This window comes from Corythoichthys intestinalis, chromosome 2, assembly GCF_030265065.1.
Source record: "Corythoichthys intestinalis isolate RoL2023-P3 chromosome 2, ASM3026506v1, whole genome shotgun sequence".
Lineage (NCBI taxonomy): Eukaryota > Metazoa > Chordata > Actinopteri > Syngnathiformes > Syngnathidae > Corythoichthys > Corythoichthys intestinalis.
Window position 1 is genome coordinate 22,949,700 of NC_080396.1, and position 53,759 is coordinate 23,003,458.

Sequence of the window (53,759 nt, forward strand, 5' to 3'; positions counted from 1 at the left end):
TAAGGAAATGAATAAGTAGCCTAACATAAATGAACAAATATAAATCCAAAGTGCACATTGACAGCTAAGATGTTCTGAACCTCCCCATCAGAGCAAATAAAACAAAATATGATAAATAAGCCACCTTAACTCCTTCCTTGCTCTTAAAGATTTGATCCATTTTCTGTTGCAATGCCCTTTTTTTGTCTTTTTTTTTTTCTCTCTCTCGCTGTTTCAGAAAACATGCACATTTGAATCAATCAGAGCTATCCATCTCTGGTGATCACGTCAGTATGTCAGCCAATTGAATGGATAAATGAGTCCAGGCGTTTTGCTTTGCTGCGTGCATTCGTACATGGACGTGACTCGTCATCATCAGACTCAGATAATTGCAGCAGCTGGGGAAACCTCCATGCCGTCCGTGGAATAAAATAAATAATAAATATCGGTGGCAATGGATTACGCTACACAAGCACTTTATTATGCTTGTTGTTAACACTTGTGTATGTAAATCTGATGTTGGTAGATTGTTTACTTCTTGGAGATGAAATGCATGTGTGGCAGCTTTGTATTGTTTTTCTTTTTTTTTTTTTTACATAGCGTTTTGACAGTTGCCGACATGTTTTCAGAATCAAAGCACCGTAAACCGGAATTGCGTTCCAGCCCTGAATCTTATACCGGAACTGCGTTCCTGACCGTTCCAGCCCACTTTCACCCCTGCTTAGGACCCATGTCAAAGACTGCTAGATTGCTGCAAAAAGCGTTTCACTGAAGTCATTTCAGCCAAAGGGGCTAACTCTAGCTATTAGGTGTTAGGGTGTCCTAACTTTTTCCTCAGTTAGAATATGCATTTTTGTTTTATATATTTGGTTTGATGAGTAAAAAAAGTGTTAATTTTTGTTGTTTACCTGCAATTAAATTTTCCAGAGATAAAGAAAAACTAGATCAGATATTGATATGTGAACATTTCTTGATAAAGAACTGAATATTTCATTGGGTGTCCTATGGCTATGTATTTATATTGAGCACAGCAAACTTTCTAATATACAAAAAAAAAACAAAAAAAAACGAGAGGATTCATCAACAACTGTAACAATCACTAATTCTTGGGAAATTAATCCTAGGCTATATTATTAGGATCATTTTTTATTACTTTTTTCACAAATATAACTATACAAACATGCCATGGTGTGAAAGTATGCATTTAAACAGGCAATATGAAATTTCAGCCAGCCGTTTCAATGATGAAATCATTGAAATAATTGGATTGAAATAAAAAATCAATGTAAAGCAGGGACCATAGAACTAAGGTGGTAATCAAAGGTTTTTTTTTTGTTTTTTTTAATTATTCACACAGTGGAAAGGAAAGACTACTGGGGCGGCAGTTAGGCTCTGCATTATTTGCCTACCCTGACTGCACAAGCGTTGTTGTGCTCTTCTTAAATCAAAATGCTCATGGGTTGATGAAGAGAACTGTTTGAAAATAAACTGCAAATGAATCCATTTCATGGATATTGGAAGATTTTTGTTGTTGTTGCAAAGGTCCTGATTACGGTATGTTGAGCAAAAAGTACAGTATTCAAAAGTTTCAGTTGTGCATTTAACAAGGTCTCGTGGTTTTCATCTTTTACTGTTTAAAGCATGTGGTCTTGACAATAGAAACTTGTTTCAACACTTAAAGAGTATTCATGTAGTTATCTGGTGGATAAATTGTTTTCTTGAGACGGGGCTTTATCACGTATTAATGGCTCAAAACTCATAGTTCAGAGCCTCATCTGATGTAAACATCTGCTATGACGCCATCTTGTGACATCTTCGCACAATTGAACAAGATATGCCGTGGTTCACGTGGTTTACTGTCAACTTGTGGCACTTTTACCACCTGTGTATAGTTTTACACAAAATTGATTACAGTATACAGTGGTACCTCTACTTACGACCGTCTCTACATACAGGATTTACAGGTTAAGACACGCCTCAACAGAAAAATATTGATTGCCTCTTAAGAAATTTTATTATACACAAGGCAAAAATAAAGTAGGGCTGGTAAACAGCTCCCAGACTTTACTGAACATAACATACTTATAGCTGCTCTGCCATTGGCTATTGCCTAGCATTCCTGGCATCCAATTGGCAAAGAGGGACCTCTACTGTATGTGCGTATCCAAGCATACTCTTCATCCAACCCTCATGTTCCGAACAGCTTTACATGACATAACTTGCATTGTTTTCTTTACATTATGCACAACTCATATGTTTATTGTGCTACAATCAAATTGTATCTAAATGTTACATGTTTTGACGCATGTTTATGTATTATAAAAGATTTATGTCTGAATTTTGGGGGGGCTTGGAACGGATTTGGGTATTTACATGGAAAATGCGTCTCAACTTACAGCATTTCCAAGAAACTGCTTGCAGAACCAATTTCCTAAGTAGACGTACCACTGTACAAGCATTTTTAAGAACTAGCCACAATTAATGTTTTCTGTGTACTTTACTTTCTGATAAGTTTATTATGATTGTTCAAGTAGTGGTTTCAAGCTGTAACACATACATATAGTATCAATTATTGGCATCAGTGCGTTACATTAGTTGATCAGTGTACAGAAAGCAAAGTCAGAAGACAAAAAAATGGGCTTGCTAATGTTCATGTCATGATTTTAACATTCTCAACTAGAGGCATAAAAAAGCTGATTTTATTTGTCTTCTTTTCTTTCCTTAAAAAAAAAAAAAAAAAAAAAAAATGGCCTACAAGCGTCATTGGGAATCCGAAGATGAATCTTTGACATCCGTACTTTCGGTAGCTTCGCTGACTTCACTCAGTTCTTTACTTTCTCCGCCGCTGTCCCTCTCGTTTTCCCTCTCCGGGTCGCCAGAAGCTGACGGCGCCTCCTGACCCGGCAGGCGGGGGCCGGGCTTTCTCAGCTAAGGGACATTACAATTCTATTCACACAATTGTAGTCATTTGAAGTCCACGTGTTTTCCTTCCTCTGTTTTTTTGTTTGTTTTCTGTTCTTACCTCATCTGCCATGTGGGCTAGGTCCCTCTTCATGGCGTAGGCATCCTCACCGTCCGCGTAGTACTTGGGCTCTACTTCACTGATCCTGCACAAGAACAAGAACCATGGCTCATTGTTTAACTGTGGCACAAACAGGGGAACCAGACATTCAAAACTTAATCTTCAACAACCAATAGGGTATCCAATTCCCTAAAACTACTGTTTCCAATTTACATAAGCACAGTGATTACAGAGACTTACTGGAACTTGAGTGTGTTTGAGTACAAGTGCAGGGCTGCCCGGTTACTGTGGCAAAGACAACGAAATGGTTAGAAAAGACAGACCAGGTAACCAGATGTCTCAGGGGTACGCGATACCTTTTGCGAACGTGAAGCGATACGTATTTGGCATTGAAGTTCTCAATCATGGCTCGACTAGCCTGGTCCATCAACTTCTGAGCAAGACCCAGTCGTCGATGGGAGCGCTTTACTGCCTGGATAAGATTCCAAGGATATTGGTTAATGTTTGCCGTGTACATGTTTTCCTTTTGTGCAAGATTTTTGTTTTTGTTTTTTTGTTTTTGTCTTATTTCCACTGCATTCATTTTTTCTAGTATTATTTTTTAGTTTAAAAAAAGTGTTTTGAGAAACTGGAATGGAAAAGAAATTCCTATTCATTTCAGTGGGTTAAGTTGATTTGAGGGAGCATTTCAGATTTCAGAATATTTGGAAGAGCGCCACTTCTGACCGACAGATATCCAATTTAGATAAAGTATTAACCTATATTGCATCGACTTGCATGACAAACCTAATAGATAACTACACGATCACTTTGTTTTTAAGGCAATTTAATTTGCAATTATGTTTTTGTTGAAATCTTGTAGTCCTAATATCAAACACAAATAACTAACTGCACTGTGTCACTTAAAAAGTGTAAATGCATGAAGTTGTTGATAAGGCATACCAGAGATGTAATGTGTCCATGTGGAACATCATCTGGGTCTTCCTCCCTAAAAAGAATGTGATCCTATTAACACTTGTTCTTAAGATGGAGGGCAATAATGTGTAATATATTTGCAGTCACTTACATCTTTGCCAGTACATAACCCACTATTTTGCCATTTTCATCCTCTGCAATGTATGAAAGCTGAAACATGAGGAAGACCAGTGTCAAAAATAGAAAAAGGTGCAAAACACAAAACGTGCATAGAGGTACTGAAATGCGGTCAACCTGCGGCCAGGACAATCCATGGTAGAAGTAGTACTTCATTTGGTAGTTTTCTGGCAGACAAAGTAGGTTACAGTGCTGCATATTCATAAGGTCCTCTGGCTGAAACGACAGCAAAGAGGAACAATTGAATGGAACATTTTCTAACAGAAAAATTATAAAAGACTTAAAAATGTTCAGTAAAAATATAACTTTTATTCAGGTTTTTAGAGTTTGACTAGTTTGAGCTTAAAGCAGAATGAGTAGTTTAATCATAAGTATATAGTGCGAGTACTCTCCATCTCTGCGTACCAACGAAATGCAAAATCACGTATACATAGATACAAATCCACAGCCTACTATAGAACATGTGTAATATATTTTTAACGACATCCCAACAGCAATAACCACAATGCTCATTAGTTAGCATCAGCACGTTTACTCAGCTAAAGTGATGCGGTTGGCTAAGCTAACATAAGTAGTTGTCATGCTAACAACATGCTTACCCTGGCGTTTCGTATATTCATTTTGGTTTAGTTTCTCTGGTGCGCTAGCTAGATTACAACACTTAAAAAATTCATGCTAATTATTACACAACGACTTAGAAGAGCCGCTCTCGCTAACGAGCTGCTTCGATGTGCTACTGGCTAGCTAAGCAAAGGAAACGGTGTTTCGGTGTGACACTCTTAATCCGGCGAAGGTGTCCACTAACCCTTCAAAATAAAAAAAGTCATGAGCCAGCACACGTACGATGCTTAGGTACGAAGTTATTTTACTTTGAAAATCCTTGACAAGTGGTTGAAAGGAAAACACACACACGGACAATAGCGCGAACTTGCTGTAGGACGCCAGAGTGTGCCATAGAGTTCAATTAAATTTAACGAAATAAAAACAAACACTGCGTCTAATTTCCTGCAGATATCAAAATATGTTAATAAATTTGTTATTAGACAGGCCAATGGCCAGCGGAAACTAAAAAAAGATTTTGGCCTGAGTTTTTACGTTTCCGTTTTTCCAGCATGGTCACATGTAGCTACATAATTTCCAATCCATTATCTTTTAATTTATCTAATGAAGACATAATATAGCAGAATAATACAAAACAGAGTTTAACAATTGCATGAATGCTATCGCTAAAAATAAAAATCAATGAAAGGTCTTTACTTCCGGTTAATTCTGATCGTAGCGCATGCGCATTGGCGTGACGGTCGTGCTTTGCTGATGTGGACTAGTAGACTTCCTTTCCGCTTCCACGGCCCACGGTCACAGAACCGGGAACGTTGCAAATTAATAGAACTCCCCCAGAGCTGCATTTCACTCCGCAACGCGTAAAACCACAAAAGATACAATGATCCGGATAGCTGCTGCTTTTCTCGCCGTGTTGGTGGTCGTCTGCTCGGGTAAGATAAATGGCGTGAAGTGACACGGCTTCCCAAATGCACTGGAGCTAGTTCGCTAATAAATTACTACTGGAACTGTGTTGTTATGGAAAGCCGTTTGTATGATTATTCCATATTATATCAATTTTAGGATACTACGTCTTCTATTAACTACCACAACACATGCTCTGTGACCTAGACTAACAGTGAATAGTTAAGCTAATAGTAACTTTTGAATAGACGCCCACAGAAGTGACCACTGTCCCCGAAAGAGTTAAAATGCTTCAAGGACTTCCATGTCTATCTAAATTGCTTTTTGCATGTACTATATGTTCATTGCTGCAGGAGAGAGCTGCACGGAACCAGTCATCACCCCGTCGACATACACCACTTCGGACGCAGTCATCTCCGCAGAGTCTGTGTTCATTGTGGAGCTCAACCTGGTTTGTGCCAATGGAGCGCAGGTAAACTCAGTACAACGTAGGTGAGGCTTCTCAAAGAAACATGGAGCTATTGTTAACCCTTAAACTCTTGCCTTTATTAACTACTGATAACAATGCTGACCATTGTCGCTAGGGGTGCACATGTCTTGAAGTTTCCAACCGATCACAGACAGACACCCCCCCCCCCCCCCCAAATTTACTAAATCGATCAATCGGTGCACCTTTACTGATCACTTGATGTTAAAGGGATCCACGGATCGAAAGACTTGTAGTCCTTAGAAGATAAACGTTATTATGAGTTAAAATAATTTGCTATTGAAACCCCTCTTGATGTTTTTGTTTTATATAATTTGTAAAATTACTAGTTTAACTAGTAGGTCACCATTTTTGTTGACGTCGCGGGGCAGTGACATCACATGGTTACGCTGCCGGGCTTCCAGAGTATGACTCTAGCGCAGGCATGTCCAAACCTGTCCTCAAGGGCCGCTGTGGGTCCTGGTTTTTGTTCCTACCAATCGACCACAGACAGTTCATCCAATGAAGTTTCTGCTAAAACAAGCAGCTTCTGACTGCAATCAACTGATTACACTTGTAAGACACCAGATTGGTGAAAAGGTGTCATTTGGTATTGTTGGAATGAAATCCAGCACCCACTGCGGCCCTATGTGGAATAGTTTGGACACCACTGCTCTAGCGACATAAACATGTTATCTGTTCAACCCTTTCAATTTGAACCCGAGAGGAACGTTAATGAGCATGACAGCACCGTCAATGTTTTGCAAAACAAACAGCAAAAGCAAAATGAACAGGAAAGACGGGATGTGAGGAGAGTGGGGGGGGGGGGGGCGACGTTGTTCTACCAAAATGTGCAACACCGGCGAAACGTGCTTCAAGAGGCGGATTTGACACCCAAAGTGCTACCGTGCACTTTTTTTTATTTTTATTTTTTTTTTAATGCATAGAGACAGATCATACTAAAGATGTCTTAAGATACTTAAGTGTAGTAATATGAAATACAGGTGGTTTAAATATGCTACGTGACTAATGTGGTCAACAGATTAACAATGTGCTTCAAAGCTACCACAAGAAAACACAATGCTTAAGTATGAGAGGGAAACACATTCAAAAAGTATTGAGGCAATGGAGGTAATAAAAGACTCATTAAAAACACAAATAGAATATACTCGCCGCTTTTAACCGAACACATGTGTTGGACGTCCAGCCGCGTAGAAGGAATTGCAGTAACCCTGTAGTATTCCTCGAGTGACGGTGACAATCTACGTCATCATCCCGAGCGTCCATAAAACATGGTGCCCTCCGTAGGTCAAAACATGTACTAAATATTATAGATTTTGAAATCAATGACAATATTTTATGCGTTTCTAATGACATATGTTAGTAAAAGAGAACAATTGTGGCTTATTAGAGCCTACAAGTCTTTAAGTCTGAGGTTCCCTTTAAGCTCTTTTGCCTTTATTAACCACTGATAACCAATGCTGACCATTGTCGCTAGGGTGCACTGGTCATCATTTTTACCTATATTTTTATTTTTTTAAGCCTAACCTGTCGATCATATTTTTTCCACCATGAACAACTGATCTTCCAAAATTTACTCAATCGACCGTGATCGATCAGCCAATCGATCAATCAGTGCACCTTTACCTATTACTTGATGTTAAAGTATTGCCTATATTTGCGGCCCTTTGCAGAGTGTTACCCTGTATGCTGACGTCAATGGAAGACAGTTTCCTGTGACCAGAGGCCAGGATGTTGGCAAGTACCAGGTATCATTACAGTTTCCATAAAGATCCAGTACATTGTAGGTAAGGGGGAAGTAGGTGTTAGACACAAACACCACGTTTTGATAAACTTCAATTGGGTGGAGATTTTGTGCAGTTAAACTGCAGATTATGGGCAAGTTACTTCCATAATGAAATACTGAACATCGTAGTGCAAAAATTGACAATAAAATACTTTTTTACTTTAGGTATCCTGGAGTCTTCCTCACAAAGAGGCCAGTTCAGGAACCTATCAGGTCAAGTTTTTTGACGAGGAATCCTACAGTGCGCTTCGCAAGGTTCGTGTTAGTGACTAAGAAATTTGATTTTTTTTTTTTTTTTTTTTTTTTTTGGTCTTGGTTTGAAATAAGGATGTGTATTTTTTAGGCCCAACGAAACAATGAAGATGTGAATGCCATCAAGCCTCTATTCTTGGTCAACGTGGACCATAGGGTGAGCCTTATTCAACTTGAGTAACTTCTAGATCATCGATGGGAAACTTTGTTTTAAAATGTATAATTTCCTAAAATACTGTCTTCCAGGTTAGACCTAAAATAGCCTTTATATGTAAATAGTGCACATTGTCATTTTGTGGCACTGTAAAACGAAGTTAGTAATCTACTGATGTTGTACCGTTGTGCCTTCAGGGTGTGTGGAGTGGCCCGTGGGTTTCTACTGAGGTGGTAGCAGCGCTCATGGGAATCCTTCTCTACTACATGGCTTTCAGCGCCAAGAGCACCATTCAAGCTTAAACATCTACACTCAGATCTTACAAGACTGAATACAGGCGCCGCAGAAACATCTGCTTTGGTTCATTAACGGTCGCCCGTTTGTAGAATTTTTTTGTTGTTCTATCCAGACTGTGTCTGTATGTGCTCAGATGGACTTTGCATCTGTTATTTCTTACACTCAGGCCACCAAACTAGACTGCTTGGTGAGCTGACATGTTAAATCAATAAATGGGTGCGTTCCAGTCTATATTTTCCTTACCCGAAATAAAAAATTGTACTCCGATATTGGCAGACATGCCGGATGTCACAGTATTTGCTTTACTAGATGAAACTCATTTTTTTGACTGTGAAGTTTTATTAAAAAACAGCAGATTTAAAAGTATAAAAGTGTTGTGGTCACAAGGCCCCCATAGTTTCACAAAATCCAAGCTCACGTTTCACAAAGGTTCTCCTCCAGGAATTGACCCAAGCAGCCGTCACTGCCACACACGCAGGGCACTTCCCGTTGTTGGGCCAGAGATAGCGTGTGTGTGTCCGAAGCATAATTCCATGTCAGTTCAGTTCCTCCCTTCACCACACTGTGACACAAACACATATATTCAGGCCCAAAAAATACAGATTAGGCTTCTTGTGTCCTTTCTTACCTGTTGGTGAAAAAAGCAACGAGAGGGAAATTTGGGTGATGCGAGTCTGTGAAGACATTCTGAATGAAGAGGTTTGGCTGACAGCTGTGCTGCAGGAAACAAATTATGCCTATTAATATCACAAGGATAATGAAAAAGCCGCTTGAAGAAAAATGGGCCAAAAGTACTATAAAACGCCTACTAGGGCCCATAAAATGCTCATCTCACTTTGAATATTTGTTTTTAACATTAAAAAATAGTTGCATTTTTTTGTACTCAACATTTTTGTTTTGTTTTGCCTCTACCTACATTGATGAAGCGGCTAACGTTTCCTTCCTTTCTGGCATCCAACAAATACAGGTCATCTGGGTTTTTGCTTATTTTCAATCTCGTTCCATGGCCGTCGGTGTCATTTTGTGTGACTGAAGCATGCTTCGCCTTGTCTTTCTGATGTGCGTTGATGTCGGCGGGTCTCTGTATTACTGGGACATGCAGTGGTGATGAAGTGGGGGGATCCGTGTTTTCCAGCAAGTTGGTCCCCTCCACTATGGGGGGTGCTAGCCACTCTGTGACCACCTCCACCTCATCATCTGACGGCAGTTCGACCCTGCTCATTTTTGGTGCTGGAGGCTCAATTGGTCGGTGGGCTCTCTGCAGGATCACACCTGAGGATGCAAAAGAATTAGGTTCCCTGAAATTTATTTAATCCAAGTGGGCCTATTAACCTTTTAAAAGGCAAATAGCATATTGGTAATTTAAAAATATCTCAAAAGACCTGGCGTCCATACACATGAGTATCACACTTTGGGTCTTGTAGGCCACAAAAATAATATTTGGTAAACAAGTGGTCTACGTCTCGCAAAAGATTTTTTTTGTTTTTACTTTTTCAAACTAAAGTAAAATTATAGATGAATAAAATGCTCATACAAATGAATCAAAACTAAAAAAATATATATTGTCGACAGTCCCTGACAAAAGTTCTGTCGCTTATCCATTTTGTAGAAACAATTGCTAATAATACGACTTTTAATCATTCAGTTGGTTTCAGACATGGCTCATATGAAAGCTAAGCCCCTCCCAAATGATGTTGAATTTACAAAAATATATTTGTTTCACTGAAAAAAGATTTCAGTGTTCACCAAACTTCACTGTTTGCTGAGTGAATCTCGGATCCATGCGGGCTCCAGTAGGTCTCCTGTAATATTAGTGGCAACTGTGGTGTAATTCAATGGAAGATTCATCTGAAAAATGCACCTTTTGCCACAGTGAAGTGAAGTGAAGTTTGGTGGTGGCAAAATCATGGTCTGGGGTTACATCCAGTATGGGGGTGTGCAAGAGATGTGCAGGGTGCAAGGCAACATAAATAGTCTGAAATATCAACAAATCTTAGCTGCCTCTTACATTCCTAACCATAATAAGGGACAAATTCTGCAGCAGGATGGTGCTCCATCGCATATTTCAATCTCTAACTCAACGTTCCTCAAGGCAAAGATCAAGATCCTCCAGGACTGGCCAGCCCAGTCACCAGACATAACAGGATGAAAGAAGAAGCATGGAAGACGAAACCCAAGAATGTTGATGAACTCTGGGAGGCATGCAAGACTGCTTTATTTGATGTTCCTGATGACTTCATCAATAAATTGTATGAATCCTTGCCGAACCGCATGGATGCAGTCCTTCAAGCCCATGGAAGTCATACTAAATATTAAATTTGGATTTCACAGCACCATTACTTCATTCGCTTATGTTATGTAACATTTTTTTGTATTCGAAGCACATTTTTTTGTTCAATTTTCACACTACTTTCTGCAGGCGACAAAACTTTTGCCAAAATCTGACCTTTATGACTTAATTAAATGATAAATCTTTTTTCAGTGAAACAAATATATTTTTGTACATTCAACATCATTTGGGAGGGTCTTAGCTTTCATATGAGCCATTTCTGAAACCAATTGAATAATTAAAAGTCAGGTTATTAGCAATTGTTTCTATAAAATGGATAAGCGACAAGACTTTTTTCAGGGACTGTAGTTATGTCCCCAACGTTTTAAATATTTCACAGCATTTAACTCATTTCCTGCCATTGAGAACCATTGACGGTCAAATTATTTGAACTGGAATGACTGACACGAATACTTATTTTAGGACCATTGACTGTCCGAGACATCCAATCCATTTTGAATGGGATGCCAGTCAAAATGGATTGGACATTGAGCAAATTTGATGGCAGCCAATGAGTTAGCTAAACCAAACTGAAGCCCGTTGTTGAGAGAAATGGTGGAGGAAATGTTTTGTATTCATAAATGTGTCCTCAGTTGATGTGGAAATAATGCTCCTATTGCTTGTTAATATTGACATATTATCTTTTCGCCACAAGATGGCAGGATGCGACTTAACTGTCTAAAGTGCTACTTTTATTACTTCTTTGTGTTTGACTTTGATTACTTTGATTTGTGGGATTGCCTGTGAAGACAGCAATGTGAGAGGATGTATCCGCATGTCAATGGAAATTAAATACGCCGAGTTTTGGCTAAAAGACAACTTATTCTCCGTCAATTCTTCCTACGAATGCAACGTTGAGCTGCAACCACCTCAACCCACGTACTAGAGTTAAAAGAATTTAAAGATTTTAAAATTTAATGCCTTTTTTCAGAAACCTTATCAAGATTACGAGATTTAAAAGTTACAAAAATTGTAAAGACCCCGTTGGATATAGAAATGGTTAACCTAGCCTATTAAATGTGGTTACTGGTAAGTGTTGTTTTTTTGTTACCTGCATATATGCACACAAACGTCCCAGCATCCAAGTCATCGCAGCAACGCACACCCCAGCCACAACGCTCTGTCCAGAACACTTGCAGGCGGACCCGGATTCCTCTTTGGACGAGTCGATTCTGACAACGGGCACGATCGCAGCTGCACCATGGCCCGCACTCATATAACCTGTCGTTATATACAATATAGGACTGACGAAAAACTCTCTTTCTTGTTTATCTGTATTAAAAATTGTACTAAAACAAGACAAACGTGCTAGGAATTAGGCTTTGCTATTTGGCACAAAAAATGTTCATGATTTTTTTACATCGTAAAATCTAGATTTTTTTCACGATTTTCGTTTTTGTAGTTTAACATGATTTTTTTTCCACTTCTGAAGTAATCGTTTTGAGAGAAGGCAAATCGAATTATGGGGTTTCCCACTGTATACTAGTAACTAGTGCTGCAACGATTAATCAATTAACTCCAGTAATTCGATTAGAAAAAATATTAGAATTACATGTTGCTGCTTCGAGTATTCGTTTAATCAAAGTGGCGTAATAGTTTGTTTTGAAAGTTTTTGCATTTAGTTTTATTGATTTTGGGTGGATACACTGCCCTCTAGTGGCAACAGTGAATATGACATAACTCATTTCACACGGCTGAATCCAGCGGCTCCCTGTAAAGACCAAAATAAGCTAAGTTTTTGTTTGAGCTGTTTTTTTAATGCATTTGTAATTTTGCATATAGGTATGTTTAGCCGTTTTTTGTGGGAATATCAGTTTGAACCATTTGTTAAGAGCATTGTAAAAAAAAAAAAAAAAAAATTGTTCTTTTGTTGTACTTAGATCTGTATTTTTTATGTTCCTTATTCGATTACTCGATTATTTGAACTAACTAGTTCATCGATTAATCTACTACTAAAATAATGAATAGCTGCAGCACTAATAGTAACATTAAGCTAATGGGTGTTCAAAAAATTAAACACTATATCTTGAAATACATCTGAAAATATAAACAGTATTTAAAAGATTTATTGCCACTGTCAAATAAAGTTTTACCAAATGCCAGAGCAAGCAATTTATGAAACAACTGGAAGAGTAACTGAAGAAAAAATTAGCGCAGAACATGGATTTTGATTATTATTTAATATTTGTAGCGCTGCAATGCCTGCTAGGAGGCACGTTGGACGACAACAGTGTTGACAGCAGATGGCAGCAGAGGATGACTGTCTCCCCCAAGGGAGCAGGGATGGCCAAATGAGGCTTCTTGAGGCAATGAAGCTTTGCAGCCAATTGGTTATGGTGGCTCATTTGGTCTTAGGACAGTCATATGATGCCGCTGTCAAATAAAGTGTTACCGGTTAATATATTTTGGTGTAAATATTAAAATATCCCGTAATACAGTGAGGTCAGCTGCGGCTTATTGTCCAGTGCGGCCTATCTATGAACAAGTGCTGTTTTCGTGTCAAATTTGGTGGGTGGTGGCTTATAGTCAGGTGCACCTTATAGTCCAGAAATTACGGTAATCAATTTTTGCACTGATTCATTCTTTGAGAACTGTGTACAGTAGAGCTTCAATTCATCAACCCAAAGTTTTGTCTAAAACAGGGGTGTCCAAACTTTCAGAAAAAAATGGACAGATTCAAGGGCCAACATTAAATCCCACCATTATTATTTGTTATACAGAGGATCGGAATGAGATATTTTTTGTATATCTCTGTTTTTAAATGTATTTACTTTTGAGTGTTAATTGGCTGCCACTAAGAGGCGATAGACGTCCAATCCATTTTGACTGGGAAGTCTAGCAGTCATCGTTTGATCACAGCCAGCCCCCCCAATTACTACTTGGTCATTACTGAGTGACTTACGCGATAAAACTGCCTCTGAGTTTGTATTTTCTAGTTTTAATATGGATCCATTAATCCCGATAACAGCTATTTTCCCTTTTAAATCCATTCTTTTTCACATTATATTTCATCTACTTACCCAGACGGCAAGGGATGGGTGAGTCTATGATAGTCGTAATGCTTTCCAACTCCCGTCATGGCGACGCAGGAGCACCGTTGCGCGTCCAAACACCCATCTGTGCACTCGCAACAAGTGTGAAACACGGGCCCACGGGTCAAGAAACAGCCATGTGGCCAGCGCTCCTTTCTATAGCGGAAATCAGCTGGCCGGGAATCACCGGGGCCAAAACACAGCTCCACTGATACCGGTTCAGAGCCGCGACTCAGGTCTAACTGGCTGCTCTGTAGTTCCACTGCATCCAACTGCACTGCCTTGTTGAAGGAGAAGTAGTCCAGCTGGAGGAAACGTAAAGGATCTCCAATCAACCAAAGTATGCTAGGAGGGCTCATCAAGTATTGTTCACTGTTAACTTTTAAGAGGAAGCTGCGTTTTTGAAAAGAACATGACTACCGAATGAGCCATGTCACACATATTGAACGCTGGTCACAGAAAATAAAAATTCGTCACAGAATTGACAAATCAGCAAACCTGCAATACATCAAAGCTTTCAGTGGCCAACAGGAAGCGCATCACGTCGTCATAATTACGGAGGCTGTGCCCACAAGGAGCTTTGTAAATGATGTCTCTGTGTTCATTGTCATCATACTCCTCCTCATCCTTGCCATATTTCTGCTGAAGTTCGATGACCCTACCCCCGCAAGATGTTCTCACTGGCGTGGCCATCATCCTCTTGAAACCGCATAGCAGCGGTACCTTTAGCGGGTTCTGAGTTCGATACGAAACGGTGGACCGATTCGTGGCAAGTAAAGAAGGCAAGCACATCTAGAGGGAGGAGAGCCCTTTTAGAACAGGAAGTGAATTTTGGCGGTCAGGCTAAGCTTACCTTGGAGCACACGTGCAATTTGTACGGCGGCTGCATGAGCAGCAGCGGAGGCAGATCTTCACCCATTGATGGAGGAAGAGAGGGCACACAATTGTGGTGTATACATTGGCCATCTGAACAGGTTAAGTCAGGAGTTCATTCAACATCCTAAGCACTTTTCAATCTAGTTCATTCAAAATCCTAAGCACTTTTCAATCTTTCCAAAATGCAGTGAAGCCGCTTTAAGCATGCAACATTTGTAGCACCTACTCTAAAGAACGTCACTCAAATCTTAAATTACAATAGTATCATAAGGGTTTAGTTCGTAAATTAATATTATTGCTGTCAAATGTCGTTACTCAGGGTTTCGTTTTTTAAATTAGTTTTTCTCAATTGCTTTTGCTTCAGTTTGTGCATTTCTCAAAACATGTCACACTGGTAGCAAAACAACATGTATTACCTGCAAAAGGAAGTTTTTTGTGCAAAATTCTTAGTCTTTCGCTCAAAATTAACTTTCTGTGTCAATTAACATGTCAGTGCTACAAGTCCTTGTTTCATTGTGTGCAGACAAGACAGTCAAATTGCTTTGTCATGCTCACAATATAACAGTTACTCTGGTGGAAGGCTCTGATGCTGAAGATGCATTATGTAAGTTTTAGAGATGTCCCGATCGATCGGCATCCGATCACGTCATTTTCAAAGTATCGGAATCAGCAAAAAAATATCGGACATGCCTTTTTTAATATATATATATATATATTTTTTTTTTTTATTAAATCGTTTTCTAACTGTATTTAATGTTACAGACAAAATGTCTTACACTCATCCAGAGTCTTTAGTTTTGGTTTAAAGATTGGTTCATAATAACAACAAACGTCCTCCCCTGCCATTTATTGTCGCACTCACAAAGTTTTATTCATTTTTTTTCTTAATGCATTGCCAAAATGTATATGATCGGGAAAAATTATCGGGAATGATTGGAATTGAATCGGGAGCAAAAAAAAAAAAAGCAATCGGATCGGGAAATATCGGGATCGGCAGATACTCAAACTAAAACGATCGGATCGGGAGCAAAAAAACATCGGAACAACCCTAGTAAGTTTTGATGAAAATTGTTATATATGTGTGTGGGAGATTGATTGCAAGGGACTAGACAAGATTCTGTCTACACATTTACCGTTTTTACAATGTCTTGACAGACTATGTCGTTGCGATACAGAAAGCAAAAGACCGCACTGTGTATAGCAAAGAAAAAAAAACAGAAAAGCAAAATTAGAATGTGAACATAAGACAACCGGCACATCTAAATTTCGAGTGCTTTCAGAATTTTTCCCCCATTCTTTCTACACATCTTGACGTTCCTCTCTTTTTTTCATCCATAAATTTTCATCCACGTCACAACCGATGTCCTCTCTTGCTATACAAAGTGGAAAGAATCCCTTAAATGCCTTATCCAGCCTCTTCAGGTATCTGCTGTGATTTTACTGCATGCTGCATTCATGCCTCCAGGAGAGAGTCATCTGACTGTGAGGCTGGCGATCATACACTTGCAATCTCCATGTGGAGAAAAAAATCTTCTATGGAATTGAGGAATGGGGAGTATGGTATGGTGGGAGGAACTCCAATACCATTTCTGTTGTGGGTTACAAACCATTCCCTGATTATGTTGGATTGTTGGAAACTCACATTGTCCCATACTATTATAAATTTTGGCAGGTTAAAAGAAGTTACATAAAATAAGTAATGAAAATGCTTAGAAATAAGCACACACATAATGACATCCTGAAAATATGTTCGTCCATTTTGCATGGAAAGACCTATGCAATGAACTAAGGACTAAATATTGTGGGTGGTGAGGCTTTTCAATAGAGACCCATGATAATGCATTTCACCATCATGACTAGAGATGTCCCGATCGATCGGGATCCGATCCCGTCATTTTCAAAGTATCGGAATCGGCAAAAAATATCGGACATGCGTTTTTTTAATATATATATATTTTTTTTTTAATTAAATCATTTTCTAATTGTATTTAACGTTACAGACATAATATGTTACACTCATCCAGAGTCTTTAGTTTAGGCTTAAGGTAGGGTTATCAAATTTATCCCTATAACGGCAGTAATTAATTTTTTAAAAAATGTATCACGTTAAAATATTTAATGCAATTAATGCACGCGCTGCACAACCCACTCACGCATTGTCGCGCTCAATCTGTAATGGCGTCGTTTTACCTATATAGAGAGCTAAAAGACAGCGTAAAATGAGTAGAGTGGATTTTGGCAGCCTTTGGAGCGTTTTTTTAATTGGCTAAAGCCTTACAATCCCTCTCCCTACGATTAGAAATATCGTGGGAAGCAATGTGGGGAAGCAAGGTTGTAATTGATCTTTTTCTTAACACCCTATGATATTTCCCAACGCAGAGAAGATATATCAATTGGTAGCACTACGCACAGTCATGGTTGCACTTCCCATCATGCATTTGGGCATGGCTACAGTATCATTTACTGAAAGTTTTACAAATACACTAGATGGCAATATTTAGTCACAATATACAAAGTCACATTTATCCTTTAAGAATTACAAGTCTTTCTATCCGTGGATCCGTCTCACAGAAAGAATGTTAATAATGTAAATGCCATCTTGAGGATTTATTGTCATAATAAAAAAATACAGTACTTATGTACTGTATGTTGAATGTATATATTCGTCCGAGTTTTATTCATTTTTTTCTTAATGCATTGCCAAAATGTATACGATTGGGAAAAATTATCGAGAATGATTGGAATTGAATCGGGAGCAAAAAAAAAAAAAGCAATCGGATCGGGAAATATCGGGATCAGCAGATACTCAAACTAAAATGATCAGGATCGGATCGGGAGCAAAGAAACATGATCGGAACAACCCTAATCATGACAGATGCAGCTGATAATGTAGGAAACAGCAGAGAATTATACAAATCATTTGCATGGACGTACGAAAAAATCTGTAACTTGTTAAAAGAAATGAGAAACTGCTTTTTTGATGTGCAGTGTTTTTCAACCTTTTTTTGAGTCACGGCACGTTTTTAAATAGGAAAAAAATGTCGCCGCACACCACAAACCAAAAATGTCCCAAAATTACTTCATGTACAGTATATTTCATTTTCCAATAATTTCTCAATATTTATTCCAACTCAGTGTGACTTGAACCTGTTTAGATGAACACAAAGCCAATATCCTGGCTGGAATTGAAGAAAGACACACACGAAGCTCTTCTTCAACAGCTCTTTGTCTCTGTTTTTATTTATTTTTTTAATCGCAGTTAGGCTTGAAAAGCTCAGACTTATCAGAGAGGGGGACTTTAGCAATGTCTTTAAACGCATCACGGCCGAGCATCTCGCTAACAATTACTTTGCAGGCAGGTAGTATAAATTTCTCGGCCACAGTGTGGGACTTTTTGAATTTAGCAACAAGTTCAGCAACAAGGTAACTGGTTTTGAGGGGTTTCTCATTTACCTTTGTAGTTTTTCTCAAAAAACTTGTTTCTATGTGTTTTCACAAAGGAGAACAATATAGTCCATCGACTTGTTTTGAAGCGACGGGTGTTTCGTTTGGCGATGACGTTAAAGCTCGTTTGGCACCATGGCGCTGTTAGATAGCTGCTCATGTCGCATTCAAGAATTGCTCTGATTTCTAGCCATCGGCCACCTTGCTGTCCTCGATAATGTGTTGGAATAAAACACAGGGGTAGGATTGACGGTAGTCACATATGGATAAAATAGAAAGAACACTTTCGTGTATATCGACACTTGACCAGTCTAATCCAATGACGTACAGTAGGCGTACTGGGGTCCACACTGTCGCGGACAGCAAGGTGGCTAGAAATCCAAGCAGTTCTTAAACGCGACACGAGAAAAACCTCCCTCATTTGCACACAACCGAAACCCACAGGGGTCCCCAACGACCGGTCCTGCATTCTGGCCAATTGACTTTGACCTTTGCCGCTTAACACACCAATATCCCTGTCTACTCTAGATATACAGTACAACTACAGGATAGGAGGTCGTCATAGAAATGCATTGATTGGACTGTTAGCAGTACATCTTGTGTTGTATATCTATGTGCGCTTGGCCTCGATAATAACATATGACGTAGGTCGTCGCCCATGACATTTGTTCCCGGAAATAATTAGCCCCCACACTAGAATGACTGAAAAACAGACGTCTTTGGACAGATTTTTTACGGGGAAAAGGGAACCTGACGAGCCAAAAGATGAGCCTACAACCTCGAAGAAAACAAAATCTATGCTACTTCCCAATCACTAAAAGACCCAAAAACTGAGAAGGAGTGGATTTGTGACCCGTACTGCATGTGAATAAACCGAGTGATTTGAGCATGTCTGCGCAACAGGAATATCAGCTTGTAGAGATCGCGAATGACAGCGACCTTAAACGTACATTTGAGACAACAAATCTACTGAGGTTCTGGATTAAAGTCATTTCGGAATATCCTGACATCGCAATGAGAGCACTGAAAACTGTGCTACAATTTCCGACATCGTATCTTTGTGAAGCGGGCTTCTCTCACTCTCCCATCTCGGGACCATCTCGTCTCAACGAAACAAGCTCAGGCCTCCCACTGATTCATCGGGTGAGTTGTATTTTCCCTGCACTTAACACGACGGGGCTAAAAACAAATGTTATTTTATATTTACTGTATTTTTCTGCCACACATTGCCGGTGTTCTGACAAATTTGGCATGCGCGTAACGTTAAAAATGACCGCGAATGCAGCGATTCCAAAGTACACACGACAAACTTCCTTTAAAGAAAGGAATACTACGTTTGCCATGTTAGCTGCACACAACAACTGCACGCAGCTCTCTCACGTAACGACTTTGCCGTGTTGATTAGCAATAATTAATGTATGTTTACGATGTAGATACTTTTTAGCTCCATTGGATAACATTCATAGTCCAACTGAATATAAAAGAGGGTTTTTTTCACCGCTACAAAAGCTTTGGGAGCAAAATTTCCTAAGGGTTCAAAAGTCCGTGAAAAAAAGACCCAAATCACACCGGTCCGTGGTGCAAAAAAGGTTGGAGACCCCTGTTCTACCTAGTCGTTCCTTCCTTCCTTCTAAAACTCTACTCGACGACGTTGAAAAAAAAAATGCGATATTGGATCATTTCTTGTGGCACACCGGTTGAAAAACACTGCACTAGTGATACAATGTTGTGAGGATTGAACTAGAGCTGTCCCGACTAGTCGACATTGTCGACATCATCGATGACGTAAATCCGTCGACGAGCACAACATCCCATCGACGGTTAATGAAGGGTTAAAAAAATATATGCGTGGAAAGTTCAGAATGTCGGACGCTTGGTATGCAAGCGGGGAAATCGGCACAAAGCCAAAAAAGTGCACCAGAGAGTCCAAAACATTGACTTGAAGCGGTATGCAATGTTAAGAGTCTCGCTAGCTCGTGCTATTGTGTCCAGCCGGTAGCTCTTCTGCCCTATGTGAACTCTCGTGAACTCTCTAATGAGCCGGAACGCGCACGGCTCTTAAGTGTCTGTGTCACGTGACTGACGTAGCCGGTAACGCGCTCAGCCAAATGGACACACAAGTACGGTGGGTGAATTATGCCAAACAAAGGGTCACCACAGACTTATTTTTAAAGAAACAAAGGAGGGTACACTGTTGTGTCCTGTCTCTTCAATGCCAAGCTTGGCTGCACGTCGGCCGTGGATGATAACGACAGGAGATTGTAAGTCCATCTAACTAACTAATGATATGTTTTATTGAAGTTGCTAAGCCTGTCGCGATATCCAATGATTCCATTTATCACATGGTAAATAAAAATGAGGGCGGTCATTTTCATGGCTGCGTTTTATCGCTGCGCGCGCGTCCATGCATACATTTGTGCATGCGTGCTGATAGCATATGAGGCTCCAGTTCTCATCTGTCATCAACACGCTGTAGAATTAAAGACATACAAAATAAGAAAACACATCTATATTAAACACTATATACGTTAGCATTGCTACATTGAGGTGAATGGGGAAAAAGACGACCTACTTTAGCCCGCTATAAAACAGGCAGCCTTGTCCAAAACTCAGTTAAAACGCAGTTAAAAGGTTACACTTCAAACATGAAAAATCGCTGGTTAACAGCATTTGCAAAAGGAAAAAAAATCTATTACTGACACCACATGCAATGACAAAAAATGTTTTGTTTTTTTTTGCGGAATGTAAAGCATAAATTAGCGGTTTAGCGAGCGTACTTCCAGTGACCATTTCAAAATAAAAGCATGTCATGTTCGTCATATAAATAACAATTTCTGGAGTTAATCCCACATACCAAACAATATGCCAAATTGTTCTACAATCTACACTATTTCTACACTAAGAATACCTTTAAAATGACACCCTTTATGAAAAGTCTGATTGGCAATGAATAATTATTATAATACTATTATATATAGTACTACAGTATACTATAATATTAATGCTAGGTATTTTTTTAAGAATTGTTTTGAATCATGTTGGAAAGGTGAAGTCAGTGTTCTGAATCTGTTTACATTCCATTCTTTTGCACAAGTTAATTCTATCAGCATTTGAACTCATTGTTTGTGATTTATTATTGTTATTTATCTGTTTATTTGTACTTTAATAAAGAATTTAAGTGTTCCAAAATGTTTTTGTGAATTGATAAGCGTCAACAAAAATTTCATTGCTAAATTAGTAAAAAAAAAAAAAAAAAAATGTTTTTGTGAATTGATAAGCGTCAACATAAATGTCATTGCTAAATTAGTTTTAAAAATAAATAAATAAAAGATTAGTCAACTAATCGTAAAAATAGTCGGTTGATTAATCGGGAGAAAATTAGTCGTTTGGGACAGCCCTCGATTGAACAAGTAGTTTTGAGAATTTCAAGTCTGAGCAGAGAAACGTACTAAAGCAACTGAGAAAAACTAATATTATTATTGCTGTCAAATGTAGTTACCAGCACCAATGACCATCTGAACCACTGGAGTGTTGCTCACAGGGAACGCAGTCTTCCACTCCAGGCATTCGTATATCTTCAACGCCTCAACCCGTTCTAATGGAAAAGAGGCATATATCACACAGGTAACTAAATGGCAAAGAAAAAGAGAACATGCACTAAACCTTTGTCAGTTGCAGTGTTTGCCCTCAGGACTTCACGAAGTTGATCTAGACGATTGAACATAATATTAAACACATGATCCACATCTTCCCTGGCCCAGAATGCTTTGGCCCGATCTGTAAAACAGGAATAAAATGGTAAAATTTCTGTAACAATTCAGTTTTGGTTTTTTTTGTTTGTTTGTTTGTTTTGTTTTTTTATGTATAAATGCCCCATCTTGTACAAGTCGTTACTTTAACTTAACCTGAAATCTCAGCAGCATGATCAAATGAATCCTCCATTTGAACCCGAGAGTGAAATAATTGTTAAATAGTTAGCTAAAATGAGAGAACCGCTAAGCTAAACTAGCAGGCGTTCCTCTTCCGTAGGTCGCATTAGCTATTAGGTTAAATAACTCGATTTAATTTAAAGGCCGCCATCTACCAATCTTAAAAAGCTGTGAGCCTGATATAATCGGCATATCTTCAATGTAATTGTTAATCATTAAGCACAGTAGTAATCAAATGTATTGTAGTTTTCCCATTTCTTTCTTTCATGAATGTACCGTATTTAGAGCTATAGTCGCCCTGATTTTGGTCTCGCAGACATTATGATTAGCTTTTTTTCAATTCGTAGGAAAAAAATCACATATATTCAAGTCAATAAAATATTACTTTAAAATAAATTCTATTCAAAGATGTTTACGTTTTTTGATAGTATGTAAAACACCATATACTAAAAACAATATTTTGCCTGTGAGTTAAAAAGCAGGACATATTCTCATGACATTTTGATACTATTTTGACGTTCGTCGGCTTCCGTTTGTCACTGTATTGCACAATATACTTACGTTTTGTGTAATGAATATATTGTATATATCATACGCGGATTTTTGCTGTTCTCTATAGAATCCTGCTACATGTCTGTCACTAAAAATAAGGGAAACCAGTAGTACAGTCGTCCTGTTAAAAGCGTAAAAATTTTCACAAAAGCAGCGTGCTTTTCTAACATTTAAAACACCAAGTTACGCAAGTCTGAGGTTATGGAATGAAAAGAGCGTCTATGAGAGGTAAGAAAATTCAACAATCCATTATTTCACTAATTGTGCATATAGATAAATATGTGTATGCTATCTCTACATATGGTATTAAGGTGTATGTGGTCAGAGGTGCATGTAGATAAAAGCTTTAAAAAAAAAAAAAAAAGTTAAAAAATTAAAAAATTTAATTTTCCTAAAGTTGCAAATTAAAAACCCTCAAAATAAACGTTTTGTGCTTAATGTAATATATACAGGTTTGTATTTGCGTTCACATAATGAGATTACGGTACATCACCAACATTTAACTTGTGGATGATAATTATGAGTCCGAGAACTTAATAAGAATAAGTCCAAGTACTAATACTTATAGCCATATAAAAAGGTTATTAGCAAAGTCGTAGGTTTGCATAGGGTAGGGACATAACACTACCAACTTTTCAGGATGCTCAAATTGTCCCCACCAACTTTTAAGCAACCATATTTGAATTATATAATGATTATAATTGATGATAAATACTAATTATAATAATTTATAATGTCTTCCCATATGTTGTAAGAATAGAATTGACCCTTCCGTTAATAAGTGAAATACAGTATTTTCATGATGTTCAGACCTACATTTACCCCTTTCCACTTGCTGATTGTGCCAGTCAATTTTTCTAATGAATGAATAAACGGATGGACGGAGGGACGGTTGGGAAAACTATGCAGAGTTTTTTTTTTTACCTGATTCCTATCCTCTGAAAATGATGTAATCAGGCCCGATTTCCACTCACGTGATCGGATCGAGGACATCCATAGTACTCACAGTATAGTCAATTAATCAAAAAGTCCAGCTAGATATTTTTTAGATTGGAGTTGAGGTATTTAATGGTTAGTCAAACAGTTTACGAGCAAAATATTTCAACTCCATATGATTAACTCATTGCCTGCCATTGACAAAGCTTGACATCTCTCAGTCAAAATGGATTGGACATCTAGTGCCGTCAATGGCAATCAATGAGTTAAAATAGTTCTTAAGGAGTTGCATTGTGGTAGATGGCTGCAGTGTGGCGTTCCGTGAGTGAGGCTTTATGGGCAATGTGTGCCGCCGATGCCATGTCCATGCCTGTCCATTGGTACTACAACATACATGACATCAAGAAAGACTTTGGAGGCTGGATATCTGGCTTCAATTCGCCCAAAATCAAACACCCCAGCAGCATCCTCAACCTATCCAACACTGGTGAGTATTGGTCTTCTTTTCTCAAGAGTTTATTATTGGGTTTCTTCAAAAGTGTGATTAAAGATGATCTTGTGATTAAGCTGGTAGCGGTCGCACTTCCTGGTCATCTGCTTCCAAACGAGTAGAGGTGGTGGGAAACATCATCCTTCATGACAAACTGAGCTTTTGGAAATCTTCCAGTGGTTCTATTCACTATCACCAAGGTATGCAATGGCATTAAAATTGATTGGTTTTGAGCTGGAAACCTAAGCTTTTGATATTTATATAATGGTGTTTTTCATCATAAATCCTGGCTGTTTGCAGGTCTAAAGGCAGGAAACAACACGCTGAATGTCCTGTGTGCCCTCCGAGCAGCTCGCACGTTGGCAAGCAGCGGCTTTACAGACATCTCACATCCTGACGCTCGAGCCGCCGTTCTTGTGGACTACGTTAACTTCTTGACCACACCTGGCACGCACGCAGATACCTACGCCGAGTCGTCTCATCGATCATTCTTTGCTGACTGGCAGGATAGCAGGCCGAAATTGAGCCAGGAGGTACAGAATCTGGTGTTTAACTTGGGGGGGAAAACAAATCATTTCCTTTAGTGTTGCACCAATCCCATTTTTTTCAATTCCCTCACCCAGCTTTGTGGTATTGGCCGAAACCAATAGTGTGTTAATTAGGGCTGTCCTAAACGATTATTTTTCTCCTGATTAGTCTGGAGACTTTTTTAACGATTAGTCGACTAGTCTAATAATTTTTTTTCAATGAACTCTTTTTTTTTTACTAATCTTGCAATTTAATTTTTGTTGACGATTATTAATTCACAAAAACAATTTGGAACACTTAAATTCTTTATTAAAGTACAAATAAACACATAGATACCAATAATAAATAACAAATAGACAATGAGGTCAAATGCTGATGGCATTAACTAGTGCAAAAGAATGGAATGTAAACAGATTCAGAACACTGTGACTTCACTTTTCCAACAGGACTCAAAACAATTCTTACTTTCTTTTTGGGAATGTCTATATTGTTCTCAGCATTAGAGTGAGAACCAGCAGAGTAGATAAATAAATGTCACGTATCACTAGAGTGAAGTACGCGGAAAAAAAAAAAAAAAAAAAAAACATACTGATGCAGGTTGTTACAACGTAACGTATTAGGGCCAAATATATAAATAAATTTAAAAAAAAGATCGAGATTAAAGTCGTAATCCCCCCCCCGTGGCCGAAAAGTGTCATTGCATGTAATTGACTTTCCTATACAGTATATGATTTTAAAATTAAGAATTTTCCGCTATCATATTGTCATAATAGTTGTAAAGCAAAATTATTTTTTTCGAAAAGATTATGTGACGAGCACCTTAAACAGTCATTTGCTTTGCTTAGCCAAAACCACCCGAGGACTGAAAAGGCAAGATGAATATAGGTAATTTTTTTCAAATGTAAGCTTTCAAAAGCGACAACAACTACTGAGCTAGAACCAAGGATTGAAAATGTGGACCATGAAACGCTACAGACCACCGTTAAAATGGTGAGCGGAGTTTCAATTTGCCCCACTTAAGATGCTAATTGTACAACACAGCCACCACCGGTGTCTTGCCAATGTAGTTACCCGCGTCAAAAATTGTGTCCCTGGCCGCGGGAGCTCGCACAGACACATTAGTTATGAGGGTTGTCGACTTAAACAATTAATTGAAGCCAGAAAAGAACCACAGTTATATATATTTGGACATCGACATTTACCAAACTGGAGAAACCCCATACTGGACTTGAATTACAGTTATAGATCATCCTATGAGTAAAACAGTGAAACATTGCCTTTATTAATGTTCAGTACATATGTTACGGTATACGACAGAAAAAAAAGTTGTTGTTTTTTGATGGATGTGCCATGTTTTAAAACCTCGTAGATAACTACATCACCAAAACACGGAAATCAAGCAAATCAGTGCAGTGCAGTGGCTCCACTCAGACTGGGGTAACTACATTCGCACGATACCGGTGGGCGTTCCAGCACGATACCAGTGGGCGTACCATATTCAGTGGATGACAATCTTGGAGAAAAGTATAGCCTAGGCAGCCTGATTTTAGAATCCCCCTCAAGAATGATAGGAAACAAGTACGCTCATTTTCATCTAATTATTATATTCTTATAAGTTAATTTTATTGTTGACACTGCGTTTCAGGGTCATCAACATATTTTGCCCCCCCACCCCAAAAGTCAAACTCCGCTTGTGGTCGTAATATTGCTACAAGAAAAAGAAAGTCGCATTACTACATAGGGCTAATGAAGCTGTGAGCCGCTACGCACTTTATATACATGCACCTTAGCTGGGAGGTACGATGAAGCATTAATATACATTCTTGTATTGATTATAATTTGATGTAGAATAGATGAAGCAAAATAATAAGGATTTCCTAAGTGGTAAAACAGATTCTAAAACACAAGATGCTTTCAATATTGTTGATTTTAACAGAGGTGGCAATGCGCTATGTAAATTATGTAGCTGCTTATTCAGCTACATTAGCTCCTAATAGTGTCGTGCAACGCACATAAAGGCAACTTAAATTTAAAAAATGTGGTTATATGGACTTACGATCCTCCAGCTTGTTGTCTCCTGTCATCTTCCAAAATTATACCTTTGGAAGACGCTTCAGGTGTTCATTCACGGCCGACGTGCTGCCGTGGTATGCAAGCTTGGCATTGACTGCACACGACAGTGTACCCTCCTTTGTTTCGTTGAAAGAAGTCCATGCTTTGGTCACTCTGGTGTGCTTTTTTTGCTTTGCGCCGCTTTCCCCATTTGCCATTCTCAACTTTCCACGCATATATTTTTTAAACCCTTTTTTAACAGTCGATGGGATGGTGTGCTCGACGACGCATTTACGTCATCGATGACGTTGACTACATCAGGACAGCTCTTGTGTTTATATCGTTTTACGGGGGGGGGGGAATTGTTTTAATACTATAACTGGCTGCATACTCACTTCAATGTCAAGTAATTACAATAATGGCTTAATCAGACACTGCTTAACTCATTTTCTGCCATTGACGGCGATAGAGGTCCAATTTATTTAAAGCGGGAGGAATGGCAGTGAATTTCCTTCCACTCTCTCGCTTCAAATGGATTGGGCATCTACTCGTGATAAACTCACTAGACATGTTGGAGGGTGCCTCTTGGCCAGAGAAAGAACAAATTTGATTTTTTTTACCTCATTGGCTGCCATTGTCAGAGTTAGACGTCCAATCCATTTTAAATGTGAGAGGGTTGACAGCGAATGAACAAACATTCATGTAAACTAGATCAAAAGTACATATGGCACAGCATTGGCATGTTTTTTTAGTCGATACAGATGATGTCATGTAGGTGCCGTATCGGTACCGATAATAGTACCACTAATTTAAATGAATGGGATCGATGACAATATCACCTATGCTCTGCGGTGTCAAACATTTCAATGGAATTGGGGCAAAAGTTTCTGAGAAAACTATTAATTGGTCGCCGGTCATGGCGAATGGTCATGATGCATGGCAACTGCCAATGACCTCTTTTGTATGTCTGGGTTTTTCTAAAGGTTCTAATATTTGCAGAAGAGCGCGCAAAGAAAAAACTAATGTCACTCCCGGACAGCCAGTTGGATGCCATCGGGTGCCTTACCGCGGTCCTTCCCTTCATTTTGCAATCTGCTTCAACCAATGAGGAGCAAGCTGTGAGTACCACAGAACAAAAATAGGCGAGTGTGTCCGTCAACCTTTTACTGAGTCACACATACTTTGGAGGGTAATGCTTTGATGCCACACCTACTAAATCTTTCTATGTTAGTGCATTTTGAATGACGGTGTTTTGCTGGAATGATAATTTGAGGTTTCTTCTTTACCACCTGGTTAAATTTGACAAAAAAAGTTCTGTAACACCTCATACATACAGTGCCTTGCAAAAGTATTCGGCCCCCTTGAACCTTGCAACCTTTCGCCACATTTCAGGCTTCAAACATAATGATATAAAATTTTACTTTTTTGTCAAGAATCAACAACAAGTGGGACACAATCGTGAAGTGGAACAACATTTATTGGATAATTTAAACTTTTTTAACAAATAAAAAACTGAAAAGTGGGGCGTGCAATATTATTCGGCCCCCTTGCGTTAATACTTTGTAGCGCCACCTTTTGCTCCAATTACAGCTGCAAGTCGCTTGGGGTATGTTTCTGTCAGTTTTGCACATCGAGAGACTGACATTCTTGCCCATTCTTCCTTGCAAAACAGCTCGAGCTCAGTGAGGTTGGATGGAGAGTGTTTGTGAACAGCAGTCTTCAGCTCTTTCCACAGATTCTCGATTGGATTCAGGTCTGGACTTTGACTTGGCCATTCTAACACCTGGATACGTTTATTTTTGAACCATTCCATTGTAGATTTGGCTTTATGTTTTGGATCATTGTCCTGTTGGAAGATAAATCTCCGTCCCAGTCTCAGGTCTTGTGCAGATACCAACAGGTTTTCTTCCAGAATGTTCCTGTATTTGGCTGCATCCATCTTCCCGTCAATTTTAACCATCTTCCCTGTCCCTGCTGAAGAAAAGCAGGCCCAAACCATGATGCTGCCACCACCACGTTTGACAGTGGGGATGGTGTGTTCAGGGTGATAAGCTGTGTTGCTTTTACACCAAACATATCGTTTCGCATTGTGGCCAAAAAGTTCAATTTTGGTTTCATCTGACCAGAGCACCTTCTTCCACATGTTTGGTGTGTCTCCCAGGTGGCTTGTGGCAAACTTTAAACGAGACTTTTTATGGATATCTTTGAGAAATGGCTTTCTTCTTGCCACTCTTCCATAAAGGCCAGATTTGTGCAGTGTACGACTGATTGTTGTCCTATGGACAGACTCTCCCACCTCAGCTGTAGATCTCTGCAGTTCATCCAGAGTGATCATGGGCCTCTTGGCTGCATCTCTGATCAGTTTTCTCCTTGTTTGAGAAGAAAGTTTGGAAGGACGGCCGGGTCTTGGTAGATTTGCAGTGGTCTGATGCTCCTTCCATTTCAATATGATGGCTTGCACAGTGCTCTTTGAGATGTTTAAAGCTTGGGAAATCTTTTTGTATCCAAATTTGGCTTTAAACCTCTCCACAACAGTATCTCGGACCTGCCTGGTGTGTTCCTTGGTTTTCATAATGCTCTCTGCACTTTAAACAGAACCCTGAGACTATCACAGAGCAGGTGCATTTATACGGAGACTTGATTACACACAGGTGGATTCTATTTATCATCATCGGTCATTTAGGACAACATTGGATCATTCAGAGATCCTCACTGAACTTCTGGAGTGAGTTTACTGCACTGAAAGTAAAGGGGCCGAATAATATTGCACGCCCCACTTTTCAGTTTTTTATTTGTTAAAAAAGTTTAAATTATCCAATAAATGTTGTTCCACTTCACGTTTGTGTCCCACTTGTTGTTGATTCTTGACAAAAAAATTAAATTTCATATCTTTATGTTTGAAGCCTGAAATGTGGCGAAAGGTTGCAAGATTCAAGGGGGCCGAATACTTTTGCAAGGCACTGTAAGTTAAATGAAATCCTATCCAGTACATTTGACCTACAGTCCCTGACAAAAGTCTTGTCGCTTATCCATTTTTGTAGAAACAATTATTAATAACAATAATAATGACTTTTAATTATTCATTTGGCTTCAGAAATGGTTCATATCAAAGCTAAGACCCTCCCAAATGATGTTGAATGTGCAAAAATATATTTGTTTCACTGAAAAAAGATTCATCATTTAATGAAGACATAAAGGTCAAATTTTGGCAAGACAAAAGTTTTGTCGCCTACAGAAAGTAGTGTGAAAATTGAACAAAAAATGTACTTCAAATACAAAAATATATTACATAACATAAGCGAATTAAGTAGTGGTGCTGTGAGATCCAAATTTAGTATTTTGTTTGACTTTCATGGGCTTGAAGGACTGCATTCATGCGGTTGTGCAAGGATTCATACAATTTATTGATGAGTCATCAGGAACATCAAAGAAAGCAGTCTTGCATGCCTCCCAGTGTTCAACAACATTCTTATGTTTCGTCTTCCATGCTTCTTCTTTTTTCCTGTTCATGTCTGGTGACTGGGCTGGGCAGTCCTGGAGGATCTTGACCTTCTTTGCCTTGAGGTAGAGATTGAAGTATGCGATGGAGCACCATCCTGCTGCAGAATTTGTCCCGTTTTATGGTTAGGAATGTAAGAGGCAGCTAAGATTTGTTGATATTTCAGACTATTTATGTTGCCTTCCACCCTACAGATATCTCAGGGTGCAGACAATTAAAAAACTGTGTGGCATTTGCCAAGGCCCACAGCCTGTCAAAAGGATGGATGCTGGAAAAGTGGCAAAAGTTGAATTTTTCAGATGAATTACACCACAGTCGCCGCAAATATTGCAGGAGACCTACTGGAGCCCACATGGATCCGAGATACACTAAGTAAAACAGTGAAGTGGTGGTGGCAAAATCATGGTCTGGGGTTACGTCCAGTATGGGGGTGTGCGAGAGATCTGCAGGGTGGAAGGCAACATAAATAGTCTGAAATATCAACAAATCTTAGCTGCCTCTTACATTCCTAACCATAGAAAGGGACAAATTCTGCAGCAGAATGGTGCTCCATCGCATACTCCAATCTCTACCTCAAAGTTCCTCGAGGCAAAGAACATTAAGATCCTCCAGGACTGGCCAGCCCAGTCACCAGACATGAACATCATTGAGCATGTCTGGGGTAGGATGAAAGAGGAAGCATGGAAGACGAAACCCAAGAATATTGATGAACTCTGGGAGGCATGCAAGACTGCTTTCTTTGATGTTCCTGATGACTTCACCAATAAATTGTATGAATCCTTGCCCAACCGCATGGATGCAATTCTTCAAGCCCATGGAAGTCATACAAAATATTAAATTTGGATCTCAGAGCACCACTACTTAATTAGCTTATGTTATGTAACATATTTTTGTATTTGAAGTACATTTTTTGTTCAATTTTCTCACTACTTTCTGTCGGCGACAAAACTTTTGTCGTGCCAAAATTTGACCTTTACGTCTTAGTCAAATGATAAATCTTTTTTCAGTGAAACAAATATATTTTTGTACATTCAACATCATTTGGGAGGGTCTTAGCTTTCATATGAGCCATTTCTGAAACCAATTGAATCATTAAAAGTCAGGTTATTAGCAATTGTTTCTACAAAATGGATGAGTGAAAGGACTTTTGTCAAGGACTGTAGAGTTACTGTAGCAGGGAGGTTTAATAAGTCAGTAAGAGACGCCATGTCTTAAAATAAAAAAATTTTAAAAACTCATTTCCTGGTTATGTTTAATTCTGGCCCATTTTTGCACGATTAGAGGGTCAAAAATTTGCCACATTCTCTAAGAGGTTTTACCTGATTGACTTCAGATTTAGCCTATGTTATCTCAAGAAATGAGACCTGACCTTAACTATGAAAAAATTCTTTTTGAACCAATTCTTTTTGTCATGGATTTTTCACCTCCGAGTCTCCAGGTCTGTGCAGCAGTTGAGTTTGGGAAGCTCTTACACCCCCACCCCAGTGTGCCAGAGTACGTATCCATCTACAGCAGAGCACTTCATGCGGTGCTGCAGGGCGCTAGCGTCCGTCAGCAAGCAGAGATCGCCCTCAGGACGCTGGGTGTATGGGATACCTGCGAGAAGTTCAGTCAGCGAGCTGCGAGGTGAAAAATCAGAACCACGGGACTTGTGTTTTATCCCTTACAGCTCCACTTCCTGTTTCAAGGAAATGTTCAATCTGATGATTTGATTGTGTTTCAGGTTTCCAATGCTATCTGAAGAACGACTGCAGGTCCATCAGATTGCTGTCAGTAGCCTGGGTCTGGCATGCTACACAAAAGGTGCTAGCACACCACTCCTGATATTTTTTTTTTCTTTTCTTGATTGCTAAATTTGAGAATCTGTTTTGTTGTCATTAAAGGAGCTCTTTCCAGCATGTTTTACCTTGCTCACCAGTTTCATGATGACCCCACAGCAGGAATCCTTGCCAATACCAACTGTGGAGGTTTGGCTGCTTTTGAGTCATTTTTGATAGTCAATTTGAAAGCAGTCATAATTGACTGGATTTGGGGTTTAGAGATTTGATTCATGGTCATTTCAGGGGAGAACTGTAACCGTGGTGCTGCACTGGGGGCTCTACTTGGGGCTGGAGGATCGTACACCAAGTCCACCATTCCACAGGACTGGAAGGACCAGCTGAGGGATGCTCAGGACTATATTCCTGACATTATCAAGTATTTGCAGCACTAAGAACCAGCAGTACAGCTAATCCCAAAAAACCACTACAGCAGTTCAACCAATAACATTTTGTCTTAATGACTTTTATTGAGATTATTTCATTTCTATGTCAGTGCTGGAAAAAAATTTCTATGAAGAGTGAATAAAAGTGCTGTTAAATGACGAGGAACTGTCTGTTTTGTCGACAATCACATCGACTGAATATTTGATTCAGTGAACTAAACTGTGGAAATCTTGTTGGCTCCAAAGGTCAAAGAGACAAAACCAACAAGGCTGAGCCATATTTGGCCAGTTTACACATGAATGTGATCACGTGTTTTAAGTCCATTTTTGAACTTTGTTCAGATCGGAATTAAAATGGCGAAAACAAGCAGAAACCCTAAGCAGCTCTTCTTCCTAGGGATTCTCGTAGTGTGTATCCCAGCATGCATTGGGCTTCCTGAAGGTCAGTTCTCCGCCTTTTCAAACTACAACTATCCTTCCTTTTTCTCCTCTTCATCTACTTCGGAGACATGGTTGAAGTTTGTTTTACTGAGCTAGGTGATCATGTCTAATTTCGATGTAAGTGTGACCAGTTGATGTTGGCCACCTCTTAACTTGAATGAGTAGCAGAATTGGGAATATGATGTCAAATCAGTTGCTAATTTTAAGATTTTGGTCTAGAAATCTTTGGAATACTGAACTTAACTTTGACTTGGTACCCCTAAAAGTAGATCTTTGATTTGAAATGCCTAATTTCACAGGTCTGAAAATCATTACAGAACTTCAAAGATTTCTTAACTGTAGCGTGAACATCATTTGACTTATTGCAACAGTATCCTAGTTGACTTATTACTCATGAATTACACATATCTGACTCACTCAAACTTCTGAAGAATACCATTGATTGAACAAGGTATTTTTTCAAATGTATTCCACTTCTTTGTGGCCTACTGCCACTCGTCAGTGCTATAAATGTTATTGAAACAGGCCTGTTTTTGGGGAAACCTGACGCAAGCATTTTCCTTCATCGAACCCGTCGAGCTAACTTCTTCTGGGAAGAGCTGAAACAAGGCAACCTGGAGCGCGAATGTTTAGAGGAGAAATGCTCATACGAAGAGGCTAAGGAGATCTTTGCTTTGCCGCAACAACTGGTCAGAGTATCGCAGTCAGCTGGTGGTTTTGGGCAAATAGAGCTGTCCACTAATATGTTGCTCTTGTTTTGCAGGAGGTTTTCTGGAGAATGTACACAGGTAGGTTTGTATACGGCGGAAAACACAGACAAGGCTGAAAAAGCAGTTTCTGCTCTTGCACCCCTCTTTGAAATAAACTGCTGGATTTTAAGCCGAAAAAAACTGTTGTGTTTGATAGAACAATATGTCTATATGCTGCCGTAGCAGATTCATGGCGCAATTAGCTATTTTTAACTTGTCCGTTTAACCCTGAGAACCCGTGTTTACAGACGTCGCGCAACCGCTTTTGTTTCAACCTAGCCATAAAAAGAATTTAAGTTATCTTATTTATCATTCGAAATGTCTGTCATTTTCAGCTTAGAATCATTAATTAATCATTCATTGATGTCTAATATTTAGTTAAAAAAAAAAACGGCTTTAAAAAATTATTCACACGCATATTTTAAACTTTTAAACAAACCACGTCACAAGAAAAAATTGGCGTCTGTAAAAAAGTCACGGATATCTACCTCATAACTATCGCTTAATTGTATTTTTTGGGTTACAGTCGTAATTTTCCCCAATATTTTAGATGATAAATAATCGATCCAAAAAAAAGAAAAATTGAAGAAAAAAAAACATTTAAAAGGGTAAATATTAGAGATGTTCCGATCGATCGGCATCCCGATCGATCAGATTCGATCACGTCATTTTCAAAGTATCGGAATCGGCAAAATAATACCGGCCATGCCTTTGTTTTAAATATATATACAGAATATTTTTTAATTAAATCGTTTTCTAATTGTATTTAACGTTACAGAAATAATATGTTACACTCATCCAGTCTTTAGTAAAATTTAGGCTTAAGGTCGGGTTATCAAATTTATCCCTATAACGGCAGTAATTAATTTTTTAAAAAATGTATCACATTAAATAACGCAATTAATGCATGCGCTGCACGACCCACTCACACATTGTCGCACTCAATCTGTAATGGCGCCGTTATACCTATACAGAGAGATAAAAGGCAGCGTAAAATGAAAAGAGTGAATTTTGGCAGCCTTAAGAGTTTTTTTAATCGGCTAAAGCGTTACAATCCCTCTCCCTACGATTAGAAATATCATGGGAAGCAATGTGGGGAAGCAAGATAGCAATTGATCTTTTTCTTAACACCTTATGTTGTTTCCCAACGCAGAGAAGATATATCAATTGGTAGCACTACGCACAGTCATGGTTCCACTTCCCATCATGCATTTGGGCATGGCTAGAGTATCATTTACTGAAAGCTCAACAAATACACTAGATGGCAATATTTAGTCACAATATACAAAGTCACAAGTCTTTCTATCCGTGGATCCCTCTCACAGAAGGAATGTTAATAATGTAAATGCCATCTTGGGGATTTATTGTCATAATAAACAAATACAGTATTTATGTGCTGTATGTTGAATGTATATATTCGTCCGAGTTTTATTCATTTTTTTCTTAATGCATTGCCAAAATGTATATGATCGGGAAAAATTATCGGGAATGATTGGAATTGAATCGGGACCAAAAAAAAAAGCAGTCGGATCGGGAAATATCGGGATCGGCAGATACTCAAAACTAAAACGATCAGGATCAGATCGGGAGCAAAAAAAACCTGATCGGAACAACCCTAGTAAATATATGAAAAAATCTCGACCACTCCTTGATGTCTGCGATTTCTGCATTGCGACCCTTGTTATATTAACATGTTTCACCCATAAAATCCCCCCAAAATCCAGCTGTGGCCATTCACAGCTGTGTCTTGACACTCGGTGATACATGCTACATCGAGTTTTTGGATCGTAACAAGATAAGTACACGAAAATATCTCGTTAAAGTCACGACGTCTGTATTTGTGCTCTCGTGTGCTCTCACCTCCAGATAGGGTTTTGCTGTTAATTTTTTTTTTTTTTTAAATGCACTCCTGTTCAAATGTTTTCTTCCCCCAGAAAATTGAGATTTTTAGCTTTCCAATGATGTATCACACATGCATATCGGACAGTTTTGAAATTTGGCCAAACTGGGGGTCTCAGAGCGGAACTTCAAGTCACCTGAGTGTTTTCCGTCATACACATTAAAAAGTTGCTTTTCACAAGCTTCACGACGTGCCTGTTTATAGCCGAAGATCACTGCCTGTCGTCTCCCTGTAAGAATGGTGGCACTTGCACTCGCAAGATCAACACCTTTGTCTGCCAATGTCCACCTAGATTCCACGGATCAGTCTGTGACAAAGGCAAGGCCGGTTGGCATTGACTGAATTGCTTATTTGACTGACATTTGCCTAGATATGATATGTATTTTTCTTTGTAGCGCGCGTGACCGCCAATGGATGTCGCTATAGGAATGGAGGATGTGAACATTTCTGCAAAGAACTTCCCGACCGGACGCACATTTGTTTCTGTGCTACAGGATACAGTTTGGATCAGAACAACAGTACTTGTAGTCCACAAGGTTTGCCGCATCTTATGGTCATGACGGATTAGTTTTCTGTTTGATGACGCCATTAGCTCTATCCTAGACCCTGTCCCCTGTGGACGACCAATGGTCCATTTTGCCCCAAGAGTTGTCAACGGAGAGATCTGTCCCAAAGGACATTGTCCCTGGCAGGTGAGGTAAATCTTTAGGGAGGTCAAGACAAATTTATGAATGATGACTACCTCATGTGTATATGAAGGCTCTCCTGACTGAGAATCACCAGCAAACATGCGGTGCTATCATTCTATCCGATCAGTGGATTCTGACTGCAGCTCACTGTGTCTGGAGAAAGCCGAACAGCATCCTCCATGTCATCGTGGGTAAGTTGATCATGAAAGGCCGAAGCTCAGGGGAACTAGCCCGTGAACTCACTTTCTGCTATATATATACACCGTAATTTTTGGACTATAAGCCGCTACTTTTTTTCCTTAATTTTGAATTCTGTGTCTTATAGTCCAGTGCGGCTTATTTGTTGATTTATTTGGGTTAATAGGTAACACTATTTGACAGCAGCGTCATAAGACCGTTATGACATAACACCATCATTGGCATTTCTAAATGCTTTTGACGGATGTCATTAAGTGTCATCCAGAAAATTATGTCATTAACTCCATATATGTCCAGCTCGGATCTTTTAAATCCATTCAAAAGTGAGCTAATTTACCAGATAACTGTCACGGATAACACGGGCAGGCAGGTGGTTTGGACCCAAATGCAGGGAAACAAAAATGCAGCAAGGCAGGTGGCGGTGAACTCAAAAAACGTTTTAATAATCACTAACAAAAACACAAAGTAAGACCAAAAGGACTGGGGATAAAAAAGGCAATGTTCAAACAAAACTTACTTAATCAGAGGGACTGGTACACGAGGGCTTGGACGGGACTTGACATCAACACTGACAATGACGCAACAAGGAGTGAAAAGAAACTGGAACCTTATATACTCACACAGACAAGGGGTATCGACACAACGAGGAACAGGTGAGTACAGGAGGATGCAGGTTGGAGGATACACTAGGAGCTGCCACAACAGGTGAAATAAATGGGCAATCACAGGGACAAGTCACACTAGGAGAAAACAAACACAAAACCTAACAGATAACACTAAATGACATTTGTTATATGCATTCATTAATGCTCATGACAGTGTCATGTCATAATTATGATTGTCTAATGACAGTCTTATGGTACCACTGTCAGATAAAGTGTTACCAAATACCTTAACTAGCAATTAATGAAACAACAGGAACACTAACTGAAGAAATAATCAGCACAGAACAAAAATTTTTGATTGTTATTAACATTTGTAGCGCTGCAATGCATGCTAGGAGGCATGTTGGACAACAACAGAGTTGACAGCAGGTGGCAGCAGCAGTTGACTGTCTCGCCCAAGGGAGCAGTGATGGCCAAATGAAGCTTCTTGAAGCAATGAAGCTTTGCAGCCAATTGATGGTTCATTTGGTCTCACTACGGATGTCGCTGTCAAATGAAGTGTTAACGGTTAACATCTTTTGGTGTAAATAGCCCATAATACAGTGAGGAAAGCTGCGTCTTATAGTCCAGTGCGGCTTATCTATAAAGAAATGTCGTTTTCGAGTCAAATTTGGTGGGTGGCGGCTTATAGTCAGGTGCGCCTTATAGTGCAAAAATTACGGTATATTTTTTGTTTCTTTGAAGGCGAACATGACCTGGAGACGGACGAGAAAACGGAGCAGAAGCGCAGAGTTTCTAAAGTCCTGATACACCGTGGTTACAACCACTCCAGCTATGACAGTGACCTGGCCATGCTGAAGCTTCACCGTCCCATCAAATTGGGACTATATGTGGTTCCCATTTGTCTCCCGGCTAGAAACAGCTCGTTCAGCCGTACGCTGGCAGCCATCCGACAAAACACTGTGTCAGGTTGGGGTCGCCTGTCACTGCACGGGTCGACTGCGAGATTGCTGCAGCGTGTGGCGTTACCACGGGTCCCCCTGCAGGAGTGTCGTCTGCATACCAAACTCAACATCACAAGAAACATGCTCTGTGCCGGGCTACAAAAGGGTGGCCAAGACGCATGTAAGGGAGACAGCGGAGGCCCTCTCGTGACGCGCTATAAGAAAACGTGGTTTTTGACTGGTGTGGTGAGCTGGGGGAACGGTTGCGCTCAAAACAACATGTACGGCATTTATACCAAAGTCAGCAACTTCCTGGATTGGATCCAATACCAAATGTCCAGATGGTGAAAGCAAGACAATTAAATCATCCAACCGACAGTATGATAGTTTATTTAAGCTGTGTTTGGAGATAGAGCCAGCTAGACTTTTTCTGCTGGACAAAACACGTTCTATAAAATTCAAGTGACATTCAAAGCTGTCTATTGTCTTACTTTAGTAGTGTTTGAGATGGGCTGCAAAGTTTAGAGTTTGTGTATTTTGGATTTTTATATGGGGTCCATCATTGTTACCATGTCAATCTAACATTTACGTAGATTGAGATGGGCCTTCACTACAGGCATCGTTATGTGTGGACCAAAAAAAAAAAAGGGGGCGCCTGCTAATCCTAGGGCAGCATGATATTTTGTGTGTTTTTTTGTTTGTTTGTTTTGTTTTAATGGGGAAAGAACTTTTGGTGGAATTAGCTAAAATTACCATCTAAAAACACTGGCCAGGAAATTGAATATCAGGCACATACATACACATACAGTAGAGCGAATAGGTATTTAGTCAACCACCAATTGTGCAAGTTCTCTTACTTGAAAACATTAGAGAGGCTTGTAATTGTCAACATGGGCAAACTTCAACCATGAGAGACAGAATGTGGAAAAAAAACAGAAAATCATATTGTTTGATTTTTAAAGAATTTATTTCCAAATCAGTGGAAAAGTAGTATTTGGTCACCTACAAACAAGCAAGATTTCTGGCTGTCAAAGAGGTCTAACTTCTTCTAACGAGGTCTAACGAAGCTCCACTTGTTACCTGTATTAATGGCACCTGTTTTAACTCATTATCAGTATAAAAGACACCTGTCCACAACCTCAGTCATTCACACTCCAAACTCCACTATGGCCAAGACCAAAGAGCTGTCGAAGGACACCAGAGACAAAATTGTAGACCTGCACCAGGCTGGGTAGACTGAATCTGCAATAGGTAAATCGCTTGGTATAAAGAAATCAACTGTGGGAGCAATTATTAGAAAATGGAAGACATACAAGACCACTGATAATCTCCCTCGATCTGGGGCTCCATGCAAGATCTCACCCTGTGGCATCAAAATGATAACAAGAACGGTGAGCAAATATCCCAGAACCACATGAGGGGACCTAGTGAATGATCTACAGAGAGCTTGGACCACAGTAAAAAAGGCTACTATCAGTAACACAATGTGCCGCCAGGGACTCAAATCCTGCACTGCCAGACGTGTCCCCCTGCTGAAGAAAGTACACGTCCAGGCCCGTCTGCGGTTCACTAGAAAGCATTTGGATGATCCAGAAGAGGACTGGGAGAATGTGTTATGGTCAGATGAAACCAAAATAGAACTTTTTGGTAGAAACACAGATTCTCGTGTTTGGAGGAGAAAGAATACTGAGTTGCATCCGAAGAAAATCATGCCCACAGTGAAGCATGGGGGTGGAAACATCATGCTTTGGGGCTGTTTTTCTGCAAAGGGACCAGGACGACTGATCTGTGTAAAGGAAAGAATGAATGGGGCCATGTATCGACAGATTTTGAGTGAAAATCTCCTTCCATCAGCAAGGGCATTGAAGATGATCAGCATGACAATGATCCCAAACACACCGCCAGGGCAACAAAGTATTGGCTTCGTAAGAAGCATTTCAAGGTCCTGGAGTGGCCAGTCTCCAGATCTCAACCCCATAAAAAAATCTGTGGAGGGAGTTGAAAGTCCGTGTTGCCCAACGACAGCCCCATAACATCACTGCTCTAGAGGAGATCTGCATGGAGGAATGGGCCAAAATACCAGCAACAGTGTGTGAAAAGCTAGTGAAGAGTTACAGAAAACATTTGGCCTCCGTTATTGCCAACAAAGGGTACGTAACAAAGTATTGAGATGAACTTTTGGTATTGACCAAATACTTATTTTCCACCATGATTTGCAAATAGATTTTTTAAAAATCAAACAATGTGATTTTCTGGTTTACCCATGTTGACAATTACAGGCCTAATATTTTCAAGTGGGAGAACTTGCACAATTAGTGGTTGACTAAATACTTTTTTGCCCCACTGTACACATAATCCTCTAAACTGACAATGAGTGCTTGGCTTGACCTTTTATCTGGCGCTCATTCAACTCATTGGCTGCTAAAATACCAGACGTCCAATCCATTTTGACTGCGAATGACCACTGCAAACACTCCCTGTTAAAATGGATCGGATTGCTAGGGTCATCAATTTCAGTGAAACATGAGCCTTCGCAGACAGTCTTCCCAGTTTAAATGAAGTGGACACTTAAACATGATGAAATAAAAAACCCAAAAATCTTTAGAGTGGTATTAGAAGTCATAACCACTGTTTTCTTGTTTTTATTAACAATTTAATCAATTTGTAAATTTATTCATAAAAATATTTTAAACATAATATTTAGAAATACAATAAATGCAGAGTTGGCATACGCATACTGTATGTGGAAATCACATTTTGGGTCATGTACAAAGTAAGTCACACACTTGAACACTAAATTTTAATAAAATGTGATGTTCACATAAGTGGACGCCAGGTCATTATGGGGCTAAGATTTTTCTTTTTTTTAAATTACCAAGTTTAAGGATTATAAAGTTAATGTTTTGGCGTGACCATCAAAAACTGCTGATATGAATATTATTGAATATTTATGGGTGAACCTCGGCTGGATTCTGTCATTAAGAATGGGGCAAAATTTTCCCCAACAATTGCGAAGATTATCCGAAATGTTTGATGCAGGTCAAGCAGTTTAAAGATACACAACGTCTATTTCCTAAGTATTTCTTGCCCACGCCAACTGCTTCTACTCCTAATCTTGTACAAAATCACTTTAATAGCCTGCCTACATTCTATATCCATTCTTGAGCGAATGTGACACGCATGTTCTCGTTAAAGAAGCAAAATTTTAATTTTCATCCAGAACCCCCCTAAAAAAATCCCTTGAAAACTTGTGCTTTTTCACACCAAAACATTTGTTGTATAAATGTAAGTAAATAGCTAACTGAGAAGGACTGTCTGTATCTAAGAGCGATTTATGTACCCACTGTATGTAACCTTTGTGATCAGTTCCCCAAACAGCTGCATCATGGAGGTGGAGTCTTCTCATCAGGCTCATCAGCATTTGACCATTGGTAGGGTTACTGGACTTCAGCCTCATACAAAGCAACCGGTCCGTCCATGGCGTCAACAGCATGCTTGAGTGTGTTCATAATATTGCTCTTCGTCTTCAGCTCGACATCATTGGCATCAGGTCAGAGAAGAGAAACGAAGGAACCTTTACGGAGATCATGACATGTTTTGTCATGCTGAAGTAACCCCAAAAGAGGAACCTAATTTGATTTTTCAAACCTGTTGTGTGCTTGTTCCTCAGTCTTCTTGGATCCAAATAAAGCACGCAATGTCTTGGTGCGCACCAGGAGGTTCAACTCAGGCTGGCTGGAGGAACTGCAAAAGGGCGATCTGAAGAGGGAATGCTTGGAGGAGAAGTGCTCATATGAAGAAGCACGGGAGGTGTTTGAGCATCAAGAGGCCACGGTTTGCTTGTCCTACTTTTTTTCTACCTAATTCAGCTTCACCAGCAAAGTGTTGAATCAGTTCTCCAACGCTTTGTTTTTCCTCAGGACGAGTTCTGGAGGACATACAGTAGTAAGTAGAATAAACACTTATCAAGGCCATTCGAGCGCTAAACTAAAATTTTGATTTATTAAGTTGTGTCTTTACCTAATGATATCCTAAAGTTCCAGACAGCTGTGAGTCGAATCCCTGCTTGAACGGAGGAACATGTTTGGTTTTGACGGCGTCTTACAACTGCCTTTGTCCACCTCACTTTAGTGGTCTTAACTGCGAGCACGGTAAGGTCAGAGGTCAAGTTCACATGTGCCTTGTCTCCATGTAACTCACTACGCAGTTTTATATTCTGTAGACGACCGTGTCGGCCCAGTCACGTGCCTTCTAGAGAATGGCGGTTGTGAGCACTTCTGTGAAGAAGTCGAGAGTGGCGGAGGACTCAGGTGTTCTTGTGCAGATGGATACGTTTTGAATTCTGATGGCCAGAACTGTGTGGCAAAAGGTGAAAACTTGGTGCTTTTTCTAAGACTTGCCTTGACTTTGCCTTGATTTGTGAACACTAGCCGTGACTAAACTCACTTCACGACAAGCAGAAACTGATCTGTATTGGTAAATATTTGACACAAAACAGAGGCTTCCAGCTGTTTGTTGCCACTATCGGTTTATCATCAGACAGTAAACATAGTATACATTGTCTACTTAAAACAACCATGGGCCTATAGTCTTTTGGTTTTCTAACCTGTAGGCAACGGTTAGCATCTACTGTATGTGGCTTTGTTGTTACAGCCCTAAGCAACATATATTTACACACACATGTATTGCTATGTCTGTCTTTTACTGCCTCCAAGTTGCCAGGACTCAAACAACAGAATGAGTAGCGCAATGTGCATTGAATTAAAAACGAATATGTGACAAATTACGGTAATTTTTGGACTATAGACAAGTTTCCTGAGCGAAACATGGGCTGCACCATCTTTGTTCATTTCAGCTCTCAACTTTCGGTTTAGACAGAACAACAAGTACAGTCCCTGACAAAAGTCTTGTCGCTTTTCCATTTTGTAGAAACAATTGCTAATAACCTGACTTAATTATTCAATTGGTTTCAGAAATGGCCCATATGAAAGCTGAGACCCTCCCAAATGATGTTGAAGTTACAAAAATATATTGGCTTCACTGAAAAAAGATCATTCAATGAAGAAATAAAGGTCAAATTTTAGCAAGACAAAAGTTTTGTCGCCTACAGAAAGTAGTGTGAAAATTGAACAAAAAATGTACTTCAAATACAAAAACATGTTACACAACATAAGCGAATTAAGTAGTGGTGCTGTGAGATCCAAATTTAATATTCTGTATGACTTCCATGGGCTTCGGCAAGGATTCATACAATTTATTGGTAAAGTCATCAGGAACATCAAAGAAAGCAGTCTTGCATGCCTACCAGAGGTCATCAACATTCTTGGGTTTCGTCTTCCATGCTTCCTCTTTCATCCTACCCCAGACATGCTCAATGATGTTCATGTCTGGTGACTGGGCTGGCCAGTCCTGGAGGATCTTGACTGAAGTATGCGATGGAGCACCATCCTGCTGCAGAATTTGTCCCTTTTTATGGTTAGGAATGTAAGAGGCAGCTAATATTAGTTGATATTTCAGACTATTTATGTTGCCTTCCACCCTGCAGATCTTTCGCACACCCACATACTGGATGTAACCCCAGACCATGATTTTGGTAATGATGTAACCACCTAACTTCACTGTTTTCTGAGTGAATCTCGGGTCCATGCGGGCTCCAGTAGGTCTCCTGCAATATTTGTGGAGACTGTGGTGTAATTCAATGGAAGATTCATCTGAAAACTCCACCTTTTGCCACTTTTCCAGCGTCCATCCTTTTGACAGGCTGTGGGCCTTGGCAATTGCCACACGTTTTCTTAATTGTCTGCACCCTGAGAGATAAATAGTCTAATGTGAAAGCTAAGACCCTCCCAAATTATGTTGAATGCACAAAATATATTTGTTTCACTGAAAAAAGATTTATCATGTAATGAAGACATATAGGTCAAATTTTGGCCAGACAAAAGTTTTGTCGCCTACAGAAAGTAGTGAGAAAAGTGAACAAAAAATGTACTTCAAATACAAAACTATGAAGTCATCAGGAACATCAAGGAATGCAGTTTTGCAAGCCTCCCAGAGTTCATCAACATTCTTGGGTTTCGTCTTCCGTGCTTCCTCTTTCATCCTAGCCCATAGATGCTCAATGATGTTCATGTCTGGTGACTGGGCTGGCCAGTCCTGGAGGATCTTGATTGAAGTATGCGATGGAGCACCATCCTGCTGCAGAATTGGTCCCTTTTTATGGTTAGAAATGTAAGAGCCAGTTTAGTTTTGTTGATATTTCAGACTATTTATATTGCCTTCCATCCTGGAGATCTCTCGCACACCCCCATACTGGATGTAACCCCAGACCATTATTTTGCCACCACCAAACTTCACTGTTTTGTGGCAAAAGGTGGATTTTTCAGATGAATCTTCCATTAAATTACACCACAGCCGCCGCAAATATTGCAGGAGACCTACTGGAGCCCGCATGGATCCGAAATTCACTCAGAAAACAGTCCTCATGTCTGGGGTAGGATGAAAGAGGAAGCATGGAAGACGAAACCCAAGAATGTTGATGTACTCTGGGAGGCATGCAAGGCTGCTTTCTTTGATGTTCCTGATGACTTCATCAATAAATTGTATGAATCCTTCCCGAACCACATGGATGCAGTCCTTCAACCCCATGGAAGTCATACAAAATATTAAATTTGGATCTCACAGCACCACTACTTAATTCGCTTATTTTATGTAACATAATTTTGTATTTGAAGTACATTTTTTGTTCAATTTTCACACACTTTCTGTAGGCGACAAAACTTTTGTCTTGCCAAAATTTGACCTTTATGTCTTCATTAAATGATAAATTTTTTTCAGTGAAACAAATATATTTTTGTACATTCAACATCATTTGGGAGGGTCTTAGCTTTCATATGAGCCATTTCTGAAACCAATTGAATAATTAAAAGTCAGGTTATTAGCAATTGTTTCTACCAAATGGATAAGCGACAAGACTTTTGTCAGGGACTGTAGATAAAATTATGAATGATTCCGTCTTGGTCAAATGACGTGGAAGAATTTGTTCAATGAAGACAACACTTTTTCCCCGCATAGAAGTACATGTGACGCCATAGTAAAATTTCAAATAAACTATTATTTTCCTTGCCACAGAATCTATACCGTGTGGCGTGACTCCAGTCCTTCTGGATCAGAACAATACCAATCACCTTGACCCTCGTGCTCGGATTGTGGGCGGAAAAGAGTGCCCAAAAGGCGAATGCCCCTGGCAGGTATGCCGAATTGAGAAATACTTTAACTTCAGAGTCCACTACAACAAAACATTTTTCTTGTAGGTGCTGCTGCTTTATAAAGGTAAAGGGTTTTGTGGTGGAGTAATCATTGAACCCATGTGGATCCTCACAGCATCTCATTGCTTGGAAGATACTGATTTGCAGTTTCTAGATGTGGTTGCAGGTAATAAGTCACTGTATACGTTCTATTTCAACTTCATAGAGCGGTTTGAGGGACTCATTATTTTAAAGGTATGCTGCTGCGCTCAAATGAAATACAAATACAGTGGGGCAAATAGTATTTAGTCAACCACTAATTGTGCAAGTTCTCCCACTTGAAAATATTGTTTTTCTACCAAAAAGTTCTATTTTTGTTTCATCTGACATAGTCCTCTTCTGGATCATCCAAATGCTCTCTAGCGAACTGCAGACGGGCCTGGGAATGTGTCCCCCTGCTGAAGAAAGTACGTCTGGCAGTGCAGAATTTGAGTCCGTTGCGGCGCATTGTGTTACTGACAGTAGCCTTTGTTACTGTGGTCCCAGCTCTCTGTAGGTCATTCACTAGGTCCCCCCGTGTGGTTGTGGGATTTTTGCTCACCGTTCTTGTTATCATTTTGACGCCACGGGGTGAGATCTTGCATGGAGCCCCAGATCGAGGGAGATTATCAGTGGTCTTGTATGTCATCCATTTTCTAATAAGTGCTCCCACAGTTGGTTTCTTTACACCAAGCATTTTAACTAGTGCAGATTCAGTCTTCCCAGCCTGGTGCAGGTCTACAATTTTGTCTCTGGTGTCCTTTGACAGCTCTTTGTTCTTGGCCATAGTGGAGTTTGGAGTGTGACTGACTGAGGTTGTGGACAGGTGTCTTTTATACCGATAATGAGTTAAAACAGGTGCCATTACAACAGGTAACGAGTGGAGCCTCGTTAGACCTCCTTAGAAGAAGTTACAGTAGACCTCTTTGACAGCCAGAAATCTTGCTTGTTTGTAGGTGACCAAATACTACTTTTCCACTCTAATTTGGAAATAAATTCTTTAAAAGTCAAACAATGTGATTTTCAGTTGTTTTTTTTCCCCACATTCTGTCCGTCATGGTTGAGGTTTACCCACATTGACAATTACAGACCTCTCTAATCTTTTCAAGTAGGAGAACTTGCACATTTGGTGGTTGACTAAATACTTATTTGCTCCACTGTATCTGTAAAATCTACTTAAATACATTAAGTATTAGTACTTGATTAGGGGGGCATTGGGGTTGATTGTCAATAGGTTTGTTGTCACACTTCCTATAATTTGACCACCAGAGGGTGGCGTTGCACAATATCAACAACACAATTGCACACACCTTAAGTGTGTCATCACTGTGTTTCAGACAATGAGTGCCCTGTGATGTTAATACATTTTTGCCATCTACCGGCGTTTTATTTGTTAGGTGAACACAACACAGCGGTAGAGGAGGGAACAGAACAGGTCATCCACGTGTCTCAAATCCTAATGCACGAGAACTACGTAAAGGCGACGGCTGACAACGACATCGCCCTGCTACGACTGGCCTCGCCCGTGATTTATACGCCATATGCCGTGCCGGTGTGCCTGCCCACTAAATCTTTGGCTGATCGTGATCTTTGGGCTATCCACATGCACACGGTAAGCGGTTGGGGACGGAGAGCGGAGCATGGTCCAACATCACATATCCTGCGTCGCCTCAGGGTGCCTCGCATACGTACCCAACAGTGCATTGAAGAAAGTGGTGTGAAGATCACGAAAAATATGTTTTGTGCCGGATACCTTATGGGCCGTGAGGACTCATGTAAAGGAGACAGCGGAGGCCCTCTTGTGACGCAGTACAAAAAGACCACATTTTTGTTGGGCATCGTGAGCTGGGGGAAGGGCTGCGCCCGGCCAGGCCATTATGGTATATACACGCGAGTCTCCAACTACCTGCGGTGGATACATAACCACACAGTGACACTACAAATTTCAAACGGCACACAATTTCCACTGCATAATCTGACCACCTGAGCGCTCATTTACCAATCATCCACCATATACATTTATCAGACACATCAAGTATTTTTTTTGTGTTGTGTATTCATTTTCTTCAAGATTATTGTAATACCTGACCTAATTGGAGTTCAATATTCACAAATTTAACTTTTAGTATTTTCCATATGGAATCTGAGTTATTTAAAAAAAGTCACCTGTTTTCATTTTTTGTGTGCTTTTTCTGAAATACTCAAGTACAAGCACAAGTAGCACAAAGTGGCATCAAAATTGATTTTACATTGGCTTGATGACATATACATTAAATCACTGGTATTTGTATATGGAATTTGCACCCGCTTGTGTAATATAATATTTTGCTAATAAATATTCATTTGAAAGTCCATTGATGTCAAGGAAGTGGAACTTCATTTTTCAAAGATATATACAAAATTGTGAGCGTCATGGCTCCAAAGAGCCATTAAAGGAAAGAAGGAGCTTTTTCATGGAGCAACAGATGCTCATTCAAAAACATTGGCAAGCTGTTGTCACTCAAAACTTCACCTCTGCCAATGGTAAAAAAACCAAAATAGCAACAAAACATAACCAAAAGGTAAGGAAAACACATATGGCGGAAAACACTCCGCTCTGAGAGCCCCAATTTGGCCAAATTTCAAAATTGCCCTAAATGCATGTGTGATGCATCATTGGAAAGCTTAAAATCTCTATTTTCTGGGGGAAGAAAAAATTTGAGCAGGAGGACATTTTTTGACACCTGAAAAGTAGTTCAATTCAGGGGAGTCAAAAAGAGACATTTTTGAGGCCTTTGAAATTTTCTTTAAGTTTCTCACTTAAAAATATTTTTTGAACACTGAACCTGGTACACAACAAATAAAAAATGCTTCAAGGAACATTTTGTAAAACAAACATTATTTTATCTATTTCTTAAAGATGATTTCCCCACTCGTTGTCATTTCATAGTCATTGTTTGAAAGGACACATCGACTTGTATGAAAAAAAGATATAACTATTACCTCAGGGCCGTGCCATGCCTCTCTGACAGATACTCAAGCATGTCCTTGGCGTTGCCGAAGTTTTTTCCAGCGTGCACGGCTCTTCTGACAGACTGGAGGAATTATAATCTGCGCAAAAAACATATCCAGGGGAATTTTAGGGGTTGAATTCCAAAACCATAATATTGTACTTTTTGCAAGTGGGCTTTTTTAATAGGTTTTCAATTAAGATTAAAGAATGTGAATGCATTGTGGTATTTTTACCTCATTGAAAAAGTTATTTGTGTTGTTTAAAATGAGTTAAAAGGCTCTTTAGGTTAAAAACCTTTAAGTGAATGCATTTCAACTATTCTGCAGTTATTTCTGCTAACCGCTAGATGTCAGTGCATGCTTGTTTAACTTTTGATATTGCCTATTCTATTCTGCCCAAAAACTGTGGTTACAGAAAGAGTGTTGTTATGGTAATAGATTATCAGAGCTGAATGAGAGAAGCAGATGTGTGCTACATCGCAACCTTTTTGTAAGATGCGCCATTTTTTAAATCGAAGTAAATAGAAACCGAAAAGCAATGTCGGCCGTTCTTTTTAAAAGCTACAGCTAAGTTCACACATGCATGATTGCTTTGACTGAGAATACAAGGCTACATAATACTTACAAGTGAACATATAAATGTGAGTGCATACATAAGCGGAGTTTAAGGGAGGGCCAGGCCCCCCCTGGTGGCCGAAAAGTGTCAGTGCATGTAATTGACTTTCCTATATATATATATATATATATATATATATATATATATATATATATATATATATATATATATATATAAGGGCTGTCAAACGATTAAAATTTTTAATCGAGTTAATTACAGCTTAAAAATTAATTAATCGTAATTAATCATAATTAATCGCAATTCCAACCATCTAGAAAATATGCCATATTTTTCTGTAAATTATATATATATTCTGTAAAATAAATTGTTGGAATGGAAAGATAAGACACAAGATGGATATATATACATTCAACATACGGTACATAAGGACTGTAGTGGGCATTTCACTCTACTGTCATTTAAATCTGTCTATGCTGTCCTCACTCCGAAGCGTCTACTTTTTCCAAAGCTAGACAGCTAGTGAACGACGCCTTAATAATTAGACTTCTTCCTTTTTCATCTGATTTATTATTAAAATGGCCTCAAACCATTGTCGTCTTTAGACCGTCGTAAAACTACCAAAAAAAAGTACACAAGCATTGCATTAGCAACAACGTTAGCTTAGCACGCTATACAGGTTCACTAAACATAAACAAAAAGCGTCTCATACAAAAAACATAACATTTCGCTTACTAACATAATATGTACATTCTTTACAACAACCATACTTACGGACAAATCTTGTCCAAGGATCATATAAGCACAACATTATCAGCTCGAGACGTCGTGCAGCCATAATGAACTGGCAAGAAAACAATAAACCATGTCGCAAAGCGACCACAAGAGTTCGCTGTTGGACAGCACAAAAAGCCTTGCTGTAAAACTTACCAAAAGGCAGAATCCTTTCTGAGCGGGACATGTGCATTAATTGCGTCAAATATTTTAACGTGATTAATTTAAAAAATTAATTACCGCGCGTTAACGCGGTAATTTTGACAGCCCTAATATATATATATATAAAAGCTGTAAAGCAATAAAACAACAAAAATTAATGAAATGAACAAAAAAAGATATTTTTATAATAGGTCAAAATGATTTTTCGAACTGATTAAGTGACGAGCACCTTAGATGGTCATTTGCTTTGCATATTATTTAAAAAAAAATTTTTTAAAAATTAGGGCAGGGCAATTTTATTTTTCAAATGATTTTTTAAAATCTTTGTTTGAAAATTTTTTTTTTGATTGAAGCAACTTTTTGGAGATTGAATGATTCAGACACATGTCACACAAAAAGGATTGCTAAAATCAAAGAATTTTTTTAAATGAAAAATTAAGTGTTCAAATGCAAATATTTGAGTCTCAAATATTTTTTCGCATTCAAAAACTTTTTTTCTATGATTGAAATTTTTCTTTTATTGATTGATTGAAGTGATTTTTCTTTTTAAAATATATTTTTTTTGTTTGAAGCAACTTATTTTTTGATTGAATAATAAAGACACAAATGTCCTAGCCAAAATTTGGCCCAAACGCAAAACAACATTACTTCAATCAAAAAAAGTTGCTTCAACCCAAAAAAATTGACTTCAATCCAAAAAATAAAATAAAATAAATAAAATAAAATAACATAGCATATAAATAAATAAAATAGCATTCAAATGCATTTTTTGGAGTTTCTAATTTATTTTTGCATTCAAAAACATTTTTTTGAATTGAAGTGACTTTTTTTAATTGAAAATTTAATTGATCGAATAATGAAGACACAAATCTACCTCCATATGGCTCTGCGCAGGTGATACAATTTTTGACTCGGGTAACTACATTGGCATGACACCGGCGGGCGTAACATATTCAATGGATGACGATCTTGGCAAAAAGTATAGCTGTCCTAAGCAGCCTGATTTAGGAATCCCCTCAAAACTGATAGGAAACAAACAAACAAACAAAAAAAACGCTCACTTTCAACTTATTATAAATATTCTTGGAAATTATTAAATACATTTTATTGCTGACACTGCGTTTTGGGGTCATCAACATGTTTTGCCCCCCCTGCCCCAAAAGTCAAACTCCGCCTATGAGTACATAACACTATTCATCTATTGTGTTTAGCCTCGAAGGCTACGACCTAGGCTTTATAATTTAATCATTTTATTAATCTAATACATAGATATCATCTTATAGTAAGCAATCCAAACGACAACACAGGTCGAAAAGATAATGGATAGCATGCTAGCCATTTAGCCTGCTGTGCCCGTAATTCAGGTTAGGGTTTGTCAGTCCTGATCCTGACTCCACTAACTTGAGGAGCGAGCAAACTCGAACAGAATTAAAGACACACTGATTTTAACTGGATATTATCGCGTGCTTACCTTGTTTCGATCCAAAAACTCTGTGTAGCATGTATCACCGAGTGTAAAGACACAGCTGTGAGTGGCCACATGACTTTGTTTGGCTTTTATAGCTGAAACACAGTCATTAAGCAAGGGGCGCGAAGCAAAAGTCACAGACAAAAAGGAGTGGTCGAGATTTTTCAAATATTTAAACGTTTTCTTTTTCCTTCAATTTTTCTTTGTTTGGATCGATGATTTATCATCTAAAATATCGGTAATATGCGACAGTAACAACAACAAAATAAACAATTAAGAGATAGTTATGAGGTAGATATCCGCGACCTATTTACAGACATGATTTTTTAAAATTGTGACGTAACTTGTTTAGAAGTTTAGAATACACGAGCTAATTACTTTTTCAAGTCGTTTTTCTTTTTAAAACTAAATATTAAACATCAATTAATGATTCTAAGCTAAAAAAAAAAAAAAAAAAATCAATCAAAGAACAATCAATATCTTCCGCTACATCATGATTACTCAAATTTAACAGGGACTTTTGTTATAATTGTATGTAGCACTTTTGGCAATTTCTATCATGCCTTGATGGCTGCACTTCATGGCACTTCAGCTCTTGATTCAGTTTGACTTGAAGGTAGTTCGTTAGTGTGTCCAATTATAAATTAAAAAGGTCAATTGATAAAATTAACTTACCGATGCAATTTTTGAGTCACGGAACATTTCTTTTGCTTATTCTGAGAAATGATCAGCAATAGTTGCAGGCAAATTGTGTCCGGCAACAAATTGGCAGAATATAATCTCCGCTTTCTTCACTTTTCATTCTCCAGACTTCATCTTTATGACCAGTGTTGTTAATCTTACTTTTAAAAAGTACTTAATTACAGTTACAAATTACTTCTACCAAAAAGTAATTGAGTTAGTAACTCAGTTAACTGAATGTAAGAGTAATTAGTTGCTTGGCAAAGTAACTGGTGTTACCTTTCATGTTTTTTTTCCATTTAAAAAAAAAAAGAAAAACGAAAAAAACAAAAAAATAGTAACCTTTGCTGTTTGAAAGTCATTTAATGTTGTGAATCAACCGTTAAAGTTGTAAAAATTGCTCCTTTTTTGCATTACCGTAATTTCCCGAATATAAGGCGCACCCGTGTATAACGCGCACCCCAAATTTACTTGTAAAATCTAGGAAAAATTATTGTACCCGTGTATAACGCGCAACCTAATTTTAGCACCAATAAATAGAAGAATACAAGAAAACAGAGCTCGTGTATAGATACAGAAATGGCATTTTACTGACTGGTGAAACACAGCACAAGCATACCACATTGGTAGTTCAAAACATTACAGTAAACGGACAATATGTACGGTAATAATATGATCTGATGACCTTCTTGAACTTACCAGAATCCAGGAGAAAACAAAACAGATGTGACTTTTCTTTTAAAGGCTGGTGTATAACTTGCTCGTTTCATCATGATGAATAAATGTTTCCTCCATGGATTTATACGGTAAAATAAAAGTGTGAACGTAAGTCGGAAATCCGAGAGAGCTCATCGCTGTCGAAACGACAGTAACAATAGGAACTATTGTTATTTGGGTTTGAGTTTCCCGAGGGACAGATATAGTTGACGGACACAGGAAGTCTGTGTTGTTACGTTTGTTATGGTTCGAGTTGCGGAGCTGCAATAAACGTTGACTCAAATGAGTTCAAGAAACTAAATTCTGTGCTTTATGAAGAGTGAAAAAAGCAGAATTTAACACAGACGAAATCATTCGGCCGATCAGAGTGAAGTATTACCGAAACAAAATGGTGATGTCACGTACCGTATGGTCGGCAACGGATCGATTTCTGTCTCCATCCATGTACCCGTTTATAATGCGCACCATGATTTTACAAGTTGATTTTGGGGGGGAAAAAGTGCGAGTTATATTCGGGAAATTACGGCAGTTACCTTTTGTCTACTTTCAACATGTGACATTTTTAAAACTGTTTCATCATTTAAAGATAGATTGAAGTCAAGATTTTGCCGATTTAGGAGTATTTTAGATAAAAAGTTACTTAGTTTAGCTTGGAAGGTTGACTACAACAGAGCCTTTCTGAGAAGTCTACTGCTTTAAAATGGCGGCTGTTTACTAACGCCGCCGAGTCTGTCATTTCGCATGTAGTTCTATATACATGTGATATCTAGGCGTAGATTTTAGGCTGTCGGCTACAGTCAGGAAATATTGGAGCCACCTAGCCTAGAATCGCGTTTGCTACAGCGTCACAACAAACACTCTTCTCTCTCCATGTCTCTGACTTTTTTCGCGTCATTCAACCAACAGAGTAACGCACATTGTCTCGTTGCCGAAACGGTGACAAAATCCGAACTGGGAAAAAAAACGTAATGCATGAAAAATGTATGGATTTTGAACGTACGGCGTACACATTTAAAAATTAGTGCTCACTTGTACAAATTACGCTGAAACCGTACAACTTGACAGGTATGCTGTAAACGGGGATATCAGGAGTAAAACGGACAAATTAAAATAGTCCGAGGGCATACTGGGCAATGAAACTGCTATGGCAGTAATTAGACATATGTATCATATAGAACAC

At 39.0% G+C, this 53,759-nt stretch overlaps 6 protein-coding genes across 10 annotated transcripts; 4 read left to right on the top strand and 2 right to left on the bottom strand.

Annotated features, from left to right (window-relative positions):
- Window positions 1-2,664: 2,664 nt before the first annotated feature.
- On the bottom strand, window positions 2,665-4,894 carry naa10 (N-alpha-acetyltransferase 10, NatA catalytic subuni). Of its 2 annotated transcripts, none has more exons than XM_057859553.1 (8): window positions 4,693-4,894; window positions 4,211-4,309; window positions 4,068-4,126; window positions 3,944-3,989; window positions 3,358-3,473; window positions 3,242-3,286; window positions 3,002-3,086; window positions 2,665-2,907 (listed from the first exon to the last, which is right to left on the bottom strand). In XM_057859553.1, the coding sequence occupies exons 1-8, from the start codon at window positions 4,711-4,713 to the stop codon at window positions 2,740-2,742; spliced, it is 639 nt and encodes a 212-aa protein (XP_057715536.1). In that variant the 5' UTR covers window positions 4,714-4,894; the 3' UTR covers window positions 2,665-2,739. The 2 variants fall into 2 exon arrangements, with proteins under 2 accessions (XP_057715536.1, XP_057715545.1); XM_057859562.1 differs by having other exon boundaries at window positions 2,665-2,925; window positions 4,693-4,892.
- A 497-nt stretch (window positions 4,895-5,391) lies between these two features.
- ssr4 (signal sequence receptor, delta) lies at window positions 5,392-8,800 on the top strand. Its single transcript, XM_057859574.1, has 6 exons — window positions 5,392-5,586; window positions 5,911-6,029; window positions 7,718-7,792; window positions 7,996-8,085; window positions 8,174-8,239; window positions 8,434-8,800. Exons 1-6 carry the CDS (start codon window positions 5,535-5,537, stop codon window positions 8,536-8,538), a joined length of 507 nt encoding a protein of 168 aa, XP_057715557.1. The 5' UTR covers window positions 5,392-5,534; the 3' UTR covers window positions 8,539-8,800.
- Window positions 7,011-22,427, bottom strand: setdb2 (SET domain bifurcated histone lysine methyltransferase 2). Of its 2 annotated transcripts, none has more exons than XM_057859466.1 (10): window positions 22,120-22,427; window positions 21,878-21,991; window positions 21,714-21,809; window positions 14,748-14,860; window positions 14,393-14,686; window positions 13,883-14,199; window positions 11,914-12,083; window positions 9,450-9,805; window positions 9,162-9,250; window positions 7,011-9,095 (listed from the first exon to the last, which is right to left on the bottom strand). In XM_057859466.1, the coding sequence occupies exons 1-10, from the start codon at window positions 22,154-22,156 to the stop codon at window positions 8,948-8,950; spliced, it is 1,734 nt and encodes a 577-aa protein (XP_057715449.1). In that variant the 5' UTR covers window positions 22,157-22,427; the 3' UTR covers window positions 7,011-8,947. The 2 variants fall into 2 exon arrangements, with proteins under 2 accessions (XP_057715449.1, XP_057715458.1); XM_057859475.1 differs by having other exon boundaries at window positions 8,932-9,095; window positions 9,162-9,245.
- On the top strand, window positions 20,342-32,564 carry LOC130931057 (uncharacterized). 2 transcript variants are annotated; one of them, XM_057859541.1, is made up of 10 exons: window positions 20,342-20,475; window positions 21,710-21,838; window positions 23,932-24,118; window positions 24,199-24,321; window positions 24,422-24,654; window positions 27,685-27,819; window positions 31,639-31,826; window positions 31,924-32,003; window positions 32,084-32,167; window positions 32,264-32,564. In XM_057859541.1, the coding sequence occupies exons 3-10, from the start codon at window positions 23,932-23,934 to the stop codon at window positions 32,410-32,412; spliced, it is 1,179 nt and encodes a 392-aa protein (XP_057715524.1). In that variant the 5' UTR covers window positions 20,342-20,475; window positions 21,710-21,838; the 3' UTR covers window positions 32,413-32,564. The 2 variants fall into 2 exon arrangements, with proteins under 2 accessions (XP_057715524.1, XP_057715516.1); XM_057859533.1 differs by lacking the exons at window positions 20,342-20,475; window positions 21,710-21,838 and adding an exon at window positions 22,697-22,923.
- Window positions 32,565-32,683: 119 nt separating this feature from the next.
- On the top strand, window positions 32,684-38,403 carry f7l (coagulation factor VII, like). Of its 2 annotated transcripts, XM_057859511.1 has the most exons (8): window positions 32,684-32,845; window positions 33,370-33,533; window positions 33,608-33,632; window positions 35,698-35,811; window positions 35,889-36,029; window positions 36,097-36,185; window positions 36,253-36,373; window positions 37,730-38,403. In XM_057859511.1, exons 1-8 carry the CDS (start codon window positions 32,758-32,760, stop codon window positions 38,275-38,277), a joined length of 1,290 nt encoding a protein of 429 aa, XP_057715494.1. In that variant the 5' UTR covers window positions 32,684-32,757; the 3' UTR covers window positions 38,278-38,403. The 2 variants fall into 2 exon arrangements, with proteins under 2 accessions (XP_057715494.1, XP_057715504.1); XM_057859521.1 differs by lacking the exon at window positions 35,698-35,811.
- A 1,801-nt stretch (window positions 38,404-40,204) lies between these two features.
- Window positions 40,205-47,566, top strand: LOC130931040 (coagulation factor VII). The gene is made up of 8 exons (XM_057859499.1): window positions 40,205-41,479; window positions 41,600-41,763; window positions 41,850-41,874; window positions 41,967-42,080; window positions 42,152-42,298; window positions 45,058-45,176; window positions 45,240-45,360; window positions 46,610-47,566. Exons 1-8 carry the CDS (start codon window positions 41,407-41,409, stop codon window positions 47,197-47,199), a joined length of 1,353 nt encoding a protein of 450 aa, XP_057715482.1. The 5' UTR covers window positions 40,205-41,406; the 3' UTR covers window positions 47,200-47,566.
- Window positions 47,567-53,759: the final 6,193 nt, after the last annotated feature.

What these genes read in the sequence shown, in the direction of transcription:
- naa10 (XM_057859553.1), bottom strand. Translation starts at nt 4,713, where the DNA reads ATGAATATACGAAACGCCAGG. An exon ending in ATGGATTGTCCTGGCCGCAG is followed by an intron (nt 4,127 to 4,210) that starts GTTGACCGCATT and finishes CTCATGTTTCAG; the next exon opens with CTTTCATACATTGCAGAGGA. An exon ending in GGTTATGTACTGGCAAAGAT is followed by an intron (nt 3,990 to 4,067) that starts GTAAGTGACTGC and finishes CATTCTTTTTAG; the next exon opens with GGAGGAAGACCCAGATGATG.
- ssr4 (XM_057859574.1), top strand. Translation starts at nt 5,535, where the DNA reads ATGATCCGGATAGCTGCTGCTTTTCTCGCCGTGTTGGTGGTCGTCTGC. An exon ending in GTTGGTGGTCGTCTGCTCGG is followed by an intron (nt 5,587 to 5,910) that starts GTAAGATAAATG and finishes TCATTGCTGCAG; the next exon opens with GAGAGAGCTGCACGGAACCA. An exon ending in TGGTCAACGTGGACCATAGG is followed by an intron (nt 8,240 to 8,433) that starts GTGAGCCTTATT and finishes TTGTGCCTTCAG; the next exon opens with GGTGTGTGGAGTGGCCCGTG.
- setdb2 (XM_057859466.1), bottom strand. Translation starts at nt 22,156, where the DNA reads ATGGAGGATTCATTTGATCATGCTGCTGAGATTTCAG. An exon ending in GTTTGTGTGCATATATGCAG is followed by an intron (nt 9,806 to 11,913) that starts GTAACAAAAAAA and finishes TTGCATCCTCAG; the next exon opens with GTGTGATCCTGCAGAGAGCC. An exon ending in GTTGCTTTTTTCACCAACAG is followed by an intron (nt 9,096 to 9,161) that starts GTAAGAAAGGAC and finishes TTTGTGTCACAG; the next exon opens with TGTGGTGAAGGGAGGAACTG.
- LOC130931057 (XM_057859541.1), top strand. Translation starts at nt 23,932, where the DNA reads ATGGCTGCAGTGTGGCGTTCCGTGAGTGAGGCTTTATGGGCAATGTGT. An exon ending in CCTCAACCTATCCAACACTG is followed by an intron (nt 24,119 to 24,198) that starts GTGAGTATTGGT and finishes CTTGTGATTAAG; the next exon opens with CTGGTAGCGGTCGCACTTCC. An exon ending in TTCAGTCAGCGAGCTGCGAG is followed by an intron (nt 31,827 to 31,923) that starts GTGAAAAATCAG and finishes ATTGTGTTTCAG; the next exon opens with GTTTCCAATGCTATCTGAAG.
- f7l (XM_057859511.1), top strand. Translation starts at nt 32,758, where the DNA reads ATGGCGAAAACAAGCAGAAACCCTAAGCAGCTCTTCTTCCTAGGGATT. An exon ending in TTTCTGGAGAATGTACACAG is followed by an intron (nt 33,633 to 35,697) that starts GTAGGTTTGTAT and finishes GCCTGTTTATAG; the next exon opens with CCGAAGATCACTGCCTGTCG. An exon ending in AAGGACATTGTCCCTGGCAG is followed by an intron (nt 36,186 to 36,252) that starts GTGAGGTAAATC and finishes GTGTATATGAAG; the next exon opens with GCTCTCCTGACTGAGAATCA.
- LOC130931040 (XM_057859499.1), top strand. Translation starts at nt 41,407, where the DNA reads ATGGCGTCAACAGCATGCTTGAGTGTGTTCATAATATTGCTCTTCGTC. An exon ending in CTCGACATCATTGGCATCAG is followed by an intron (nt 41,480 to 41,599) that starts GTCAGAGAAGAG and finishes CTTGTTCCTCAG; the next exon opens with TCTTCTTGGATCCAAATAAA. An exon ending in GTTTCTAGATGTGGTTGCAG is followed by an intron (nt 45,361 to 46,609) that starts GTAATAAGTCAC and finishes TTTATTTGTTAG; the next exon opens with GTGAACACAACACAGCGGTA.